The sequence below is a fragment of the Pelophylax lessonae genome, assembly GCF_965119305.1.
Source record: "Pelophylax lessonae genome assembly, chromosome: 1".
NCBI lineage: Eukaryota > Metazoa > Chordata > Amphibia > Anura > Ranidae > Pelophylax > Pelophylax lessonae.
The window spans coordinates 807,944,815-808,016,903 of NC_138768.1; the positions used below are offsets into that span (position 1 = coordinate 807,944,815).

At 44.7% G+C, this 72,089-nt stretch overlaps 1 protein-coding gene across 1 annotated transcript; it reads right to left on the bottom strand.

Moving 5' to 3' along the window:
- Positions 1 to 16,552: 16,552 nt before the first annotated feature.
- On the bottom strand, positions 16,553 to 59,188 carry RNF4 (ring finger protein 4). The gene is made up of 7 exons (XM_082243238.1): positions 59,131 to 59,188; positions 48,582 to 48,705; positions 45,520 to 45,605; positions 42,402 to 42,411; positions 32,648 to 32,801; positions 17,208 to 17,259; positions 16,553 to 16,894 (listed from the first exon to the last, which is right to left on the bottom strand). Exons 1-7 carry the CDS (start codon positions 59,137 to 59,139, stop codon positions 16,745 to 16,747), a joined length of 585 nt encoding a protein of 194 aa, XP_082099364.1. The 5' UTR covers positions 59,140 to 59,188; the 3' UTR covers positions 16,553 to 16,744.
- Between the last annotated feature and the right edge of the window lie 12,901 nt (positions 59,189 to 72,089).

Sequence of the window (72,089 nt, forward strand, 5' to 3'; positions counted from 1 at the left end):
AAAGGAGCCCCGACCAAGAATTGAGGGCATACTATACTGTACATGGACATACTTTTCCATAAGCCAACATTTCTGTATTAAAAATCTTTGTCTTTTTTGTCTTATGTAATATTCTAATTTTCTGAGATACTGAATTTTGGGTTTTCACTAGCTGTAAAGCCATAATCATCAAAAGTAAAAAAAAAAAAGAAAGAAATGCTTGAAATATAGATCACTGTAACGCGTGCATATAAAATATGAATTTCACTTTGTGAATTGAATTACTAAAATAAATCAACATTGATGATATTCTAATTTATTCCATTAGGACTCTTGTTGGTTTGGGGCATCTTTAGGAATTTTTAGTAGAGGATACCATGTTTGAATGTTTACATCATGTTTGTTGTTCAAAGAACCAGATAATTTGCATTTGTTTTAGCAAGCAATTTCATCTTGTGCCTTTATTTCAGAACTTTACTTTTAACTCCTTGGAGCTGGTGCCTACTGGCCCTTTAAGAGATTTAGGATGGCGGGAGGCAGGGTTTGTATATATATATATATATATATATATATATATATATATATATATATATATATATATATATATATATATATATATATATATATATATATATGTGTGTGTGTGACCACCGTGATTGGCTGTCACAACAGTCACATAAGGAACTTTCCGTTAGCTGCCAGTAACTGCCAGGAGCACGCTCTTGGCACAGCTGGTTTTTGCACTAATGCACACAAATATGTGGCTGCTTGGCACCAAGACCCATCAGACAAGAGGCCCCAGATTTGTGGGCGGCTGGCACCAAGAGGTTAGAAATATTCTTTAGTAACTTAAAGTAATTTAAAATGCTTACATTCTTTTTTAAAATAACAAACAGGTTTATACTTGCCTGCTCTGTGCAATGGAGCCTCTTGTTCCAGTCCCCAAGCAGCACCCCTGGCTCCGATGGATGCCTTGCATGGGCTCACTCCCGATCCTCCCTGTCTGTACACAGGACTAGATGTCTGCTAGTGTTTTTTGTTTCCTTATGGCGAGTCGGCAGGTGCTGGACAGTGGATGTACAACTACATACAGTTGTGTTCAGAATAATAGCAGTCCAACATCACTACCCAGATCAATCACTTTTTTTGGTATAAATTACATTTCTACATGGACAATAATTTAGAGTAACAGAAAAACCAACAGACCCAACAGTCATGATACGCATGCTGCTAATTCTGTGTAATTGAATCATTAATTGAAAGGAGCATGTTCAAAATAAAAGTGTGGAGTTGAATTAGTGAGGTAATTAAGTCTGTGAAAAAACAGGTGTCACAGGTGGCCCTTATTTAAGGACGAAGGCAGCAAATGTTGTACATGCTGGGTATTAGTGCATTTCTCGCTAAAAAAAATTAGTAAAATTAGTAGTTTCATACAATGTTAAGAGCAGCATACTTTAATTTAAAAAGTTGATTGCAGAGGGGAAAACAAAGAAGTTCAGAAAGTAATTGGCTGCTCAGCTAAAATGATCTCAAATGCTTTAAAATGGCAACCAAAACCAGAAAGACATGGAAAAAAAAACAGAAAACTACTGTTCAAAATGGTAATGATCAGCTCCAGGGTGATCAAAGAAGGTCTAATGTAACCTGTGAGTACTGTAACAATTAGAAATGATGCCTATGAGAAGCCAAGCTAATCAGCAAGAAACCCCCTCAAAGTCCTATTGTTGGAAAAAAAAGACTGTGCTGAGGAGGTTACAACTTGCCAAAGAACACATCGACTGGCCTAAATAGAAATGGCGAGACATATTGTGGACTGATGAATGCATGTTGTATGTTCCTTTTGTCAGATGACCCTCAAAACACTGAATTCAAGCCACAGACTACTGTGAAGACAGTGAAGCATGGTGGCGCAAGCATCATGATATGGGGATGTTTCTCATACTATGGTGCTGGGCCACTTTATCGCATACCAGGGATTATGGATCAGTTTGAACATATCAAAATACTTGAAGAGGTCATGTTGCCTAATGCCGAAGAGGAAATGCCCTTGAAATGGGTGTTTGAACAAGACAACGACCCCAAACAACAGTAAATAGCATCTTGGTTCCAGACCAGCAAAATTAACAATGAAGGAGAGGCCAGCCCAATCCCCGGACCTTAATCCAATTGAAAACTTGTGGGGTGAAACCAAAAATGCTGTTTGAGGCAAAACCAAGAATTGCAGAGGAATTATGGAATGTAGTGCAATCATCCTGGGCTGCAATACCTGTTCACAGATGCCAGAAGTTGGTCGACTCCATGCAACAAATGTGAAGCAGTTCTCAGAAACCATGGCTATACAACTAAATATTTATTCAGTGATTCACAAGAAAGCTAAATTTTCAAGCATTTTTCAGTTTATACAGTAAATGTTTGAGTTTGTAAAGAAAAATTGACATTTTTTTTTTTAAAACTCCTAATATTCCTTTTTCTTCTTTCTGTAAAGTAATATCAACATGTAATTTTTTTTCTTCATGTTTTGGGTTTCCAATGCATTTGTATGTACAGTATAAAAATAAAAGCCATTACAGTATAAGGGTTTTAAGCATTACTCTTTTTTTTTTTAAAAACACACTGCTATTAATTTGAACACAACTGTAGGATAGTTTTTTTTTTTATTAAAGTGAATAATCAAAGACTTTCTTTAAGTACCATTACTTATTCACATAGGCGTGGTGGTTTGTTGCATCTGGGGGGCCCCCTTGCTAACCACTTAAGGACCGGAAGGTTTTACCCCCTTAATGACCATGTTATTTTTTGCAATACGCCACTGTGCTACTTTAACAATTGCACGGTTGTGCGACGCTGTACCCAAATAAAATTGATGTCCTTGTTTTCCCCCACAAATAGAGCTTGCATTTGGTGGTATTTGGTCACCTCTGCGGTTATTTTTTGCGCTATAAACAAAAAAAATAAAAATTTTACTTTCTGCTATAAAACATATCCAATTAAAAAAAAATAAATATAAAAAATTAATCAATTTCATCAATTTAGGCCAGGCATGTCCAACCTGTGGCCCGAGGGCCGCATGCGGCCCGGAACTGCAGGCAATGCGGCCCACTGCCTCCCTGACAATTATTTTTTTGCTGGGGAAGAAGGAAGTCAAGTCGGGGGCAGGGCCAAAGCAGCTTCCAACTAACTGTAGGCAGAGGCTGCCTCGGAGGTTGGGGGGAGCGCTGCCAGATTACAAGCAGATCAGGGATCTGCTGCTTACCCAGCGGCCGCTGTCATACGTAGTCCCGCTTCCTGGACTGGCCCCTATGATAGACAGCACACTGGTGGCTACCATCATAGGAGTGGGTCCAGGAGGCAGGACTTCGTATAACAGCGGTCGCCAGGTAAGCGGGAGATGCCCGCTGTGTAATCCAGCGGCTCTCCGCTCTTCATTGCAGACTGCATTGGATGGGCACGCACTGGTGAGGCTGCATTGGATGGGCACTGATCAGGCTGCATTGGATGGGCATGCACTGATGAGGCTGCATTGGTTGGGCACTGATCAGGCTGCATTGGATGAGCACTGATCAGGCTGCATTGGATAGGCACTGATCAGGCTGCATTGGATAGGCATGCCCTGGTGAGGCTGCATTGGATGAGCACTGATCAGGCTGCATTGGATGGGCATGCACTGGTGAGGCTGAATTGATGGGCACAGATTAGGCTGCATTAGATGGGCATGCACTGGTGAGGCTGCACTGAATGGGCACTGATCAGGCTGCATTGGATGGGCATGCACTGGTGAAGCTGCATTATATGGCACTGTTTAGGCTGCATTGGATGGGCATGCACTAGGCTGCAAGTGCCGTGCGATCCCCCAGCTGCCGCGGGCAACTTAGGATGTCTGCAGTCAGTACAGAGAGCCACTGCTTCCTGTATAGTTCTGGCTCTGTCACAGGCGGAGTGATATGAAATGCACCCCTCCTCCGTCTGTTACAGGAAGCAGTGGCTCTGCTCCCTACTGCAGCCGCTGCTTCCTCCAGCAGTACCTGACGTCATGACAAGCAGTACCCGCATGACCAGCATTACCCGCCAGCAGTCTGCAAAATAAGTAGAAAAGGTATGTGCATTAATGCATGTAAATTGTTGCAATAGGTTTTTTAATAACTAGTTGTGTTTTGTCATAATAGGTCATGTCCTTATTCATACATGTATGAATAAGAACAGACATTTTCTGGCTGCCTTATTCATATGTGCTAGGGGTGCAACTATCCCCCAGCACATAACTGTAAATATCCCAGCATGTGCAGTGTTTCTGACTCCTACCACCATCACCACTTCATATCACTGAAGTGGTCATGGTGGTTAGAGTGTTCCTTTAATATCTCTCGGAAGAAGTAAACCTCTGTATACTGATTCCATTTCATTTGATCATCCTCTAGTTGTGTTAAATTAGTGCAAGAGGGGGGGGGGGGGCAGCATTTTATTACTTATAGACCTTAACTATAGGATATATTTTATATGCGGCCCAAGAAAATTTTTCTATACTCAATGTGGCCCAGAGAAGCCGAAAGGTTGGACACCCATGATTTAGGCCAATATGTATTCTGCCACATTTTTGGTAAAAAAAAATCCCAATAAGTGTATATTGATTGGTTTGCGCAAACGTTATCGCATCTACAAACTAGGGGATAGATTTAAGGCATTTTTTTTTATTGAATTTTTTATTTTACTAGTAATGGAGGCGATCAGAGGTTTTGTAGCGGGACTATGACATTGCGGTGGACAGATCTGACACTTTTGAGGGGTCAAGTGACATTACTACAGTAATCAGTGCTAAAAAATATGCAGTTACTGTACTAATGACACTTGCAGGGAGGGGGTTAACGCCAATCAAAGGGTTAAGTGTGCTCCTAGGGAGTGCTTTCTGTGTGGGGGAATGTACTCAATAGATGAACACAGAGACCTGTGTACCTAAATAGGAGGAACACAGGATCCCTGTGTTCATCTGTGACAGAACGGCGGTCTGCCTTGTTTACATAGGCAGACCGCCGTTCTGTCTCCAAGGGGAGCAATCGCGGGTGGCCGGCCGACATTGCATACGCAAGACCCGCCGATTGGCTCCCCCTCTGGCTAATCGGCGCATGCGCACCCCCACTGTCCGGGGTCTGGGAGGAGAGGAGGAAGGACTTTTGTCACTGGTCAAAATCTATGTCCTGCCACACGCTCGGAGCATGCATGTTCCTTTATCAGGCCTACTAGGTGGAAAAGGTGGGATTGGGGGGGGGGGGGGGGGAGAAGAGGAAAATGGGAGAGGAAGTGGTATATTATGTGCGTGGGGTTTTGGGGGCGGTTGGGCATGCGCAGGGACCCACACCATAATGAGGGTAAAATGATAGTCTGGACCTCTAGTTCTTCAATAAGGCCCCCAGGTGTCATACTATCAAGAATGTAGATCCAATAGGTTTCCCTTTCACAGAGGCGTTTAAAATGCTCTGCTCGGGGATGATTTGAGGTATGGACTGGATGACCCAAAACTTTGAATCCTATTGCTGATTGTTGGTGGAATTACCTAAAAATGTCTTGGTACTGCATAACGGTCCTTTCCTTCTTCCACTCCCAGTCTGTACTCTCCAAATCTATTCTGTAATGTCCTGATGGTGCGTCCTACATAGGAGACTGCATGGGCATGCGAGGCAGTATACCACAAATTCTGACGAACAGGTGTAGAAGTTGTCAATGTTATATGGCTTTCTTTTTGGGGTAAATTGTTTGAATCCATGTTGTACATGCTTGCAGGTCAGGCATCCTAATTTTCGGCATTGATACATGCCTTTCAAGTTGGAGAACGTTAGGTTCGGGCTATCCGTATTCTTAGTTGATTTGATTTTGCTTGGAGCTATCATGCTTTTAATGTTTTTGGCTTTTCTATATGTGATCATTGGGGCCTCCATAATGGATTTGTTGAGGTGGAGATCTTCACGGAGTATACCCCAATGTTTTCAGAAGATGCATTGCATATTTTTGTGTTGGTTGTGGAACTGAGTGATAAACCCGATTGGTTGAGGTTACGTTTTTCGGGTATTTTGCTTTTTATGGAGGCGCGCGTCAGGAAGGTGGAGAAGGCATTCTGAACTAGAGGTAATGTGTATCCTTTCTCATGAAATTTTTGCTGTATAAATTGCCCTTAGGATATGTAGTTATCACGTACCTGGAGGGGAGCCTGAACGGTGAGGAAGGCCTCTCTTACGCCTCTGACTCGGGACCCCAGACAGGAGGCGCCGAGTATACAGGAGGCGCCGAGTATAGAGTAGCACGAGTGCCTGATGTAGCTGGAAGCAGGCTGATGTCCACAGACAGGGATAGCCGGGTAGGTCCAGAGCAAGTATGCAGGCAACTAGTGCTGGTGGCAGGAGCGTAGTGAGACAAGCCAGGTCAGAAGCCAAATGGTCATACAGGAGCCAGAAGGAGCAGACTGGAGCGGAGGTCAAGGGAAAAGCCGAGGTCGGTGCAGGCGGAGAGCAGAGGATAGTCAGGACAAGCCGGGTCTGGTATTGGTAAGCAGGATACAGGTTAGCAGGTTCAGGTCAACAAGGCTGAAGACAAAGCAGAACTGGAGCTGAGCAAGGGCTGGGTTTAAATAGCCCATTTGGCGCCAGCATCTGTCACGTTGCGTGCTTGCGTTCGCGCATGCGCAGTCGCCAAGTCCCGGCGGGATTGAACAGAAACACAACTCTGAACAGCAAACCTCTTCTTACATTGCCCCCTCCCAATGGGCAGCCTCCGGATGCCCACACGGGCTAGTTTCTCAGGGCAATTACGTTTGAATGCTTGGATTAGGCCTTTTGCATGAATATTGGTTACTGGCTCCCAGGAATTATCTTCAGGTCCATAACCTTTCCATTTAATTCAGTATTGGATTAGGTTGCCTCTTTTCCTGCAATCAATAATGGATTCTACTTCGAATTCCTCTTCTCCATCGATTAGCACGGGTTCAGGAGGCCCATTGATCCGTCCAGGGAAAGGGTCTGGTAATGTAGATTTCAGCAATGATACGTGGAAGACAGGGTGGATTTTAAAAGACTCAGGTAAAAGTAATTCATAGGTCACATTATTAATTTTCCTTTTAACCGGAAAGGGGCCTATGTACTTGGGCCCAAGTTTTCTTGACGGGCAGGTTAGTTTTAGGTTGGTTGTGGCCAGCCATACCTTGTCACCAGGTTCCAAGATCAGTTCTCCTCTTCTTTTTCTGTCATAGAACCTTTTGTTACATTCTTGAGCTTTGGCCATAGTTTCCTGTAGTAAATCTGTTATTGGATGTAAAAAAAATTAACCGTGTCCTGGACAGCAGGAACAGGGCCTTCGGGAACTGTGGTGACCAGGAAGGAAGGGTGGTAGCCATAATTGTGAATACAGAAAAGGTGCGTGAACCAATAAATAAAGTGTAAAAGCAGCACTGAAAAATTAGAAATGCTTAAAAATGTACCATATAAAATCATACGTTACAAAAGTGCACTAATATAACCACGAGAACAAAAATGTCCATATGTGAAAACAATTGAAATCAACAACTGAATAAAAGTCTTTGCATCCAAAAAAAGAGTTCTCAAATCAAGGAAAACCAACTGATAAATAGTGAGTATTTAGGGAGTGATGAAAGGTGGGTGTAACCTCTTCCCAAACAGCAATCCAAAAAAGTGACTTTTTGAAAAAGCATATACTTTTGTGATGACACCCAGTGATAGGAGTGGACTCTTACCACATTCAAGAGAGATGGAAGCGTGTACTGTGATATCCAAGAGTCCAAATGGTCAGATAGATGGAATGGAATCCCAAATGGAATGGATCAATCGTCAGCTTCTCGGTTGGGGGGGGGATCTATAGGCTTCCAGGGGTAGGGATGCCACCAAGGAGATCATACCAAAGAGAAAAAGGGACTAATAGTGCATTACCTCCAAATTTATTGATAAAATGAAGTGGAATTACACACAAGATCCAAAACGATAAACCGCATACACTTAATGAAGTCACAGTCGCCTGCAGTGCGATCCGAGACATATAGCAGCACGGCTGGCTTCCCCCCCGACGCGTTTCCACTGATGAGTCGGCTTCTGGGACTGGAGCTGAAGCCGTGCTGCTGTCATCTCTCATAAATACATAAACGAATTGAGACTTCCGGAGCGGCCACGGCGGGGACCCGGAAGTGCTGTGACGCACTTCCGGTATCGTTACCAGCCTATCACAACGGTCACTAGCAGGAAGCACTTCTCATGACACCAGACCATGAAAAGAAATACTCTTCACGATCTTCCTGTGTCTAGATTGTCTCTCAGAGCTCAATCTCAGAAGTCCATCTCTATTTCAGCGTCCTAGGAGGCTCCTAGAAAGAAGCAAAAGACCATATAGACCTCCACTGTATTACGGACACTATATAGAGATAAAAAATTATTTAAAAATCAATTAAAAACCTTTAATATTTAAAAAGGGGATCATCATGGGATAAAAATCCTCAAAACTGATGAGTATTGTATAACATTTAAAAGAAATTGGCAAAGAACGGGGTCTGCTTAATAGCAGAATGTTCAGAATTATTGTAGGCAAACTCGGCCAGTGGTAACAGCGTTACCCAATCATCCTGTGAATAAGAGGAAAAACAGCGTAAATACTGCTCCAAGGTCTGATTAGTCCTTTCTGTCTGGCCATTGGTCTGTGGGTGGTAATCTGAAGAAAAGGATAGTTGAATTCTCAATTTTTCACAAAGGGATTTACAAAACTTGGGAGATAAATTGGACCCCACGGTCAGACACTATGTTGGTAGGAACTCCATGCAGTCTTACAATCTCCTTGATGAACATTTTGGCAGTATCTGCGGCTGATGGTGTACCCTTCATTGGCAAGAAATGTGCCATCTTGGATAGCCGATCCACGACTACAAAGATGGTGGTGTGACCCTCGGATGGGGGCAGTTCCACAATGAAGTCCATGGATATCATTTTCCAGGCCCTGTCTGGAATCGGCAAAGGTCTGAGAAGACCCCAAGGCTTAGTTCTGGTTGTCTTGTTCCGAATGCAGGTGACACAGGTCTCAACATATAAACCTTTCCGGGGTTGGTACCCGGGGTTCTGGTGGCAAAAACATTACAGCTGGTGAGGCAGAAGATCCTCCAGGAGCAGGAGATGACAAGGTTAATGACTGGACATGTTCCTCAAGACGGTTATAGCCCTCTTGTAGGTCCTTGACAGACTGTGTAAGTGCCGCCAGGTGATGGCATAATTGGTCCATTGGAGAGGTTCCTCGTTCAGGCTCCGACATCTGGCTGCTTTGCACTATCAGGTACCTGGAGGTGAGCCTGAACGGTGAGGAAGGCCTCTCTTACGCCTCTGACTCGGGACCCCTGATAGTGCAGACAGGAGGCGCCGAGTATAGAGTAGCACGAGTGCCTGATGTAGCTAGAAGCAGGCTGATGTCCACAGACAGGGATAGCCGGGTAGGTCCAGAGCAGGTATGCAGGCAACTAGTGCTGGTGACAGGAGCGTAGAGAGACAAGCAGGCGGAGAGCAGAGGATAGTCAGGACAAGCCGGGTCTGGTACTGGTAAGCAGGATACAGGTTAGCAGGTTCAGGTCAACAAGGCTGAAGACAAAGCAGCACTGGAGCTGAGCAAGGGCTAGGTTTAAATAGCCCATTTGGCGCCAGCATCTGTCACGTTGCGTGCGTTCGCGCATTCGCCAAGTCCCAGCGGGATTGAACAGAAACACAACTCTGAACAGCAAACCTCTTCTTACAGTAGTCCTCGTGACGTGTACAGTTGTGAGAGTCGGCAGAATGGACTTTTAGTAATGTGGGAGATCCAGCAAAGATGGCAGCTCTGGAAGTCAAGGAAAGAATTTCCAGCTGTCGGTTTGATGTAGTTCTTAACAAATATGGTGGAATCGGTATGGCATAGTTCCAGGTCAAGAAAAGGTGAGGCTGTTGGCATCAAAAACCGATGTAAATGACAAGCCAAGGTGGTTGGAATTGCAATGGGTGACCAATTCATCCATTAGTGTACGTGAAACGTCCCAAAATTACAATATCATCGCTGTACCAACCAAAAAATATAAGATTTCTGGAAAAGGGGTTGTAGTTCCTTGATGGACTAATCTTCCCATAATCCCATAGCCAGGTTTGCTTAGCTGGGGGCAAAATTGGCCCCCAAAGCAGTGCCCTGTTGTTGTAGGTAGTACTGGTTGTCAAATTAGAAATAATTGTGTGTCAGGCAAAATTGCGTAACATCTAGTACAAACTGTGCCTGTCTGAGATTGATCATGGGGTCCAGGGACAGGAAGCGTTGTACTGCTTGAAGGCCCACTTCATGTGGGATAAAGGTGTATAATGAATTTACGTCCACAGATATCCATACATATCTGGATACCCAGGTATAGTTCTTCAGGGTATCAAGGGGGGTATATTCCATTGCGTATATAGGCAGGCAGTTGTGCTAGGAACTGAAGGAAATTATCAATATATGGAGAAGTTGGTTATCCTGTCCATGCCTGCTATAATTGGACGTCCAGGCTCTTGTGGATTTTAGGCAAGTGGTAAAAGTAGGGGGTGCTGTAATATTCTTGGTAAAGAAATATGGCTTCTGATTTAGTGATAATACTGGCTGACAATGCACTGGAGACTAGTGCCTTGGCTTCCTCACTGAAATGAGGTAATGGGTCGCTATGTAAGAGAGTAGGGTGTTTGTATCTGATAGTCTATGAGTTTCCTTCAGGTATTGGTCTCTATCCTGTATTATGATCCCTTTGCCTTTGTCTGCTGGCTTAATGATGATGTTGGGGTTAATGGATAACGGTTTGAGGGCAATTTTTTCGCTGGGGTTCAGATTCGGGTTTATTGAGGGGTGATGTCCCTGGGACTTAATCATACACAAGATGTCCGAGTAGACCACTTGGTAAAAGCTTTGTATGCATGGTCCCTTCTGATGGGTAGGATAGAATGCTGTCTTAGGTTTGAATCATGTGTGTTGGACTGGCGGTGAGGTAGGTAGGTGTTGAGTGAGTAAGTGGACATATAATGTTCGTCATCAAGGTACAGGTCTTCCAGAAGGTCCATGGCTATGGAGTCTAAGGGGTCCTCCTGGATGGTGGGTTGTTCAGTACAGGAGGAGGTTGATATGTTGGGTATTTCTTTAGCCTCTTCGATGTTGAAGTGCCGTCTGACTGAGGTTTCTGACGAATCTGTTCAAAATCTTTAAAAAGAATCAACGGATTTGGGTGGGCTGAAGGGGCACAACTGAGGACTTTACTAAGGAAGAATCTTCGGCAGACAGTATATATGTAGACAAATTGAATATTTTCACGGTGTCTGAGGTTTGCTTCTTTTGCATTTTTTGGTCTGTGGCGCTCCCCTCTTTTACATCTTTTTGTAATTTTCTTTTTTTAGGAAGGTAGGGGGTAAATGCTAAAAAAAGGCAGATCAGCTGTGGTATTATTACTAAGCGTTTTGTTGATACGCTGTGATGTCGTATTAGCGGTGGAGGCATGGTCTTGGCCGGGATTGGTGGTGGTGGAAGCGGAAAGGGAGAGGTCAGACAATGGGGAGCAGATGGTAAGCGACAGTGGGCCATCCTTTGTTAAAATGTGATCATTGTTGTGGCTAGAAGGACCAGTGACCGTGGGATCCATTGGGCTTGACCAGCCGGTATTGGGTATTTGCTTACAGGGGGACTCGTTGGTTAATTGTGATATCTGGTGTCTGCTTGCGAGGGACTTCTAAATGAAGTGTAGTATGGCTGTTACTACCGTTGGGTTTATCCTTATGGTTGTGGGAGGTAGAAGGTAGATACAGGCTTTGTGGGGGGAGTCTTAGGCCTGGATGGAACGGTAGTAGGTTTCTTGAGTTTGTGCCATTTGCAGATGGCTGGTTTAGTGGATGTGGATGGATGGGTCATGAGGGGTGGAGGCATGTCCTGGATGGGCTGGGCCCTTGTCCAATCGAACACTCTATTGTGGTTGTAATCATCCAGCCCTTCCTCCTCTCCTCCCAGATCCTGGAGCCCCGGACTCCACCAGCGGTGTCAGAACGCGGGGAGACACAGGACCTCTGTTTGCCACCAAGACACTGCAACCACAGCGTGCCCCACATAATTCCATGCCTGTACCACACTTCTCTATGTGGGTGTTTAATCTCAAATTGCTTGTTATATACATACTGCACTTAGATCGGCGCCGCTCTCTCTCCCTGCCCTTGTCTACTTAACACAGAGCTACTTCATTCTCTGCCAGCTGGCTACAGACCTAAGTGCTTCCAGTGATTTGCATCAGCATTATGAACTCTGCTCTTGGAACTCTATTCTGAACTTTATTTTTAACTTTACACTGTCACTTGGTGACACTTGTCAATTGATATCACATTGCTCCCCTTTTGTTTCATTGGCTGTCTTATACCCTTAGCGATCATCCCCCCCCCCCCCCCCTTTCCTGTATACATTGCATAGATGCACTACTTCCCCAGAAGGGTTAGGGCATCCCCCAAGCATGTTAAAGGCATTTTGCATTTTTAATGTTTCATATTAGGCATTTCTAAAATTGCTGCTCCCCGCCAAACTGAGAATTGAAAAAATTATTTTTGATTTAGTTAGTACATGTCCCCTTCAATAGGCTTCAAATTGGGCACCCAAACTTTAGTAATGTTCACCGAACCAGCCCCAAACCAAAACCAGGCACTTTTGGGTCAATACTAGCGACTACTGCCAAGGCAATCGTCACATGGTCTCTTCTGAAGGGGTGAAAGTTTGGTCATATTTCTTAGTTGCCAGCCTTCACATGAACAAAAACAATGCCTCAGCCCCACCCTGGCCCCATTATTCATTACTGCCATAAACAAAGTAATTTTAATAAAGATATTTATTTTTTGTCATACAACTAATTGTCGCACGAACCTTTTGTACAAGTAACATACGCAGGCACACACACTTTCTTTTAGAAATTTAAAGTTACAATAAAAAGGGAGGTCACAGATAGGCAAAACTAAATCCATGAGGTAAGAAAATGGTGGATTTGTCCAAGAAATTATATCAAAAGAAAGCAAAGAAATCCTTCCAAAGAAAGAAACACATACAAATGGGATACACATACTGAGACATTAGGTGTTTAAAGTATAAATAGAGTTTAAATGCAAAAACCTTCTTTTGCTTCCTTTAACAAGGAGTCTCCCCCCCCCCCATCCCAAAGCTTCCTCATTAAACAGCAGCAGGAAGCTGACTCTTGCAGGTCTAACATCCATCTCTTTCTGAAATACAATCTTAAAAAATCTGAATTAAGTGATGCTATGAAAGTAAATTTGAATTACACTTTTCAATCCTAGTAAAACCCAGATGCCAAGTTCAAAATGTTGCACAGCGATCAAAAAGCAGATATCCCATGCCAAAAAGAAAAAAATTGGAACCTTTTTCAAAGTGTACCCTCTAATCTACACAGAATCAGATATTAAGCAAGCTGAATTGATACTCCTGAGCTCAGTAGGCCACTTGGTATGAGGGGTATCACAGGGTATTGTGTGCCTCAAAGCTGTATTATTTCTTGCCATTTCACAAAATGTAAAGGGTGATTACAAAGTACACAAATAGTCGTTTTTACTAAACATGACTTACATAGAGGCTCTAGACCAGAGTTTCTCAACTAGGGTTCCTCCAGATGTTGCTAGGGGTTCCTTGAGAAATTTCTGCCTCTCAGATAAGTTCCAAATGACAACCTTGATCTTTTTAGCTCTCTGTAAAGGAGCATTCCTCCCACTGACCATCACACTAATGCGTCCCACTAACAGGCCAGATTTTCAAGGTAACAAATACATCCCAGGTGATATCATTTGCTGCTCATTGATTGCAGTACTCTAGTCTGCATCTCCCCAAGGTAATACCTAAAATCTGGCCTGTTAGTGGGCCCTGTAGGCCAGGGTTGAGGACCACTGCTCTAGGTCACATGATACACTCCACAAACTACCCTCGGATTTAAATTGGTTTCTGTGCCATAAGGCTGGCTAGCATACAAGCAAAAACCAGGCAATTGTACAGGCATTACAAAAAAACAACAAGAGAAGGGCGCACCGACCTTGTGCATTACCACTTAAAAGTTTATTAAAATCAAAGAAGGGTGGCGTACAATATACTCACAAACGTAGCATATGAACAAGCATATAGGAAATGGGCACCGCTCGCTTCCAGGACACTTCTCTACTACTGGATAGCGTGATGGCGTCCTCAAAACCTGATGTGGCTTACGCGTTTCGAGGGAGGACCCTCTTCCTCAGAGCCAAAATCGCCACTTTGGCTCTGAGGCAGAGGGTCCTCCCTCGAAACACGTAAGCCACATCAGGTTTTGAGGACGCCATCACGCTATCCAGCAGTAGAGAAGTGTCCTTGAGTATATTGTACGCCACCCTTCTTTGATTTTAATAAACTTTTAAGTGGTAATGTACAAGGTCGGTGTGCCCTTCTCTTGTTGTTTTCTTGTAGTGCCTTTTGGATACCCTTGGTCCTGAGGGGGGCAGCAAGACCACTTCTTTTGTGTCATAAAACTGCCTAGAAGATTCACCTTCCCGCATACCACTTGAGCGCAGGAGAGATATTGTTGTTTTTTGGAAAATTGTACAGGCATGCCATGCTGAATTACAGACCTTTTTATGGCACATCATGGATTGGAGCACACCAAAGATCAATCCAAGAACAGTAACTCACCTTAGAAGCCTGTGTAATAAATCGACATTCTACAAAACCCTGAGCCACATATTGGAACCGGAGCAGTGAAGAAGCTTCTGCTTCTACATTAGCAAGTCACTTGCTGCAAAACCGCCAGATAGCTAGAGAACAGGGTTGCAATCCAAGACCACTCACATTAGCCTCCAAAAAATATTCCCTCCAAGATGGATTCAATTTACTTATTTAGTTTAAGCACTGCAAGCTCCACAAAGCTAGGTGCATTATGAATTTAAAAGTGTTACTTTTTGTGCAAAAACAGACGATAAGAAAAATGCAGATGGCCAATAAGAATTTTTGACCAAAAAGAAACTTACTGTAAAAAAAAACAAACATAAAAACAAAAAAACTGTTAAGTAGATTGCAAAACAGATCTCGGTGATAGTAAAACACTTAAAGGATCAAGTGCTGAAACCAAGTTACAAGAATTGTGCCAAATTTTATTTTTGCACAAAGTTTCTTTGCCAGTAAGATCATTTTGGAAACAACTCATGGGTATAAATATATATCCCCCACAGTTCTAGGGTGGGAAAAATAATCTGTCATATCACACTGCTGCCCTATGACATAGCTCAGCATAGTCAGACTTAAATGAACCTATATTTTATATTAAAAATAACTCCTACCTAAGAGCAGACTACATACTATACCGGTCACTAATGTAGGTAGCCTTTTCTATGTTCCTCCAATTTAGTTGCACCTTATCATAGAGATCCACCTTGACCCAATTTTACAGCCAAGCCCTGCAAACTGCCATTCCACACATAAGCAAGACAGAGGCTAATAAGAGCACTCATTTGATAATGAAATGGCAATTCATGGAGCTCAGTCAGGTCCCAGTAGCAAAGCGAAACCAAATCGGGAGGGGGGGGGGGCTGGGTCCGGGTGGTCACATGAGCACCTTTTCTGGCTAATAAAGGTTATACCAGGCATCCTGTGTTGGCTTTTAGGCAGTATGCTTACTTCTAAATGTTTTAAATGAAATTTAGGATCACTTAAAGAAAAGCAGTCATAATAAGGCTTTAGGAAGGATCTGAATATTCAGTTTAAATTGCTATAAATATGCAGGCACGATTTAGGTTTTTCCCCTTAAAGATTTTATTTTTTTTATACTAGAGGACACAAAGCCACGTGGTATTTTTAGTGCTGCACAACGGTCTTACAACCCTCTATGGCAGTGGTTCTCAACTCCTGTCCTCAGGAACCCACTAACAAGCCAGATTTTAAGTATTACCTTGGGGAAATGCAGACTAGAATACGGAATTATGGAGGAGAAAATGAGGATATCACCTGTGATGTATTTCAGTTATCTTGCAAACCTGGCCTGTTTGTGGGTTCTGAGGACAGGGTTAAGAACAACAGCTCCACAGTTAATACCTTACAGATATAATAACCACCTTAGGAGGGCTTTCTTAGCGCTAAAGTCATTCCTAGACAATGCAAAATAAGGGGAATATATACACATTTTAAACTTGCACAATTTAATTATGAATGTTCACACTCTTGCACAAGCCAAGTCATGACTGATCCCATTCTAAAGGGGCAATACGGGATTTAGTTCTTTGAATCCAAGGTAAATTATATTTTAAGGTAGTAATCTCATTGATCTGTCTCGCGTCACACATTTGTCACATTAGTGGACATACACTGCAAATCTCTAAAAGACAGTTCAAAGAGCAATTTGCAATCTGATTTTTTCAGGTCCTTTAGATATGAGCATAACCAAATACCAGCTGGCTGGGATCTGAAGTCAATGGACAACTTGCATTGAGGCAGCAAGACATTTCAGGACATGTATGGCAAAGGTAACCCAGATGAGCCACCTGAAAATGCTGTCAATGTCTAGTTGATATGAAAAAATAAGGGTACCTATAAACAACTGTTTTGTCACCGCCCACACAGAACTGGCATTGTGCAAAGCCTAACTAGGTGTAATTTTCTTCAACAGGTCCTTCCCAACACAATACACTCTCCATGTACACACCACCTAAAACACTATCGCAGAAAGTTCAGGAGTAGGTCGAGTCTGGGCACACAACACATTATTGATCCCTCATATGTAAATGGGGTGGTACTGTTTGTGTGTCAGTTTCTTTCGGCAAGTTGGACAAGAGGTGGCATTTTTAAGAGCATCACGAAGGCACTGGCTGCAGAAAATATGACCGCATTTGGTAGACACAATGAGACGTCCGTTTTGTACGATCTAGGAGAAAAATAAGCACAGCATGAACAAAACGTTCCTATGTGTCAGAAATCTAAAATAACATAAAACTGACAGAATACAGAGCTCATTACGGACTAGCTATGCAGCAAGAAAGATAGGAGGCCTTTCTCTTGGTCACACGACTACCACCATCGTACAAATTAATCAGGTCTGAAGACAAGTTATATATTGACAAGCAAACCCTTTATTAAACAGCACTAAAAACCAGGCACACTGCGGAACCCTTATTCAAGCAGTTAAAAAAATAAATAAAATGAAAAAAAAAAAAAAGATATGGACAAATAAAACTCACCTCTGAATACCCATCCATGCAAATAGGACAACTAACATTTGCTCCACTCGATCTGTAAAAAGACAAAGAAAAAGCCAGTGTTAGACCAACATTTGATGTAGTAAAGAAAAACAAAAAGAAGTAGTACTTCCATACAGAACTGTGCCCAAACAATGTTACAGAAAAATATATACATATATGTGCAATATGGTAAAAAAAAAAAATAGGAATTTTCACTTACCTGCAAATTGCTTATCGCGGAGTACAGTACAGGACATAGTGTCTGTATTCATAGATCATGCAGGCTACCTTCAAGGTGATTGGACACTGGTAAATACTTTGCTAGGGCATCCACTAATGCATACTCCTAACCCCACCCACTCCATGAGACTTCAGTTTTGATGCAAACAAAAAAGGATTGACCACAGAAGACAGAGGGGAGGGGGCCTGTGTCCTTTACTGTACTCCAAGGTAAGGAATTAACAGGTCATTTAAAGTTCCCTTTCTCAAATCGTACAGTAGGGGACACAGGGCTTGGAATAATAGACCATAGGAAGTCCCAAAGCAATAAACTGAGGGGAGGGCAACAACATAGCAAACAGACCCGCTAAAAACAGGCAGGAATTTCGCTTTAATCTCAAACTATTTCTAAAATTGTCCCCTCCCCCTCCTGCTCTACACCATGTAAAACACCATGTGGACTAATTTTTTCAGTCTGTGCTAGTCTGGTCATATGATCCTGCAGCTCCAACTAGACTAAGGAAAGGCCAAAATATGAAAGTATTTAAGTATTCCCTGGTACTCAACTGGCTGTCGTCGCAACAGGCAAAGTAACCCTTCCAGTGATGGTAGATATTGCGGAAGGTAGACATTCTTGATCTGAGTGGGGGATCACCAAGTAAGGGATAACCCTATCCTTCATGGATCTGGGTTTCAACAGCCATGCTGTTAAAGTTAGCGACTGCGACAGGTAGTAAGTCTGGTCTGTTTGGAAGAGGCCAAGGCTCATTCGTCAGGAGTCCAAGTACCACAACCTTCTGGGCCAATTCATGGTGATGAGGATCACCAGAAACCTTTGCACCTCCATCTTGTGCAACAGTCTAGGTAGACTCTTTATCGAGAGGTAAGGCATTTATATGCTTGAATGGTGTCCAGATAATCACCGGGGCATCCATTGCAAAGGTTAGAAGATCTCTGTTCCTGGCAACAAATGTGTTAAGTATGTTGCTGAACCTGGGAGGTTCACATCTAGTTTTCCATAACTAACAGATTCTGGAAGACCTTAGGTTGCACCCTGCTCCCCCAGGTCTTGACATTGGCATCTTGGAAAGTCTGCCTGCCAACTTTCTATGCCAGAGATGTAGATGGCAGGGACAGCTGGAATGTGAAATGCCACCCAGGAGAGGATTAGTTCTGTATCTTTTTCAGGCAGCTCTTCTTCTGGTACCCCCTGTTGGTTGATGAAGGCCACTGCAGTATGAATGACTGTACCCTTATTGGGTAACCTTGCAAGGAGAGTTGTGTTGTAGAGTTAATCTGATGGCTCAAATGGTTGATAATGATGATTAGGTCCCATGGATGGTTATAAAGTTGAAACCTTTAAGACTTGCACCTGTTGTCACATCCTTTCAGGGCATGTGAAAAAATGACTTGACTCCAGGGCAGAGTTGGAGATCCACAATGCCAGGGAGATTATGGTTTGGCTGGATAGACCCACAGGAAAATCCAGAGAGTGGATCTGTTTGTTCCACAACATGAAGATGTTAAGTTGAACTGATCTAGACAAACTGAGCAAAGGGAACTGCCTCGAAGGAAGCTACCACTAGCCCTGGAACCCCTTATGCAGAAGCAAGCTGAGGGGTGTCGTTCGCACCTGAGGGTCTGCATTTGGGACCTTAAAGAGGTAACCTTTTCTGGAGGAATGGAAATTCTGGCTTGGGCTGTGTCCAAGGTCAGACCTAGATATTCCAGTAGACTAGAGGGCAGACTTTGGAAAGGTAATTACCCAGCCAAAGGTTTGAACAAACCAAATCATCCGTTAGCTGTTTGCAGACAAAGTTAGGGTTGAGAAGTAGCACTTTTGTGAACATACAGAGGGGAAGCAAATGAAGAAATGGGACTTTGTGATACCCTCAAAGTATGAAAAACTAAACATTGCACAAAAGTTAAATATTTATTGAGAACCTCATTAAAAAATAACCCCATAAATCCATGGGGAATCTTAGGCTATATACACTCACAAGTTGAAGATAAAATGTGTTACATCATATAACATTTCATCACTGATGGAAGAATGACTTGAAAACACGATGATGTCCTTTACACATATCCAGAGCCCCGACGGGTTTCGACCAATTTGGTCTTCCTCAGGGGGATGGCAGTCTTACAGGATCACTGGGACATACATGACGGTCAGTATGGCAAACAGAAAATAACCAAAAGTATCATATTTAGAGTACAATCATGTATTGATAAGAAACTCATAATTTATACCACAACCAGAAAAATTGATTTTTGTCTTACCATAAAATCCTTTTCTCTGAGGTTCACTGATGGACACAGCCCAGGTCTTCTTAGACCCTTGGGCTTACGCTGCTCTCTCTTCAGGAGTAGGACTAGGCAGAAACCCTTTTGGCTACGCCCCTGAGGCAGTCCTATGGGGTATACCATCACTTCATACTATAGGACTTCAGTTTGTAACAAGCAGTGTTTGTAACAAGCGGTGTCAGAAAAATACAGAACTCAACCCAAAAGAGAGGCGGATGCTGGGTCCATCAGTGAACCTCAGAGAAAAGTATTTTACGGTAAGACAAAAATCCATTTCGCTCTTTCGTTCACTGACGAAAGAGCGTTCACTGACGGACACAGCTCCATGTTTTCTTAGACACTTGGGATGTCCAAAAGCAGTGTCAATATAAGGGGTGGGAAAAACAGCAATAAATATAATTCCCAACAAGGGCTAAACAGCCAACCAGGTAAATCAGGAATTCAAAACTTTGTGAATGTGTGTACAGAGGACCACGTAGCCGCCTTGCACACCTGAACCACTGACGCCTGATGACGGAAGGCCCAGGAGGTACTAAGTGCCCTCGTAGAATGCGCCTTGACAGGGAAAGGAGAAATCTGACCCTTAATGGAATAGGCCTGCACCACCATCTGGAAATGGATGCAGCCTGCCTCTTACGAGGTCCATACTTAAGAACAAAAAGAATCGGATGTCCGAATAGACTCAGTTCCCGCCAGGTACACCCTAATTGCCCGAACTACATCCAGTGAGTGTAGAGCAATTTTTTTAGGGTGTTTCAGCTTAGGACATATAGAGGGTAATGCAATATCTTCATTCAAATGAAACCCTGAGACTAACAGGGTCGTAACACCACTTTGTCCCTGTGAACCACCAAGTAAGGCAACCAACAGGACAATGCAGCCAACTCAGACAGCCTACGCGCAGAAGTAATAGCCACCAAAAAGGCCACCTTCTGTGACAGAGTGAGCAGAGGATGTTCACGAATATTTTCAAACGGATGCCTTCGATTTACTGACAATACCAAATTGAGATCCCACAGAAGTACCAGGGATGGCCCTGCAGGAGCCAGATGGCAAACCTCCTGCACAAAAGTGTGAACCAAGGACTTTTCCGTCAACGGCCTTTGGAAAAATATGGCCAAGGCGGAAATGTGGCCCTTTATGGTGCCCAGAGCCAAACGTTGATCTACACCTAGTTGTAGAAACTCCAACAGGCAAGACACAAAAAAGGAACGGGGAGAAACCGCCCAAAAGTCAGACAAAGTAATGTACGCTTTTCAAACTCGATGATAAGCCTTCCTAGAAGTAGATTTCCTAGCTTTCAACAGTGTAGGAATCACTGACTCCGACAGCCCCCTGTCCTTTAGCACTTGGCTTTCAATAGCCGGCCCATAAAGCCAGCGACTGTAAAGCAGGATGGAAGATTGGTCCCGAGACTTCCCAAGGAACGTCTCCTACCAGCCTTACCAGGCCTGCATACCAAGACCGGCGAGACCAGCCTAGTGCCACCAGAATGACTGGAATCCTTCCACCTCTATTTTGCATAGTAGTCTCGACAAAAGTTGTATTGGAGGAAAAGAGTAAAAGCAGACGATACTGACCCCAGGGGGCCACCAGGGTGCCTGCGCCATGGGCCAGAGGATACTGAGACCTTGACACGAACCTCTGCACCTTCCTGTTGAGACAGGAGGCCAACAGGTCCACATCGGGAGTCCCCCAATGGAGACACAGTTGATGAAACACCTCTGAATGGAGAGACCATTCTTCCTGATCCAACGTCTGCTGACTGAGATAGTCTTTGCAGAGGTCTGGTATGGAACTGAGCAAACGGAACCGCCTCAAAAGGTAGAGACCATCAGACCCAGTACTTGCATGCAAGTCCTAAGCGACGACTGACGGTTGAACAGGAGCCGAATGGCATCCTACAATTTCAGCAGTTTTGGCTGTGGAAGAAACACCTGGGCCGAGGGTCAGACCCAAAGTAGTCCAGCTTGGTGGATGGAGTCAGAGCCGATTTCTGAAAACTCAGTGTCCATCTGAACTCTTGTAGAGTTCGCACAGTAATGTCCAAATCGACTTCTTGAGCCGATGAAGACTCTACAAGCATTAGCAGATTGTCTAGATAGCCTAGTACCGTGATCCCCTTCTGTCGGAGCTAGACAAACACCAGGGCCAACACTTCTGTGAACATCCGAGGAGCTGAAGCGAGACCAAAGGGTAACGCCACAAATTGATAGTGCTCTTTGCCCACGACAAAGTGAAGAATACGCTGGTGCCCGACATATATTGGAATATGAAGGCAAGCGTCCTTGATGTCAATAGAGGCCAAAAGCTCTCCTTGATGAAGGAATGCCAATACCGTGTGAATGGACTACGAGATTTCTGAGCCCAAACAAAGTGGTTCAGAGCCTTGAGGTCTAAGATCGGGTGGTCTTGCCTTCCTTCCTGGGAATGGTAAACAGATTTGAATAAAAACCTTGAAAACGTTCCGACTCTGGAACATGCACAATGACTCCTTGTGCCAACAGGCCCTGCACTGCAGCTGATCCTGAGACAGGCGTAAGTTGGAAGGATAGAACCTTGCCGGAGGCAAGAACCAAGACTCAATCTTGTAACCAAAAATAATCAACTTGCGGACCCATTTGTCTTGAATGCGCAGGGTCCACTGGTCCGGAAAGAAACAAAGACGTTCCCTCACCCCAGACACGGAAGAGGGCACCCCGTCAGGCTGAGGAAGCCTTGTCTACGGAACCAATAGGGCCTGCTTTCGACGTACTATTCCAGGGTCTCTTGAAGCCACCTGCGAAAGTACTGATTGACCTTGAACCCCTTTTCCTGCTATCCAGTCAGACGAAATGGCCGCTTGTGAGCCGAGAAAAAAAGGACCAGGTCTACGACGAGGTTCCTTGCCCCTAGCAACCTGCAGAAGTAAAGTACGCTTACCTCCCGTAAGGCCCTTAATGATCTCCTCCATAGAGGCACTGAACAAACGGTCACCTACAAAAGGTAGATGAGTCAGCACCCTTTTAGAAGCCTGGTCAGACCAGTACTTCAAGCAAATCATGCAGTTAAGGATCCCCGCCATCACAGATACTCTGCCCGCCAAAGAGGCCGCATCCAAAGATGCATCACAAATGTACTGTAGCCCCTAAATCAATTGATCTGCCAGCTTAGGAGGATGTTGATCCCCTTCCAGATCCTGGCATAACATTTTTGCCCATTCCTTTAAGGTCTGGGATACCAAGGTGATAGCAAACACCGGCCTCAAAATTGAAGCCGCCATGGTGAAAAATATGTGATTTTATATTTTGTTTATTTTTTTCACACTGAAGGCATCACAAAGTCCCATTTCTCCCCCTTTTCCCCCTTTGTGGGTTCCAATGTTTATACCAGGGTCTGATGCCAAAATCATTTGGGATACAGGTACAGAACAGTTCTATCCACTTTTGTGAACAATCGAGGTGCACAGCAGGAGAGCACAAATGGTAGTGGTACAAAATGGAAATGTTAGAGCAAAAAGTGTTGATGTGAAAGAAAGGAGAGGTTATGTAGATAGGCATCTAGTATGTTTGATGCCAGAAATTCCCCTTGTCTAAAGAGAAGCAGTGACATTTTGCTGATTCCATACAGATTTTTGGTACACAAAGAAATCGGTTTAAAGATTTTAAATCCAATATGGAGCAGATGGCCAGGTTTGGTTTGAATAAAAATCTTGGAATCTTTCTGCTTAAGGAACTGGTACAACCACTCCCTGTGACTGAAGTTGGCGCAAGGTGGACAGTAAATCTGCTTGTTTTTGAATGGATATTGGCAGATTGGAGGGTAAGAAGAAGGGAGGGGGCAGAATTCAATTTTGTACACCTCTGAAATTACACACTGGAACCCCAAGGATGGAAGGTCTTGGATCCAGGCTAGCACAACAGCCAATATACATTCCCCTACTCAGAGGAGTGCTGGCACCCCCTTCATTGTAAGAAGGGCTTCTGGGCAGGCTTGGAGGACTTAGGGGTCTTGCAACAAAAGAAGTGCTAGCCATTGTTTTGAGGTGGACGTCTGAGAAGAACAAATACAGTAAAGTAAAGGGGACTTAGATTTATCTTGCAGGGTATAAGCACTATTAGCCCAGTGACCTCCTTGATGACTTTATCAAGGGATTCCCCGGATAGGCATTCACCCTCAAAGAAAAGAGTATAAGGCACCTCTCACAAGCAAGTTTCAAGTAGAAGTTAAGCCTAAAACTAAAATCTCTAAATCTACTTGCAGACACAATTTAAGACTAACCTATTTAGCAAAAATTATACATACCTTTTCTGAAGATGCTCCGGTCCCAAGCTGAGCTGTCAGCAGCCCCTTATCTGTGTAAGCGGGTGCAGAAGAGGCAGCCGACCGCAGGAGCCTCATAGTAACTCTACGGGTGAAGTCACATTCCAAGAATTTCAGTCGCTGTCGGCTGTCGCCTGCACAAAGCTTCTGCCACTGAGCGGCTTCAGAAAAGGTATATACAGTAAAACCTTGGATTGCGAGCATAATTCGTTCCGGAAACATGCTTGTAATCCAAAGCACTCTTATATCAAAGCGAATTTCCCCATAAGAAATAATGGAAACTCAGATGATTCGTTCCACAACCATTTATTCATAAGTCTTTCAGTTTATAGTCTATATACAAAGATTATTATATTAATGTGATAGGTTGTGTCATCATAAAATGTCCATCCACAAATGGCGCCTCCACAAGGGGATTAGAAGCAAAATCCAGCAGGAGCTACAGAGTATAAAAGAGAAGAGAGGCGCCTCTAAGTGTAGCAGTATGGGGACATTTAATGAAGGTACAACATTTAGCAACTCGCATGGTTTGATGATTAAAGAGGCACATCTAAGTATGCAGGTATCCGGGGTAAAGCTGTCCACATAGGCCATCTTCTGAACCACTGACTCTCACCGATGTCAGTCTGCAATCGTGATTGGGAAGACTACCCTGCAGTAGAGTGATCTGAAAGCGAGACTTTGAATCCCTCGTGGATCGCAGCGCTGAAGGGTGTGATGAAGATGGCAGTGGGGAGGATGGTCTATGTGGACAGCTTTACCCCTGATGCCTGCATACTTAGATGTGCCTGTTTTAATCACCAACCATGTGAGCTGCTAAATATTGAACCTTCATTAAATGTACCCATATTGCTACACTTAGAGGCGCCTCTCTTCTCTTTTATACCCAGTTGTGACATTACACTACTTGTATATCAAGACATCGATTGTATAGAAAGTCAAAATTTATTTTAAAAATTTGCTTGTCTTGCAAAGCGCTCTTAAACCAAGTTACTCTCAAACCAAGGTTTTACTGTATAGAGATTTCTGCATTACAAGGCTAGATAGGTTAGTCTTAAGATTGTGGCTGCAAGTAGATTTAGAGATTCTATTTTTTTTTTTTTTTTGTTTTGTTTCATAACCGTTTGAGGATGAGCAAAGTGAAAGAAGCAGAACGATGGGTTATAATGTGCAACACTTTAACAGTACATGGTTTGAATAGAGGGGATACAACAAAAGTAGAACATTATATAACATATTATAATAGGGTTAAAAAAATACTACGCATGTAGACAGGACCAGGGTTCGCTAGAACAAACATGTTCGAATAGGTTCATGAGAGAGAGTGAGAGGTGGTATTACTTGGGTTCCGGATAGGGAGTGAAGAATAGTGTGTGGAGTACACTATGGGATAAAGTGAAGAGCACATATAGGGAAATACAAAGATAAGAAAAATAGGATAAGAGAGGATAAAAGGGGTAAAGAGATTTTAGTTTTAGGCCTAATTTCCACTTCAAAACCACAAAATTAAAGATAGAGACATTCTAGAGATTTTGGTGAATTACATTCCATAGAGCGGCATTTTTAAACCAGGGTGCCTTGAAGTTTCTTCAATGATGCCTTGGCAAAATGCCTAAAACTTACCCAAAAATTGTATACAAACCAGTGTGTGGATGAAGTCTGCCTTTTATTTACACAAAGACGCAGGTTTGCACTGCATCAATTAGTGTCTCCACAGTAGATCACATTTGTCGAGAGGCCAGACCTTGTGGCTTCACAGAATGCATAGGTTGCAAAAACAAGGGGGAGAGAGAGGAAGCGGAGTGTTCTTGTCCACTAGAAATAAAGATTCTAGGAGCTCCAAAAATTTTAAGAAGAATTCCTAAAGAGTGGCAGAGAAGTCATCTTTTGTCAGATAGGCCACATGGTGTGGCACCTGAGAGGGAGACAGTCAGAAGGCAGCAGTGTCATAGAAAGAATTGCATTCGGACAAGGGAACAGCAATCACCCTGAGCAATGTTCTGAGTTTCCTGTATGCCTTTAGCAGAACGCGCGTTATCCAGTCCTTCTGTTCCAGCTCGCTTGCACCTGTGATCTGCCATTGCTAAATTGAGGGGATCCCCGTTGGGGTATTTATAGACTGAAATGGGGAAAGAATTGCGTTTTGCAGGTCTGTATGGTGGGAGCTGCGATAACTCAGGCACTAACAACTTTTTTGTTTACACTTCAACTGTCAGCAATGGTACAAGGCATTGAAAAGCTATTTTACAATCGAAAGAACTGGATTTTCGACTTACCATAAAATCCTTTTCTCTTAAGTTCATTGACTGACGCAGCTCTCTAATCCATATTAGTAGGGTTATACTGCCCCCTACAGGAGTAGGACACTAGGCAGAAAAAAAAGTTCTGGCTACGCCTATGGGCAGTCCCGGGGAGGTACACCCTCACTTCCCGCATAGGATGTCAGTTTTGTATCAAAGCAGTTTCGGAAAGCAACACCAACCCAACTCAATATAGAGGGGCGGGTACTGCATCCGTCAATGAACTTCATAGAAAAGGATTTTACGGCAAATCAAAAATCCAGTTTTCTATATCGTTCATTGACGGACGCAGTTCTCTCTGATTCATATCAGTAGGGACGTTCCAAAACAATGCCATAAAATGAGGGGTGGGAACAGCAGAAAAGAACAAGTCCCCAAGGCTAAATATAGCCAACCAGGCAACAGAAGACTCATCAGAACAAAAGAGGAGGCCCACCTGAAACAAACAGTAAGAACCCTCAAGGAAGGCCAAAAGCCCCCAAAGACAGCACCCAGCAAAACCTTTGCAGCCAAAAGATGAATCTTCAGATGCCAGCACATCCACCTTAAAAAATTTGGTAAAGGTGTGAACAGACTACCGGGTAGCCGTCTTGCAACCTGGAGCACAGATGCCTATATGGTGAAAAAGCCCAGGAAGCACTAAATGCCCGAGTAGAATGCGCCGAAACAGGGAAAGGTAGGACCTGACCCTTAATCGAATAAGCCTGCACCACTGGCTGTCTAAGTCATCTGGAAACAGTCGCAGCAGACACAGGCAGTCCTGTTCATGGGCCACCCGTAAGTACAGAGAATGAGCCTGACTTACGAAAAGACTCAGCAGTCGCCAAGTACACCTTAACCACTTTAGCCCCGGAAGGATTTGCCCCCTCAATGACCAGGCCCTATTTTGCGATTCGGCACTGCGTTACTTTAACCGCTTGCCGACCACTGCACGACTATTTACTGCGGCGGTCAGCCCCTCACAGGCAAAGCGGCGTAGGTCTACGTCGCTAGCCTGTGTGGCTCTAGGAAGCGAGCACGCGCCGCCGGAGGCTCGCTCACGGACCCCCCCCCCCACGCGTGTCCGCCGGGCACTCGTGATCATCCGTTACAGCGGGAGAAAGGCAGGCGGCTAATGTAAACAAAGCCGCCTGTCATTCTTTCCGGTGTAAGAATGGAGATCATACGGTTCTGCTATGTAGGACCGCTGATCTCTGTTCTTACACCTCAAGCCACATCCAATCACAGTTAGAAGCACGCCCCTAGGGACACACTTAACCCCTCCTTCTCAAATAAAGTTAACTCCTTCCCTGCCAGTGTAATTTTTACAGTAACAGTGCATATGTATAGCACTGATTACTGTAGTAATGTCACTGGTAACCCCAAAAGTATCAAAAATGTCAGTCAAGGGTCCGATCTGTCCGCCGCAGTCCCACAAAAAAAAAAAAAAAAATTTTTTTTACCAAACATAAGTAGCATAAAACAAATTGGCCTAAAATGTTAAAAAAATTTAGATTTTTACATTTTTTTTTTGGCAATTTCATATGAAAAAAATTTGAAAAATATTGTTATTTTTGCAAAATTGACATTCTTTTTGTTTATAGCGCATGATAAAAAAAAAAAAAAAAAAATCGCACAGGTGATCAAATACCACCAAAAGAAAGCTCTGTTTGTGGAAAAAGAAAAAGAAAAAAAAAAAAAAAAAAAAAAAAAAGGGACGTCAAATTCATTTAGGCATGACCGCGCAATTGTCCGTTAAAGTCCCGCAGTGCCGAATCGCAAAATAGGCCCTGGTCAGGAAGGGGGTAAAATCTTTCGGGGCTTAAGTGGTTAACGGACAATTGCGCAGTTGTGCGACACTATACCCAAACTAAATGTACGTCTTTTTTCCCACAAATAGAGCTTTTTATTGGTGGTATTTGATCACCTGTGCGCTTTTTAATTTTTTTGCGCTATAAACAAAAAAAGAGCGTAAATTTTGAATAATTTTTCACATGCTTTTATGTGACAGTCTCAAAAAAAAAAATAAAAAAAATGTAAAAATCAAAATTTAACATTTTAGGCCAATTTGTTTTCTGCTACATAATTTTGGTAAAAAAAAAAAAAACAGCTTTAAGCGCATTTTGGTTTGCGCAAAAGTTATTGCGTCTACTAACTACGGGAAAGATTTGTCATTTTTATTGTTTTTTTTTGTTTTTTGTTTAATGGCGGCGATTTGCGACTTTTTGCGGGACTGTGACATTGCTGCGGACAGATCGGACCCCTAACTGACATTTGTGACACCTTTTGGGGGTACCAGTGACATTACTACAGTAATCAGTGCTAAAAAATATGCAATGCTACTGTAATAATGCCATTGCCAGGGAAGGGGTTAAATGTAAGCCTAGGGGAATGATTCTAACTGTGGTGGGGGGGGGGGGGGGGGGTTGGGCTTGTAAGATGATCAAAGAGACATGCGATCCTATATAGCAGGATCACAGTCTCGGTGATCATTGGAGGGAGAAGGACGGACGGCTGTGTTTACATCAGCCGGCCGTCCTTCTCTGTCAGCAGGGAGAGATCGAGGGTGTCAGGTGGCAATCAAAGCGCAGGGGCGCCGCCGCCCCCCCCCATCCATGCGCCCGGCCCCTTTATCTACATGCAGGGCGACGGCCGCATAGATTCCAATAGGGGATTTTGAAGCACGCGATTAGAGTGAGAGGCTCTAATAGGCTTCAGAAGAGGGTGGGCTCGAGGCGCAGGGCACTGCGCCCCAAGCCCACCCAGTTGTGGGACAATAGCGATTGAATATTCGCTATTGCCACACTGACTCTCCCCCAGCCAATCGGGAAGAGGGTTGTGAGACCCCTTTCCTGATTGGCTGAAAAGAGAAGCGATCTTACTGGCCAGAAGAGGCAGAAGACACGGCGGCTGGAGGAGGACAGCGGCTCAGCCATCCAGCACTCCCCAGCTTCCGACAGGAAGGAGGTGGTGAAGAGGCAAGAAGGCAGAAGGGGGGGGGGGAGCTGGAGGAATGGGTCGCCTGACTGACCCGACTCTTCACAGTACTCAAGGCCAACTTGTGAGCAACTCCATGTTGAAGGAAGCCAAGATCCGGACTTCTGAGTAGGAGCGGGGGGGAACCCAAAGAGACCCACACCACGCAATACACAACTTTCTCGTATGAAGAAAAAAAATCATCGTAGAAGTCGTTTCCCACACTTTCAGCAGGGTGGGAATCGCCAAAGCAGACAATCCCCTGACCTTCAGCACACGGCTTTCAACAGCAATGCCAGCGACCGTAAAGCCAGATGGAAGATTGGCCTAGGAGACAATAAAACCTCCCTGAGAGGAAGCCTCCAAGAAGAGTCAGTGGCTAGTCTGACCAGGACTGCGTACCAGCTCAGCAAGGCCAGTCCGGAGCCACGAGAATGACCGGAATCCCTTCCGCCTCAATCCTGCAAATAATTCTTGGCAGCAATTGAGGAGGAAAGGCAGACATCAGCTGATACTGACCTTGGCCCATCCGTGAGCACTCTCACACGATCATGCCAGCGCCAGCCTTGCGCAGGCGACCATGCTAAACTTCTCAGCATCGTTATCGTTCATATTGAACTTAGCGAATGTTCTGCCTATGACAGAACCAATGGTGCCACCATTGCACCCACCAGAGGGTCCTGGGAGCGGGCCACAAACCTCTGCACTATCCAGTAGATGTGACGCCAACAGGTCCACGTCTGGAGTGCCCCAACGAAGGCACAACTACTGGAACACCTTCAGATGAAGGGACCATTCCCCTGCAGCCAAGGCCTGTCGACTGAGGCAATCCGTATGCCAATTCTTCCCACCTGGAAAGGGAACAGCGGAGAGAGCTGGAACAGGGCGCTTCGCCCAACGAAGAATGCCTGTCACTTGCAAGGACACCCCTGGTGCCCCCTTGGTGAATGACATAAGCCACGGTCATGGCGTAGTCGATTGATTGAGTGTGCACTGGACAGCTGTAGGTGCCCAAAGCAGTGAACTAGGCTAAGCTGGATCGCTCTCAGCTCCAGGACATTGATCGGTAACCTGGATCCTCCAGGGACCATACTGCCGAGAGCAGAGAACCTGCCGAGAACTCCTCCCCACCCGGACAGGCTTGTAACCGCAGTGACAAAACGTCCTATAAAAAGGGAGGAAGGATTCCAGATCAAGACTCCCTGGTCACCCGGTTCAGCTGGATCCGAAAGTCCACAGTTGGATTCTAGTCCCATTCGAGAAGGATTGCCTTCTAGGGGATCCAGGAGAGGGATTGAGCGAAAAGAACTGTCTGTCTCCAAAGACCATGCCCAGATCACTCTTAGAACTCGCATGCAGGTTCGAAGGGAAGACCATGTGCTGGATAGTAACAGTTGAACCGCAGTATGAAGTTCTAAGAGTTTTTTCCCCGGAGAGAGAAATCCCCTGACTAAGGACGAATCCAAAGTCAGGCCCAGATAGTCCAGTCTCATGGAAGGGACTAGAAATGACTTCTGAAGGTTCAGAACCCACCTGAACTCCTCCAGAGTTCTCATGGCGACTTCCAAATTCGTTTGTCAGCAATGTAGGGGACTCCACACGGAGAAGCAGGTTGGCCAGGAAACCTGGACCGATACGCCCCGCTGCTGCAACAGCGCCGGGACCGGAGCCAACACCTTTGTGAAGGCCCGAGGGGCAGAAGCGAGACCAAGCGGTAACACCACAAACCGATAGAGATCCTTCCCCACGGCAAAAAAAAGGAGAACCCGTTGGTGTCCTGAACACAACGGGATGTGAGGGTAGGCATCTTGATGTCTATGGAGGCCAGGGAATCCCCTGATGTAGGGAAGAACCATCGTGAAATCCAATATCGCCTTGAAGTTTTGATCTGCACGGAATTATCAAAGGGCAAGAAGGTCCAGCTTGTTGAACCAAAGCATGAACTGCCCCACAGAGCGATCCGGGGACAGCCGTACATTGGAAGAGAAAACCTCACCAGAAAAAAAACGGATCAATACTCGATCTTGCAACTGGACCGCATGACCTCCTGAACCCAGCTGCCTGGGATCCGGGCCAGCCGTAGGTCCGAGAACCAGCAAGGACGACCCCCACCCCATAGATGGGTGAGGAAGCACCTTCAGGCCGAGTAGGCCTTGTCCGCAGGTCTGGAAAAAAAAAGGATCTATGTTCGCCAGACTAGGGTCATTTGGAACCACCAGAGGAAGTCGTGAAGGAATTCGCCACATCGACTGTCCCCGTGGGACGAAGAAACTGTTGTGAACCGAAAAGGAAGAGACCCCGTCCCCGACAAAGGCCCTTACCCTTGTTAGCCTGTGGAAGAAAAGCACTCTTCCCCCCGTGAGACCCTTGTATAATGTCATCTAGGGCAGCACAGACCAACACTTCAGCCCAGTAGACACTGGATAACCATCACCGAAACCGACAGGTGACCCAATAAAAAAGGAGCAGTGTCCAGCGTGGCATCGCAAACAGATTGCAGCCCTTGCACCAGCTGGTCCAACAGTCACCCCAGGGCAGGAGGGACTTGCCCCTCACCAAGTCACAGTGTTAGGAACTCCGCCCATCAGGCAGAGTCTGCGTGGCAAGGGCAATCATAAACACTGTTCCCAAGTGGTTAACAGATTTGGGTAAAAAAAAAAGCATCATAGAGTCAGAGCATCAGATGGGCAGAGGTTCAATCTGTGAAGAGCTGCATCAAAAAATTGTCAATTTCAGAATAATGTTCAACATCAAATATTTTCTATTGTGAATATGGGTTTATGAGGTTTGCAAATCATTGCATTTTTATCTAGATTTTACACAGCATCCAAAAAAAAATTTATGCCCTGTGTCAGCCAGTAGCGGCTGCAGAGGAGAGAGCAAAAGTATTTACATCTTTCTTCCACAGCATAGGTGTAACGAGTGGACCTTTTTAAGGTTTGTTAAGGATTATTTGGAATTCTACTTTAATGGAGTTCCCTAAACTGTTTTTTTGGGACAGATATTAAATTAAGCTAGAAAGAGACACCTCATTTATCAGCATCTGAAGATTTTTATATTTTTAAATTCTTTTTGCTGCACTGAGAAAGGAAAAATGACTGGTTACTTTAGGAACTCCACACGGAGAAGCAGGTTGGCCAGGAAACCTGGACCGATACGCCCCGCTGCTGCAACAGCGCCGGGACCGGAGCCAACACCTTTGTGAAGGCCCGAGGAGCAGAAGCGAGACCAAGGGGTAACACCACAAACCGATAGAGATCCTTCCCCACGGCAAAAAAAAAAAATAACAGATTATTAACCTATTTCCCCCTTATAGAGCAGTAAAATTTGTCCTATGAACTGCTAAAGGTTCCCAACCTGGATCTGGTGTGGAATGAAGTAGGCAAGTCACTGGATCCACCACCACTGAGATAAACATCGTTATTTCTTGAATCTTCATCATCACTGCTTAATATACAGCTTGCCACATGTGAGGACCCCCGGGCTCCATTCCTTCTTTGGCCTTGGTGCTCTGCAAAAGTAGGCAAATTGCAGCATTATTGATCTGTTTATTTCCACAACTCTTCCATTACAGTCCTAGTTAAAATATGGCTTCTGTCACTAATTGGTGAAAAGAGCAGAGCCACACAGACAGGTTAAAAGTCCCATCCCCTCCCCAGATATTTATTCTAACAAACTCACAAATTATAACCTTACAAGGGCCACTATTGTTTTGTCTGTTTTTTTAGAATCCCATTCTTTGTTATGGAAGGATACCCTTCCAATATTTCCACTATGGCAGCCCTGAGATATACACTGACCAACCGTAACTTTATGAACACTCATCTAATATTAAGTAGGTCCTCCTTTTTCTGCAAAAACAGCCCTGACCCACTGAGGCATGGACACCACAGACCTCTGAAGATTTGCTGTGGTATTTGGCACCAGTCAGTAGAAGACCCCTACAACTTGCGATGAGGGCCTCCATGGACTGGAATTGTTCTTCCAACACATCCCACAGATACTTGAATGGACTCCTATCTAAATAATGTGGAGGCCAAGTCAAAACCTCAAACTCCTTCTGGTGGCTGCAGCCACCAAGATTGTGTGTAAAACGGACAGGCAGACTCCTGCCTGTCAGGTGGAAGCACTCGGGCAGCTGCTTTGCTTCTGGGACCGATTGCTTCCGCATACCCCCAGTAACGGTGTCCCCCATCCCCCCATCTGTTCCTGGCTCCGCATGCGCATCTGTGAGCTCAAGACAGACATGGCGGGTGGAGGAAGGAAGAGCAGACAGATGTCTGCTCACCTCCCCTTTTTTCTGTGACCTGGAAAGGGGTGTGTGTATGACAGTTTCCAGGTCACCCTGTCAGTTTCCCTGGCTGGCATAGCTGGGAAGGGATGTTATGAAAAGCGATCTGCATTGCAATATATTTAGTAGAGCCAAGAGGAGACACGCAGGGTCTTTTAGAAAAAGCACCAAAAAAAAAAAAAAAGTTACACCCAAACACATAAAAATGTTGAGGCCCCCCCATCCCAAAATGTAGACTTGTACAAACTTAAACGCACACATCGGGGGCACCTACGCATGAAAACGTTGATTGCGATACAAGTTACATATTGGCAAGTACGCCAGAGTGAGAGCAATAATTCTAGCAAAAGAGCTCCCCAGTAACACTAAAACTGATGCCCAATAGGGGCCTTTGAAGCGTCACCTATAGAAAATGTATGGTACTGAAGTTTGATGCCATTTTACAGGTGCACACATAATTAAGGTTTGACATGTTGGGCATCTAATTACTCTGCGTAACCTCGTCTTTCATATTTTACCAAAAAATAGAATTTTTGTAAGAACTTACCGTAAAATTATTTTCTCTGAGTCCTCTGACAGTCACCGCCCGATGGTATTAGCCTTTACCAATGGGTAATGGCGCACTCTGCAGGAGCAGGCTAGGCAGATAATTCATGATCAGGTTAATAAAAAAAAAAAATAAAAAAAAAAAAAACTTTTGTACCTCGGCACACCACTAGGGGGGCCATCCCTCAGCCATTACCAGAACCCAATCGGATATTACCTCAGTTTGTAGCAAGCAGTACCGGAAGGCAACAACCCCCAGATCCAAAAACCAGAGGGGTGGGGGCGACGACTCTGAGGACTCAGAAAATAATTTTACGGTAAGTTTACAAAAATTCAATTTTCTCTTACGTCCTCTGACAGTCGACGCCCGATGGTATTGGCCTTCACTAATGGGATGTCCCAAAGCAGTGCAGGTATGAGGGGTGGGAAAGCAACGCAACTAATTTAGAAGGTAACGCAAATAACCGGGCTAGTAACAACCTGAGCAACACAATAAAAAACTGGAACAAACACCCCATAAGGAGGGACAGAAAAATAATGTCCCCTTAAACAACTGCCGCACTCAAAACTTTGCGGCCAAAGGAAGCATCTGAAGATGCCAAAACGTCAAGTTTGTAAAACTTAGTGAACGTGTGCACGGACGACCAGGTCGCCGCCTTGCACACCTGAGCCACAGACGCCTGATGGCGAAAAGCCCAAGAGGCACTAACGGCTCGAGTAGAATGAGCCTTTACTGGGAAAGGAGGAACCTGACCCTTGATGGAATAGGCCTGAACAATCGTCTGCCTGATCCACTTCGAAATGGTTGGCGCGGAGGCAGCCAATTCCTTCCGAGGTCCCTCAGGAAAAACAAATAGAGAATCAGACTGCCGAAGCGACTCCGTGGTGGACAGGTAGACCTTGACCGCCCAGACCACATCCAGAGAATGCAAGGCAAACTCCTTGGGATGCTTGGGTCGTGCACACAGCGAAGGCAACACAATATCCTCATTGAGGTGGAATGAAGAAACCACCTTGGGAAGAAAAGATTGATTCCACCTTATCTCTATGAAGTACCAGATAAGCAGAACGGCAGGACAAGGCCGCCAATTCAGACACTCTGCGAGCTGACGTGATTGCCACCAGAAAAGCAACTTTCTGTGACAACACAGACAGAGGAATCTCTCTGATGTTCTCGAAAGGGAGGTTTTTGTAACCCTGACAAAACCAGATTCAGATCCCAGGGAGACAAAGGAGCCCTCTTCGGGGGAGCCAAATGCCGTACCCCTTGAATAAAAGGTGCGGACCAAAGAATTCAACGCCAATCGTCGCTGAAAAATGATGGCCAAGGCCGACAACTGACCCTTAACCGTAGTCAGCGCCAGACGCTGATCCATGCCCTTCTGCAGGAAGGCCAAGACCTTCGCCACTGAGAAAGAACGAGGATGAAGACCATTCGCTTCGCACCAAGCGATATACGCTTTCCAAGTGCGGTGACAGATCTTCCTTTAAGTGGCTTTGCGAGCCTTTAACAAGGTAGGGATGACTGCCTGTGGAAGGCCCCTATACCTCAGGACCTGGCTTTCAAAACAGCCATGCCGTTAAAGCCAGCGACTGTAAAGCAGGATGGAAGATCGGTCCCTGAGGCAGAAGATCGTCTCGCAGTGGAAGCCGCAAGGGAGGATCGACGACCATCTGAATGATGCACGCGTACCAGGACCGTCGAGGCCAGTCCGGGGCCACTAGAATTACTGACATTCGTTCCGACGGCACCCTGCGAAGGAACCTGGACAGCAGTTGAATCGGAGGAAAGGCATAGATCAGCCGGTAGCACCAAGGCACCACCAACGCGTCCACGGCGTCCGCCAGAGGATCGCGAGTTCTGGCCACAAACCTTTCCACCCTTTTGTTGAGGCGGGACACGAACAGATCTACGTCTGGGGTTCCCCAACGGGCGCACAGAAGGTGAAACACCTCCGGTCGCAGGGACCATTCCCCCTGGGCCAGGGTCTGGCGACTCCGATAGTCCGCCTGCCAGTTTTCCACACCCGGAATGTGACCAGCCGAGATTGCGGGTACATGCAATTTGGCCCAAGACAGGATCTGGGCCACTTCCATGGCCACCCGGGCACTCTTTGTGCCCCCTTGGGGATTCATGTACACCACGGCCGTGGAATTGTCCGTTTGTACCCGGACCGGACACCCCTGAAGCTGAGATGACCACCGGAATAGACAAACCTTTATCACCCGGAGCTCCAGGACATTGATTGGTAGCGAGGTCTCCCCCGCCGACCAGATCCCCTGGGCACAGAGCGTGCCCAGAACTCCTCCCCAGCCCGATAGGCTGGCATCCATGGTGAGAATCGTCCACAACAGAGGCCGGAAAGACTGAAAGACTGGAGCCACCACAAGAGATCCGACCTCTTCAGGCAACTCAAGGAAATTCTCCTTTCCAAGGACTGAGATGTCCTGTCCCACCTGTCCAGGATCTCCGCTTGCAGAGTCCTGGTATGAAATTGAGCAAATGGAACTGCTTCGAAGGCCGAGACCATCAAGCCCAGAACACGCATGCAGGTCCGCAAAGAGGAGAGATCGTTGAGCCTGGGGCCCTGATCTCTGCCCGTAAAGTCCTGAGTTTGTCCTCCGGAAGGAAGACCGGAGATTGAGCAGAATCCAGGACCATCCCCAGGTACTGAAGACGAGTTGAGGGAATCAGTGCAGACTTCTGAAAATTGATGGTCCACCCGAATTCCTGGAGTGTCTGAACCGTCACGGCCAGATCGCTCGTCAGGGTCACACATGAGTTCGACCTTAACAAGAGGTCGTCCAGGTAACGGAGAACCGCAATGCCCCGTAAAACGTAGTAAAGCTATAACCAGAGCCAACACCTTGGTGAAGACCCTGGGAGCCGAAGCTAAGCCGAAAGGCAATGCCACAAACTGGTAGTGCTCCCCAGCCACCGCGAAGCGGAGATATCTCTGATGAGCCTGGAAAATAGGGATGTGCAGATACGCATCCTTCAAGTCTATTGAAGCCAGGAAGTCCCCGGGTCTCAACGATGCTACCACTGACCGGATGGATTCCATCCTGAACTTCTGCAACCGCACACAGCGGTTTAGAGATTTCAAGTCCAGAATCGAACGCACCTTGCCCTCCTTCCTGGGCACTGTGAACAGGTTGGAGTAAAAACTGCTAAACCGTTCCCGTGACGGAATGGGTACAATGACTCCTTGGGTGAGCAGATTGTGCACTGCCCCCATGAGATCTCTTAGACGATCGGGGGGACAGCTGGAGATTGGATGGGAAGAACCTGTCTGCGGGGCGAGATCGAAACTCGATCTTGTACCCTGAACAAATCAGTTCGTGAACACACCTGTCCTGAATGCCGGACAACCAGGGTTCCTGAAAACAAAGTAGACGTCACCCCACCCCGACAACGGGTGAGGGCGTCCCTTCAGGAAGAGGTGGACTGGGCCGCCGAGCCAGACTGTCCGGCTTTTGGCTTACACGTCCACGGTTTCTTCTGGCCACCAGGAGGTCGGAAGGGTTTGCCCTTCTCCGGTGTTCCGAAAGGAAGTACGTTGAGTCTTGAAGGAGGGTCCCCTCCGCGCGTGGGGGGGGGGGGACTTCCCCTTAGTGACCTGTGCAACAGAGCACTCTTACCTCCCGTGAGCCCCTTAATTAACTCGTCCAGAGTTTCCCCAAAAAGACTACCTCCCGCATAGGGAATCTCAGACACCGTCTTCTTGGGACGCGTGGTCAGCCAACCAGCTCTTCAACCAGGTAATGCGGCCCGAAAACCGGGCGACCAAAGGAGCCTTGTCCAAGGCCGCGTTGCACAGATACATCCCAGTTTGGATGAGCTGATCAAGAGCGAGGTCGACTCTGCCACCAGGGTGCTACGAAGTCCCTCGCCCCATACCATGAGCGCCTGAGAGGCCATCACAGAGGCAAAAACAGGTTTCAATAGGGAACCTGACAAAATAGAAATGTGACGGGAGAGTGCCTCCACCCTCCTATCCGCCGGATCCCGGAAAACTGGGGAATCCTCTACTGGCATCAAGGTGGACTTATTCAGCCAAGACACAGTGTGATCCACTTTTGGGGACACCGTCCAATGTTTCTCTACTGCCTCCACGAAAGGAAAGCGGATGGAAAAATGCTTAGGCACCACAAACATGTGCTTAATGCACCACCAACATGTGCTTAATGCGCCGCCACTGGTCATTCACAATCTCGTGAAATTCCTCAGGGCAGGTATAAGCCTGACCAGACTTCTGGGGTAAGCAGACCGCTTACGTGACTGAGATGGCTCATCGTCAAGAAAAAGGGCTTCTTTAATGGCGCTACTGAGAGCATCCATTGTGGCGTGTTCCTCCTCCTCCTCATCATGCTCAGAAGCAGGGGACCGGTACCCCCCAGGGGGTCCATCGTCCGTGGCAACCAATTTTGGCTCAGAGTCAGAGGACTGGGAGGGCACAGGCTGTTTTTTGGAGGAGCGTTCTGACATCAGCAGATTCACCTGGGACGCCACAGTCGCAAGTGCAGCAGATATGGAGGAGGATTCAGGTGTACCCGAAGCCCCCACCAGGTCTGCGGGGAATTTGTTATCCTGGGAGTCCATTTTGCCTTAAAATTAAAAAAGGGACGTTGGCCCTTTAAATGGGTGGATCGTGGATCGTTGGCAGGCTGGGACTCCATAAGGATCTATGATACCCAGTCCGAGGCCCAGCTCTGCGGTCACTTGTAGTCCAGGAAAGGAATCCCTGACTAACTAGTGATGGTGAGAGAAAATAAAAATCTATTGTTTAAAGAAAAAAACAAAAATTCAGAAAAAAATATAAAGAAAACCGAGACTCTAGGTCTCAGCAGGGAAGACCTAGCTCTACTCCTGATGCTAGGCAGCTTCAAACTGAGGTAATATCAGATTGGGTTTTGGTAATGGCTGAGGGATGGCCCCCTAGTGGCGTGTCGAGGTACAAAAGTTTTTTTGTATCAACCTGATCATGAATTATCTGCCTAGCCTGCTCCTGCAGAGTGAGCAATTACCCATTAGTGAAGGCTAATACCATCGGGCGGCGACTGTCAGAGGATGTAAGAGAAATGTGGGTAATTTATTGCGTTTGTTTGCCCGAAAATTCACTTTAGGGTGTTTTTTTTACTGAAATTTTGCATTTCCTTGAACTTTGCAGTAATATCGAGTGACATAAAAAATCGGAACTACCATTATTTTACTGTAGGGTGTCTGTTTTCAAGAAATATATGTTTGGAGGTTTTATGTAATCTTCAGGCCTAAAATGATTTTGTAAACGTGTGGAAAAAAAAGCAAAAACTGCTCTGGCAGAGAAAGGGTTAAACTTTTCTTGAACCATTTTTTTGCAGTATGACAGGGAGCATTATCCTGCTAAAAGAGGCCACTGCCATCAGGGAATACCGTTTCCATGAAGGGGTGCACCAGCAGAACATTGTCCAAAGCATCACACTGCCTTCACCAACTTGCCTCCCTTAGTGCATCCTGGTGAAATTTCTTCCTCAAGTAACCAGCACACACATATCCAACCAACCACATGATGTAAAATTAAACATGATTCATCAGACCAGGCCACCTTCATCCATTGCTCAGTTCTGATTCTCATGTGCCCATTGTAGGTACTTTTGGCTGTGGACACCAGTCTGAATGTGCACAATGACTGGTCTAGGACTACATAGCCCCATACACAAAAAGCTGCCATGCCCATTTATTCTGCTTTCAACACAAACCTTAGGGACAACATGTTTACTCCCAATATACAGTACCTCACAAAATTGAATACACCCCTCACATTTTTGCTAATATTTTATTATATCTTTTCATGTGACAACACTAAAGAACTGACACGATGCTACAATGTAAAGTAGTGAGTGTACAGCTTGTAGAATGTAAGTTTGCTGTCCGCTCAAAATAACTTAACACACAGCTATTAATGTCTAAACCGCTGGCAACAAAAGTGAGTACACCCCTAAGTGGAAATGTCCAAATTAGGTCCAAAGTGTCAATATTTTGCGTGGCCACTATTTTTTTCCAGCACTGCCTTAACCTTCTTGGGCATGGAGTTCACCAGAGCTTCACAGGTTGCCACTGGAGTCCTCTTCAACTCCTCCATGATGACATCACAGAGCTGACGGATGTTAGAGACCTTGTGCTCCTCCACCTTCCGTTTGAGGATGCCCCACAGATGCTTAATAGGGTTTACGTCTGGAGACATGCTTGGCTAGTCCATGACCTTTACCCTCAACTTTTCTGGCAAGGCAGTGGTCGTCTTGGAGGTGTGTTTGGAGTCATCATGTTGGAATACTGCCCTGCAGCCCAGTCTCTGAAGGGAGGGGATCATGCTCTGCTTCAATATGTCACAGTACATGTTGGCATTCATGGTTCCCTCAATGAACTGTAGCACCCCAGTGCCGGCAAAACTCATGCAGCCCCAGGCCATGACACTCCCACCACCATGCTTGACTGTAGGCAAGACACACTTGTCTTTGTACTCCTCACCTGGTTGCAGCCACACACGCTTGACACTATCTGAACCAAATAAGTTCATCTTGGTCTCAGACCAAAGGACATGGTTCCGGTAATCCATGTCCTTCATCTAATTGTCTTCAGCAAACAGTTTGCGGGCTTTCTTGTGCATCATCTTTAGAAGAGGCTTCCTTCTGGGACAACAGCTATGCAAAGCAATTTGATGCAGTGTGCAGTGTATGGTCTGAGAACTGACAGGCTGGCCCCCCCCCAACCCCTTCAACTCATACGTCTATTTCCCAAAGACAAACTCTGGATACGACGCTGAGCATGTGCACGCAACTTCTTTTGGTCGACCATGGCGAGGCCTGTTCTGAGTGTCACCTGCCCTGTTAAACTGCTGTATGGTCTTGGCCACCGTGCTCCAGCTCAGTTTCAGGGTCTTGGCAATCATCTTATAGCCTAGGCCATCTATATGTAGAACAACAATTCTTTTATTTAGATCCTTAGAGAGTTCCTTGCCATGAGGTGCCATGTTGAACTTCCAGTGACCAGTATGACAGACACCCGTTCCCCATTCACACCTGAGACTTTGTAACACTAACGAGTCACATGACACCGGGAAGGGAAAATGGCTAATTGGGCCCCATTTGGACATTTTCACTTAGGGGTGTACTCACTTTTGTTGCCAGCGGTTTAGACATTAATGCCTGTGTGTTGAGTTATTTTGAGAGGACAGCAAATTTACACGGTTATACAAGCTGTACACTAACTACTTTATATTGTAGCAAAGTGTAATTTCTTTGGTGTTGTCACATGAAAAGAGATAATAAAATATTTACAAAAATGTGAGGGGTGTACTCTCTTTTGTGAGAGATACTGTATCCCACTGACTTTTAGATGGCATTGTACTGAGATAATAGAAGTTATTCACTTAATCTGTCAGTGGTCAAAGTTATGGCTGATCTGTGTACATTTTCCTTAGAAATGGCTCAACTAAAGAAAGCTCTCCCATTTATCACTACAGACAGAACTGTAGTTCCCTGGCAGTGAGGCATAAATACGTACTTCAACTGAGATCTATATATTGGCCAACTTGACAGGAGAGAGATTGGGGAACCCATACAGGTACTACTGAAAATTACATCTGAAGTGTGTGTGTGTGTGTAAAGTCAAAAAACTTTTCTTTTGATTTAAGAAAGAGTAGAGAATGGTTAACACACAAAAGCTTCAAGTACCTTTGTAAACTGCTTTAAGTGTAGATTTAAAGGACATTGAGGCACTTATATTAAAAAAAAAGAAAAAAAAAAAAAGAAGAAGAATATGGCCAGGTACAGCAACACATTTTCAAGTATATTAATAAAAGGTTGTCTGAAATCCAGCTAGGTCCTCAATGTTGTAATTACACCCAGTCTTGTTGGTGGACTAGGGTAGTCTGTAAATACAGTTCAACATCCCTGGATCTGTACATGTAGGACCATGTTGTTTTGGAGTACATTGACATTTTGCAATTCTAGGTCTACTGACCGTAAGAAAATTGTGACTTTCAGCCCCTCTGTCTATGTATGCCTCATGGTGTTATGAAATGGGATCTTAGGTTTAAAACTTGAATGGGATAGGAAGCAGCGCAAGACAGCTAACCTATGGGGGCAGGTATTAAGCCACTGTGCCTACAATTTTGCTTTAAGAATGAGGCAGGGGTACAGAAACAAAGCATGAAAGTAGGAGGGGAAACTTTAATGAGTGAGAAATCAAATCGTGATATGGTAGATAATACAAGAAAATCAAAATAAACTCACCTTCAACGATCTGGTAAAATTGAGAAAATAAGAGGGAAAAAAAAGAAATAGAAAAAATACTGTTAAAAGTTAAACAAAACAAACTATGGCAATAGTACTACCTTACAACAGATATCTGGACTAATGCCCCGTACACACGTGCAGATTATCTGAAGACTTTTGTCTTCAGATTTACCTTTTCTATGTAGTGCAAGGGCCTGCCGGATTGCATACAAATTGAAAGTGTTTAGGTCTGACCTCTTATTATATGGTTTTGGCAAGTCTGCAGACAAAAGTCTTCAGATAATCTGCACGTGTGTACGGGGCATAAGGCTGGCCATACACTATACAATTTTCTTATTCCATTTCCTTTAGATTTACCTTAAACTATGTAGTGCAAGGGCCTGCCTGACTGCATACAAATTGAAAGTGTTTAGGTTTGACCCTATATTACATGGTTTTGGTAAATCTAAAGGAAAGTTGAACAAGAAAATTGTATAGTGTATGGCCAGCCTAACAGAAGCAGGGCTTTGGCGGTGGCTACATTAGGTATTTTTTTTCCCCCTAGTGCGCCTGAGGACATCTTTCTGACGAAACATTGTTGAGCAGAGCAAAGGGAAAACTCTGGAGTGAGAATGAACTGTCCTGGGAGACAGTAGATTGGCTCTAAAGCCTGTATAGCACTGACAAAAGACACTGCCCAGCTCAACGTGCCGCTCTTTTTTACATTTTTTTTTAACATGCAAGTGCATTTTACACTGGTAAATAACAAAACAGCAGTTGTATGGTGAGCACTATGCCAGTTGTTAGATGTGGCAAATGGGTCCACAGACCTAAGTGGTCCTTTTCGGTTTTCCTGAAGTTTGCCTAAGTGGTTTTATTCTGGAAGCTTTGACATCTTATCAACCATTGGAGGTGTAATATCCTTTATCCTGGCTCTAAGAAGGGTATGCCTGAAAGACCTTGTTGCAGAAGGTAATTTTTTTGAGGTGAGCGTGAGCCTATCCGCATGATTGGTGGATGGGACTCACAAACAACAAGTTAGTTTCAGCACTTGATTTTTGATAAATATTTTTTGGAAACGACTGATGTTTTTTTTTTTCTTTAAGTCTTTCACAGATTTACGGATATGTTTGGACGCTCATTATTGCCATATTAGAGGATTGTTTATTAGGATTTTATACTATGCTTGTTTTATTTGGAACGCATTTCTTTCTTCGCAATGGTTAGTTGACAATTCTGATATATGAATGTTCACTTGTATGCTTGCGGCTTAATATTAGAGTGTGGGAATTTTTTTGTATAGTCTCAACCCTCCAACTGCCACTTTTGCTGGCTTGTCTGTTAAAGGAAATTGATATAGGTCAAAAACAGATTTGGTGGTAGGATCAACAGGTGGAAATAAAGGGGGGGGATACACTTTAGAAAGAAAACAAATGCATCTGCCACATCAAAGAATTAGTGGAGCAGCCACTTGTATAAAAAAATGAATATATTGAAAAAAGAAAGCCCCTAGCTGAAATAGAAAAATTGCTCTGGTCTATGAGGGGTATTTAGGTGCAAGGGTTGACACGATAACAAGCCATCTTTTACGGCATTAACAAATTCTGTATGTACATACATTAGCCTAAAAATTTTTTTTTTTTTACACCTTTAGGTTTTCCAGTTTTATGCACTCGCATAACAGGGTACCATTTTATTCTGTGGTGCACTTTCTTCTCCCAACTGGAATAAGAGTCCATATTGTCTAGTTTTACATTACATATAGCTAGTCTTTACCCCTTAAAAGTTATAGGACTTTTGTATTCTTGCCCATTACCTATTAAATTTCTAGATTCTAATTTTTTTTTAGAGTCCCACTGTTCCTAGACCATGAGCTTTAGCAATCCTCATACCACCTGTCTATGTATATATTTATGCTTACTTTCTGCATTCATGTGTGCTCCTCCCGTGCTGAGAACACTCTTGCAGCAGAGAATACATGTTAGCCAATGATCTGCTGTGCCCTGAATTAGGCAATATTTGAGCCAGCAGGAAGAGTCATGATACCTGATAAATAAGGAAAAACATGTGCCAAGTCGGTCAGGTCACAGTGCATTGCATAGCTAGCCATACACACATGATTTCGCCAACAACACTAAACTGTGTGGACTGAGGAATCACCTCTGTAATCAAATTGTATTCCCCTACGGCTGTCAGAAAATGCAAACACCGCATCTGATTGGATGCGGTTACTGTAAGGCTCACAATATTCTACCCAACTGCTTTGTCAAAAGTTGACTGAAAAAGCATCTTTGAATGAGCTGACTGGGTGGCCTAGCCACGCAGAGTTCAAATTTCAGCTGAAATTCTAGGAATGGTCCAACATTCAAGCCATGTATGGCAGGTTTAACCACTTCACTAGAGGGCACTTTTTCCCCCTTCCTGCCCAGGCCAATTATTAGCGCTGTCACACTTTGAATGGCAATTGCTTGGTTATGTAAACACTGTACACATATGACATTTTTATACATTTTTCACACAAATGGTAGTTTTCTTTTGGTGGTAGTTTTCTTTTGGTGGAATTTAAGCAACACTGGGTGTTTTATTTTTTACTAAATAAACTAAAAAAATACTGAAAACGTACGAGAAAAAAAAAAAAAAAAAAAAAACAGCCATGATTAAATAATCGCTGGAAAAAAAAAATAAATAAATAAAAAAGTTTGGGTACAGTGTTGCATGACTGTACAATTGTTATTCAAAGTGTGACAGCGCTGAAAGCTGAAGAGGGTAACAATGCCCTCCAGTGAAGTGGTGAATCATTGGGGAAATGTGTTGGGGGTGTGGCTTGGTCAGAGCCCAAGGCTGAGACGGTCACATAGTTCTCCATTAGTGGACGCAACAGTGATGTGTGGCTTAAGGGACCTTTCCTTCACTACATGCTTATGTTTGGAGCCGAGATAAGCTTCGTTCCCGGCCAGCATTCCTAGCAGATTGTGATTTTTTGGACCACCTAGGAACCAGAGGAGCACCCACATTAGTACGTAGGTCTACTTTATTAAAGCAGAGCTATATAAAAGAAAAAAAAAAAAAAAAAGTTATAAAATCAGCTGGGCTCCAATTCGGTTTGCTCCAGATTTATGAACTTATAGAAACTTACCACCACAGAGTCATTTGGGGTTAAATCTGTTAGGTCAACAACGGTTGGCTCATAGGATTCACAAGTCAAATCCACAACGTCTTCCACTGCACACATACAAAAATAATCTATTACTGTAGAAGGAACAATTTTCCTATTTGCTACTAAAACAGCAGGACAAAAACAGATTTTTGATTCAGAGAAAATATCTTTTCTAACCTACAGAAACCAAACCGCCTATTCTTTCATCAGTTCACAGAGCAGTCAGTCAGAATGGTTAAAGTGGTTCTAAAGTCAAAACGTTTTTTTATCTTAAGGCATTCCCTGCATGAAGGTAGAAAATGCCCCACTACCCGTTCAACTCATCCCCATCCCTAAACACTTACCTGGCTCCTGTCACCCCCTAAAATGACTGCAACACCACTGCTCTCTTCCTGCTCTCACAGGAGACACTGAGGGCAACGGAAACAATAGACTCCTGCTGCTGCCAATACAAACTTCTGTTAGGACTAACTATTTAACCACTTTAAGACTGGAAGATTTGACCCCCTTCCTGACCAGGCCCTATTTTGCAATTCGGCACTGCGTTACTTTAACCACTTGCCGACCGCTCACTGAACTGGTACTGCGGCAAAGTGGCTCGTTATCGTAGGTCTACGTCGCTGGATCACGCCCCCTCTCGGCGGCGCGTGCGGGAGTCGGGCCAGAGGAGGAGAGGCGGTGATAACCGACGCTCTTCCCCGATCATCAGGGATCGAGTGAGGAAATCCGCCCACTTGTGTAAACAAAGCGGGCGGATCTCCTAAGTGACAGATTACAGGATTCAGCATAGCTGAACCTGTGATCTGTGTCTGTGTCACACAATTCCCCCACACACGTCAGTAAGCATGAGGCATACATTTAACCCCTTGATGACCAATAAAGTTAACCCCTTCCCTGCCAGTGTCATTATTACAGTAACAGTTCATATTTATAGCACTGATTACTGTAGTAATGTCACTGGTACCCCCAAAAGTGTCAAAAATGTCAGTTAGGGGTCCAATCTGTCCGCCGCAATGTTACATAGTTACATAGTAGGTGAGGTTGAATAAAGACAATAGTCCATCCAGTTCAACCTGTGTAGGTGCGTGTGGCTGTAATCATACCCCTGAATGTTCTGATCCTTGAGATGTACATCTTAGAGTCTTTTGAAAGCCACCATACTTCCCGCAGAAACCACCTCTTGTGGTAGAGAATTCCACAATCTTGTAGCTCTAACGGTAAAGAACCCCCCCATGTTGCCCGAGGTTAAAACGCTTCTCCTCTAATTGCATTGTATGCCCTCGAGTCCTCATGCAATCCCTTCGACTGAATAGCTTCTTTTTCTGTTGCAGTACCGCAAAAAAAAAAAAAAAAAAAAAAAACGGCAGATCGCCGCCATTACTAGTAACAAAAAATAAACAATAAAAATGACAAATGTTTCCCGTAGTTAGTAAACGCGTTAACTTTTGCGCAAACCAATCAAAATACGCTTATTGTGATTTTTTTACCAAAAATATGTAGCAGAAAACAAATTGGCCTAAAATGTTAAAAAATTTTGATTTCTTTTTGGGGAATGTTATATATCAGAATGTAAAAAATATTGTTTTTTTTTTTTTAATTGTCGCTCTTTCAAAAATTAGAAAAATCGCACAGGTAATCAAATACCACCAAAAGAAAGCTCTATTTGTGGGGGAAAAAAAAGGACAAATTTAATTTGGGTACAGCGTCGCACAACCGCGCAATTGTCCGTTAAAGGAACGCAGCGCCGAATAGCAAAATATAGCCTGGTCAGGAATGGGGTAAAATCTTCCGGTCTTAAAGCGGTTAAAAATACGCTCATTGAGGATTTTTTTGTCAAAGACATGTAGCTGAATACATTTTGGCCTAAATATATGACAAAAATTTAATAAATTGGATATTTTTTAACTGCAAGTAGAAAATGTAAATTTTTTCGCAAAATTTTCGCACTCTTTATTAATACCGCAAAAAATGAAAGCGCAGAGGTGATCAAATACCACCAAAAGGAAGCTCTGTTTGTGGGAAAAAAAGGACATAAATTTTGTTTGGGTACGGCGTTGCATGACCACGCAATTGTCAGTTAAAGTCGCGCAGTACCAAGTTGCAAAAAGTGGCCTGGATGTAAAGCAGGAAAATCCTCCAGTGGTTAACGGACAATTGCGCGGTCGTGCGATGCTGTACCCAAATAAAATTGACGTCCTTTTTTCCCACAAATAGAGCTTTTTGGTGCCATTTCATCACCTCTGCGATTTTTAATTTTTGCGCTATAAACAAAAAAAAGAGCGACAATTTTGAAAAAACAAATGTTTTTCACATTCTGCTATACAACATTCCCAAAAAAAGAAAAAAAAAAAAAAAATTAAGAATCAAAATTTAACATTTTAAGCCAGTTTGTTTTCTGCTACATATTTTTGGTAAAAAAAAAAATAAAAAAGTTGCAATAAGCGTATTTTGATTGGTTTGCGCAAAAGTTATCGCGTTTACTAACTAGGGCAAAGATTTATGTCATTTTTATTGTTTTACTAGTAATGGCGGCGATCTGCTTTTTTTGCGGAACTGCGACATTGTGGCAGACAGATGGGACCCCTAACTGACATTTTTTACACTTTTGGGGGGACCAGTGACATTACTACAGTAATCAGTGCTAAAAATATGCACCGTTACTGTAATAATGACATTGGCAGGGAAGGGGTTAACCCTATGGGTGATCAAAGGGTTAAATGTATGCCTCATGCTTACTGACGTGTGTAGGGGAGGGGGTTCTGTGACACAGACCGAGATCGCAGGTTCAGCTATGCTGAATCCTGTGATCTCTCCCTGTCTGTCACTGAGAATATCTTCTCACACTTTCCGCGACGATCAGGGAAAAGCCTCCGGCCCGAGTCGGGGAGCGCGCCGCCGAAATCACTAGGAGTCCAGCAACGTAGGTCTACATCGTTGGACCCAGGGGAGCAGGATTACTGTCGGCAGTCGGCAGGTGGTTAAAGTGACAGGAAACCTGGAGATCAGCTTTAAAGACAGTTTTCTTGAATGAGCATACATACCGCTTTCTTCCAGCTCTATCAGCTCGGAAACTGCTGTCATCGCACTGGTTGAAGTGTGCCCTCTTCTTCTCTTGTGTGAAGATCTGGTTTTTGTTGATAGAGATCCTCTACGTTTTCTCTGGGTCTAGAACAGGAGGAAGAAATACATAAAGAGTAAACTGGAATGGTTTGTGGTCAGTTATAAAGTGAATGTATAGTCTTTCAAAAGATTTTATTTTTTTTTTTAAATGCAAGAAAAAAAAGTTTGTACACAGCTTCTAATAATAGAGCTCAGCCCAGTTTGCTAGACCAGGCGCTACTGGAAAAATGGGATCGACTTACCGTAAAATCCATTTCTTTGATGTTCATTGATGGACACCGCTCCTGATCTTCTTAACCATTGGGTTACACTGCCCCCTACAGGAGTAGGACACTAGACAGAAAAATAGTTTAGCTACGCCTATGGGTATACTCCCTCTCCCTGATATAGGTACTCGGTTTTGTTACAAGCAGTGTCACAAGAATTACAACTCCATAGGGGGGGGGGGGGGTGCTGTGTTTTTCAATGAACATCAGAGAAATGGATTTTATGGTAAGTAAAAAATCAAATTTTCTCTTTCGTTCATTGACGGACACAGCTCCAGATATTCTTAACCATTGGGACACAAAGCAGTGATAAACATGAAGGGTGGGAACAGTGAAAAACTTCCCAAGGCTAAAACTGTAACCAACCAGGCAACAGGAGCTCAAGCAAAACAACTTAGGCCCACCTCCACTTTATAAAACTGTGCACCGACGACCAGGTGGCCGCCTTGCAAACCTGCGTCACGGATGCCGGATGACGGAAGGTCCAGGGAGCACTAAGCGCTCCAGTAGAGTGGGCCTTAACAGGGAAAGGAGGAATTGGACCCTTGATGGCATAGGCCTAAACCACTGTCTGTCTGATCCATCTGGAAATGGTCGCAGAGGAAGCTGACAACCCTTTACAAGGCTCATCTGCAAGCACAAATCGTGAGTCTTACTTCCTGAAAGAATCCGTAGCTGCAAGTACAACCTAATTGCCCGGACCACATCCAAGGCAATTTCCTTCGGATGTTTAGGCCTGGGACACAGAGAAGGCAACACAATGTCTTCATTCAAATGAAAATCAGAGGCATCCTTTGGAAGGAAAGACAGACAGGGCCGAAGAACCACCTTATCTCTAAATAACCAGGTAAGGTGAACCACAGGATAATGCCGCCAGTTCAGACACCCTGCACGCAGAAAGGTCCGCACCAGGGAGGGTGTGGCCAAATGTCGTTGGAAGAAGACCGCCAAAAGCAGACACCTGGCCCTTGATAGTACTCAAGGGCTAGTTCTGTTCAAGCCCCCGTTGAAGGAAGGTCAAGATCCGAGCCACTGAGAAGGAGCGAGGATGAACCCCAAGAGATCCAAGCCACCCAATGTACGTCTTCCACGTACGATGGTAGATCTTCCTAGAAGTAAATTTCCTAGCTTTTTACCAGTGTAGGAATCACTAACTCAGATAAAGTTCTATCCTTCAGCACCTGGTGTTCAACAGCCAAGCCGTCAAAGCCAGCAACTGTAAAGCAGGATGGAAGATTGGTCTTTGGGACAGCAGAACCTCCCTGAAAAGGAAGCTTCCGAGGAACGTCACTGACCAGCCGCACCAGATCGACGAACCAAGCCCGGCGAGGCTAGTCCAGAGCCATTAAGATGACTGGAATCCCTTCTGCCTCGATCCTGCATAGAAGCCTTGGCAGAAGCTTGAGAGGAGGGAAGGCGTAAAGCAGACGATACTGACCCCAAGGGGCCACCAGCGCATCTGTGGCGTCGGCCAGAAGCTCCTGTGACTAAGCCACAATTCTCTGCACCTTTCTAGTTGAGCCGAGACGCCAACAGTTGCACCTCAGGGATGCCCCACTGGAGACACAACTGATGAAACGCCTTTCAGATGAAGGGACCACTCCCCTTCGTCCAATGCCTGCCGACTGAGGTAATCCGCCTGCCAGTTTTGTACCCTGGGAATGTGTACGGCGGAGAGGGCTGGAACGAACCATTCTGCCCACCTTAGAATGCCAGCTATTTCCAGAGCTGCCAGGACACTTTTCGTGCCCCTTTGGTGAGCGACATAAGCCACGGCCTTGGCCTTGTCCGATTGAATGCGCGCTGGACATCTCTGAAGATGATCCGTCTAATGGTCCAGGCACAGTCTGATCGCTCAGAATTCCAAGACATTGATTGGCAGTCTGGACTCTTCCAGTGTCCAGATCCTCCGAGCAGAATGCTTGTCAAGGACACCACCCCTGTCGGACAGGCTGGCATCTGCGGTGACCACTGTCCAATACAAGGGGAGGAAGGACTTGCCCAGCCGAAGCGACACAACAAAGCCACATCAGGGACTCCTTCGTTCCCCGACTCAGCCAGATCGGATTGTCCAGAGACTGCAGAGTCTAGTCCCATTTGGCCAGCATCTCCCTTTGCAGGGACCTCATATGGAACTGTGCAAACAGAACGGCCTCGAAGTTAGACACCATCAGGCCCAGCAACCGCATGCAAGTCCGGGGGGATGACCATCTGCTCGACAGCAGGAGACGAATTGCAGCCTAAAATTTCTGGAGTTTGTTCAGAGGAAGGAGCACTCTGGCTAGAGCCGAGTCCAAAGTCAGGCCCAGATAGTCTAGCTTTGTGGAAGGAACCAGCGCATACTTCTGAAAATTCAGAATCCAGCCGAACTCCGGCAGAGTCTGTATGGTGATCTCCAGGTTGTCCACCAGAGCAGAGGGAGATCGTCCAAGTAGCCCAGTACCACGATCCCCTTGTTGGCATAGCAAGGCTAGCACCGGGGTTAACACTTTTGTGAAGACCCGAGGAGCAGAGGCGAGACCAAAGGGTTACGCCACAAACTGATAATGTTCCTCTCCCACAGCAAAGCGTAGAAAATGCTGGTGACTGGCACATATTGGAATGTAATGTTAAGCATCCTTGATATCGATAGGAGGCAAGGAAATCCCTGAGGCAGGGATGCCACCACCATTCGAATGGACTCCATTCTAAACTTCTGTACCCGCACAAAGCAGTTTAGCACCTGGAGGTCCAGGATTGGACGCACTTTGCCTTCCTTCCTGGGGACTGTGAACAGGTTTGAGTAAAAACCCCTAAAAAACATTCCAAAGTCGAAACCGGGATAATCACCCCTTGAAGGAACAGGTCTTGTACCACCCCAAACAGGCCTTGTAAGCGGTCTGGGGACAGGCGCAAGTTGGAAGTAAAAAAACCATACCAGGGGAAAAGAGCGAAACTCGATCTTGTAGCCAGACCGAATGACTTTGTGGACCCAGTTGTCTTGCACTAAGGAAGTCCACGGGTTCAGAAACCAGCGAAGACGTCCCCCTAACCCCAAAACGGGGGGGGGGGGCAGGGGCACACTTAATGCTAAAGGAGCCTTGTCCACGGGCCTGGAGAAGCCTGATCTTGGCTTGCCAGACAAGGTTAGTTTGGATCCTCTTGATGAGGCCCTGAAAGGCTTCAAGCCCTTGGCGCCAGACTACATAAACATGGCCGCCGTGTATAGAACACACAGGCTACAACAAAATGACGGTACCACGAGGCATACAGGGACCCAGAATTGGGGGACCAGGCCTCAAGGACAGATCCAGGCAGAACGGGGGGCCCTGGCAGGATCCCCCACCAGGAACAACCCATCCGCACAGCCGATCGTAGGGTCGCCGGCGGCGCACTCTCTTTGGCCTCCTATTGCCAGTCAGTGCCCTGCCCCCACCCTAGGAGAGTGGCCAGACCAGCCAAACAGCCCCAGCATACGTGGGGGGCGGCAGGATGAGGGACTCGGCCAGGGAGGGGTGCCTGTGGGAAGGAGGGGAACCCGAGGGTGCCACGTCCACCCCAAAACCCTCCATGGGGGGGGGGCTACAGCTGCCCACCATACCAGGAACCAGGCGGGCACCGCTCGAGACAGAACCCCTCTCTTTTGAAAGGGGGGGGGGGGCTGTTGGCCAGGAGGAATGCTGCGACCTCGTGAGGTTTTTAAATCGCAGGCCAGCCCCCGTCCAGGCGTGACTGACCTAGCGCAGAGCTGAGGTCTGCGCGCGCTTGCTGGCGAGACTGGGGTGACCACTGGATCTAGATTATCCAGCCAGTCGCCCAGTTCGACAGTTGATTGTAGATTTCACAGGAAAAATCCAGGAGAAAAAAAAATTTCTATCTAAAAAGAAAAAGTTGCCAGGACCAAAGATCCCAGCAAGGAACTAGGTCCTTACTCCTGACTTGGCAGAAAAAAAAAAAAACTGAGTCGCTATAGCGAGAGAGAGGGAGTATACCCCTTGGGACTGCCCATGGTTGTAGCCAGAATTTTTTTTCTGCGTAGTGTCCTACTCCTGTATGTGGCAGTATAACCCAATGGTTATGAATACCAGGAACAGTGTCCGTCAATTAACAAAAGAGAAAAGTGAAGCGCTGTGAATAGTTTCCGTATGCACTGTACCACGTTATCAGAGATCAGCAGCCTTGATAAATGTGGTCAGTTTACAGAGGAGAAGACAGGAACAGGCAGGATCAGCCAGGTATTGTAAAACATAGAAAGGGCCAATTGACATGACAAAAGCAATGCGCGCTTAGGTTTAAGACTTAAAATTAAAATGGGTGGGCACTATAAAGTAGTGATCGACCGATAGATTTTTTTTTATTGCCGATACCGATATTTTGGTCATCAAAATATCGGTCGATATTGGCTGATATTTTCATACATTAAAAAAAAATTTTTTTTGACAGGTACTGTTGTGGAGGGATCTGGGGGTCTAAAAGAACCCAAACCCCTCCTCTGCAAGTTTGGCTGTTTTGAATGCTGTAGTTTTTTTGAATTTGGTGCCGAGTACCTGGAAGTCATGTCATGACATGACATTACTTCCGGGTTTTTACACGGAGACCCGATCAGAGCCAAATGCGGCTTTGATCAGGTCTTCTCTTTGGGGGCCGTGCAGGATGGTTGCCTGGGCCTCTCGGTGGGACAGGAGACCCGGGCGGGCCTCGGAAGGCGGGGGGGGCTGGTAACTCCTGCTTTTGTAATGACAGCCGAGCGGCTTCTCAGCCCCATCGGTTGTCATTACAAGACAGCCGACCGTCAGCTATGGACGCCAGTATCGGGGTGATGCCTCTAGCTGCAGGCATCACTCCGGTACAAGCATTTTCCCGAAATATCAGCAATATATCGGGGAAAGTGCATATCGGTCCCCGATATATCGGCTTTGCCGATAATTGGTCGGATCCCTACTACAGAGATACGCAAAAAACAAGCAGTGTCAGTATGCCCTCCTAACAAGCCCTTTGTACCCTCTTGCAGCGGTGGAGAAATGATCAGCAGCTGAAGAAGGGGAAGGTTCTCAAATGTAAAACACAGCTAGTGTTTACATATGTGATGGTTGTGATTGGCCATCACATCGATCACAAGGCACAGAATGATTTTCATTGCCACTGTGCTTTTTCCCTGAGATCTGAGCTGTATTGATAACAGCCTTCCAAAGGGCCCACTGAGAAACCATGTGTTTTCTGCAATGCCGTTTACGTCGTTTTTTTTTTTTTTTTTTAGCCTTTACAGCGTTTTTAAGGTGGTTAAAAGGAACATTGCTAAAAATTAGTGTTCAGAACTTTTACTGCTAAGAAAAAACTGTAAATCCATACCATTCCCTCTGCAATAATAGAGTTTTTGTAAGAACTTACCATAAAACTCTTTTCTCCGAGTCCTCCAACAGTCGCATCCCCTCATACAGCCTTCACGAGTGGGTAATGGCACCCTCTGCAGGAGCAAGCTCGGCAGTTTGAAATGTTAATTAAAAAAAAAAAAAAAACTTTCTACACTTAGGCACACCTCCAGGGGGCCATACCCAAGCCATTATCCTGAACCAGTTACCACTGTCCTTCAGTTTTGTAGCAAGCAGTACCGGAAGAAAACAACCCCTAGATCCAAAAACCATAGGGGCGGGGGCTGCAACTGTCGGAGGACTCAGAAAAAAGAGTTTTACGGTAAGTTCTTACAAAAACTCTATTTTCTCTTACATCTGCCGACAGTCGCAGCCCCTCATACAGCCTTCATGAGTGGGACGTCCCAAAGCCGTGCAGGTGTGAGGGGTGGGAAGACGCAACCTACCGAAAAGGCCACGTGTCAACCAGGTCAGAAAAAAACAACTGAGCCAACAGGGCAACAATAGCTCAAACAGGATAAGAAAAAAAAAAAAAAAACACCCCAGGAAGAGACAGGAAAAAACAAACACGTCTCTTCAAACAACTGCCACACTCAAAACCTTGCGGCCAAAGGAAGCATCTGAGGATGCCATCATATCAAGTTTGTAAAATCTTGTGAGAGTGTGCACAGACGACCAGGTCGCCGCTTTGCACACCTGAGCCACAGAAGCCTGATGGCGAAAGGCCCAAGAGGCACTGACAGCCCTAGTAGAATGAGCCCTAACAGGGAAAGGAGGAACCTGACCTTTGAATAGGCCTGTCTGATCCATTTAGAAAATGGTTGCCGCCGATGCGGCCAAACCCTTTCCGAGGTCCCTCAGGAAGGACAAAACGGAGTTAGACTTCCGAAAAGACTCCGTGGCGGACAGGTAAACCTTGACCGCCCAAACCACAGCCAAGGAATGCAAGGCAAATTCCTTAGGATGCTTGGGTTTTGCACAAAGCGAAGGAAAGACAACAACATCTTCGTTAAAGCGGAGTTCCACCCAAAAGTGGAACTTCCGCTTTAGGGAGTCCTGACCCCCCGACATGCCACATTTGGCATGTCATTTTTTGGGGGGGGGAGCGGGTACCTAGTTTTGACAGGTACCCGCTCCCACTTCCGCTCGGAGCGCCGCTGCGCCCTGAGCGGAAGTTCTCCTCTCCCCCTCCCTCCCTGCAATCTTCTGGGACACGTCAGAGGTCCCAGAAGATTGCCGGCCAATCACGGCGCGCAGCGCGACTCGCGCATGCGCAGTGGGTACCCGGCTGTGAAGCCACAAACTGTAACAGCCGGGTGCCCACAGCAGTGATGCCGGCGCCGAGGGAGAGGATCGAGGCTTCGGGCGGCCGCATCGCTGGACCGTTGGACAGGTGAGTAAATGGCTGGAACTCCGCTTTAAGTGGAAAGCAGATACCACCTTGGGAAGAAAGGAGGGATTGTCCCTATGAACAACAAGATAAGACGAGCAGCAAGACCGAGGCGACAGACACCAGAAAAGCAACTTCCTGGGACAACACAGGCAGAGGAATTTCTCCGATGTTCTCAAAGGAAGGCCGTTGCAAAAACGGACAAAAGCAAATTCAGGTCCCATGGAGGTAAAGGCGCTTTCCTCGGGGGGGCCAGATGTTGCACCCCCTGAATAAAGGTGAGAATCAAGGAATTAGTCGCCAAGGGACGCTGGAAAAGAATGGCCAAGGCCGACAACTGACCTGTAATCATGGCCAGTGTCAAACGCTGATCCACACCTTCCTGTAGGAAGGCCAAGACCCTTGCCACCGAAAAGGAGAGGGGAGAAAACCCCTGAGACTCGCACCAGGCAATATACGCCTTCCAGGTGCGATGTTAAATTTTTCTAGAGGTAGCTTTCCGGCCTTCATTAAAAAAAAAAGATAGGAATGACAGCACTCGAGAGTCCCTTGTCTCTCAGGACCTGGCTTTCAATAGCCAAGCCGTCAAAGCCAGAGACTAAAGCAGGATGGAAGATCGGACCTTGAGACAGTAGATCGTCTCTCAGCGGAAGCCGTCAGGGAGGCTCGACGGCCATCTGCACTATGACTGCGTACCAAGACAGACGCGGCCAGTCTGGGACCACCAGAATGACCTGCATCCATTTGACGCCAACCTGCGGAGGAACCTCGATAACAGTTGAATTTGAGGGAAGGCATAAAGCAGCCCATACCGGTGCCAGGGCGCCACCAACGCATCCGCCAGAGGATCGTGGGTTCTGGCCACAAACCTTCCCAACGTTTTGGGGAGACGGGACGCTAACAGATCCACGTCCGGAGATCCCCACCGGGCACACAGGAGGCAAAATACCTCCGGATGCAGGGACCATTCTCCCTGGTCCAGAGTCTGGCAACTCAGGTAGTCCGCCTGCCAGTTTTCCACACCCGGAATATGCACAGCCGAAATCGCCGGAACGTGCGCCTCGGCCCAAGACAGAATCTCGGCCACTTCTTTGGCCGCCCGGGCACTCTTGGTGCCCCCTTGCTGATTGATGTAAGCCATCGCCGTGGCGTTGTCAGTCTGTAACCGAACCGGGCAACCCTAAAGCCGAGTTTACCAACAGAACAGGCAGAGTTTGATTGCTCGGAGCTCCAAGACATTTATCGGTAAGGAGGCCTCCTCCGCCGACCACATCCCCTGGGCAAAAAGCATGCCAAGAACTCCACCTCAGCCAGACAGGCTGGCATCCGTGGTGAGCCCCGTCCCCAGCATAGGACTTGCCTTGTGTCAGAGTTGGTAAAAAGGAGCCACCACAAAAGATCTGATCTTGCGAGGTGGCTCAGAGAAATCCTCCTGTCCAACGTCTGAGGCGTTCTGTCCCACCTGGCAAGGATCTCTGCTTGAAGAGTCCTCGTGCGAAATTGAGAAAATGGGATGGCTTCGAAAGCCGAAACCATCAGACCCAGAGACCGCAAACAGGCCCATAGAGATTGTTGTCCCTGAGGGACCTGATCTCATCCCGCAGGGTTCCGGAGTTTGTCCTCTGAGAGAAAGACTGTTGCCTGAGGGGAGTCCAGGACCATCCCCAGGTACAGGAGGCGAACCGAAGGAGTCAGAGCTGACTTCTGAAAGTTGATGGTCCACCCGAACTCCTGGAGCGTCTGAACCGTGACCGACAGAGCGCTCGTCAAAGTTACACACAAGCTCAACCTTAACAGGAGGTCGTCCAGATAACCCCTTTAAAAACGCAGTAAAGCCAGCACTGGAGCCAAAACCTTGGCGAATACCTTAGGAGCTGAAGGGCAACGCCACGAACTGGCAATGCTCCTCTGCCACCGCGAAGCGGAGATACCTCTGATGACCCCCGTAGACAGGGATGTGCAGATACCCATCCTTCAAGTCGATGGAGGCCGGGAAGTCCACCACCGACCTGATGGATTCCATCCGGAACTTCTGTACCTTCACAAAGCGGTCCAGAGACTTTAGGTCCAGAATTGGACGCACTTTGCCCTCTTTCTGGGCACCGTGAACAGATTGGAATAAAAACCACAAATCCTGTCCCACGGTGGGACTGGCACAACAACTCTTTGGGCAAGATGATCTTGCACCGCCCCGTGAGATCTCTCAAACGATCGGGAGTCAGATGGAGATTTGATGGAAAGAACCTGTCTGCGGGGCGAGAGCGAAACGCGATATTGTACCCAGAACTAATCAGTTTGTGAACCCACCTGTCTTGAATTCGGGACAACCAGGGTTCCTGAAAGTAACGCAGACGTCCCCCCATCCTGGAAATGGTCCCTTCAGGAAGAGGTGGACTGGGCTGCCGAACCGGTCTGACTGGCCTTAGGCTTACTGGACCATGGTTTTTTTTGACTCCCTGAGGCCTTGAAAGATTTTCCTTTATCCTGTGCCCCGAAGGCACGAAAGGACCCACGATGAGCCTTAAAGGAAGGACTCCGCTTAGCGCAGGGTGCTTTTCCCTTAAAGGCATGGGGCAAAAGGTTACTCTTACCCCCTGTAAGCCCCTTGATCAACTCATCCAGAGAGTGTCCCCAAAAAGACGACTTCCCACAAAAGGGACATCAGATACAGTCTTTTTGGAAGCGTGGTCAGCGGACCAACTCTTCAGCCAAACAATGCGGTGGACCGCAACCCCAACCGCAGACAACCGTGCGACTAAAGGAGCCTCATCCAAGGCCGAGTCACACAGGCACATCACGGCCTGGGTCACTTGATCCACCATGTCAAGGGCAGTTGGAGAGGCCGATTGCGCCACCAGGGTGCACCGAAGCACCTTGGACCATGCCGTGACAGCCTGAGAGACCATCACTGAAGCAAACACAGGTTTGAGCAGGGAGCCCACCACCAAATACATGTGGTGGAAAAGCGTCTCCACACGCCTATCTGCCAGATCCTTGAACACCGGAGAGTCTTCCACCAGCATATGTTTGATGTTAGAAAGTTTTTTATTAACATTTCAAACTGCCTAGCTTGCTCCTGCAGAGGGCGCCATTACCCACTCGTGAAGGCTGTATGAGGGGCTTCGACTGTCGGAGGACATAAGAGAAATACGCTATGCAATGCACGCTCATTAGAAACAGACTCTTTCTGGAAATGCTTAGCCAATTTTGCATTGCAGCTTTCATAACTGCATCACATGCAGACACTTGCGGAATCGCAATAAATGCAATAAACCAAAAACGTACACTTATTCCAGCATTATAGATATCCACATTCCTGTTGTAGTGACTTTACCTGATATAGAATATAAAGTGCATACCATACACCCTAGGTCCATGTGTAAGTAACTATGGTGCATTAAGGAACTATGTTTCCATATCTCCATCTTATTCAGGAAAGTGATCAGACACACATTTTTATACTTACACTATTCATGCCCGGCGTTGAATAGGAATTTAGATAAAAAAAAGTGAAAAAAAAACACACCAGAGTGAAGAGTGAAGAGTGCAGAGTGAGAAGTCAGCTTCTTAGAGAGGGTGTGTTGGTGCCCAAAGCAAAAATGACAGTTAAGATTCCAGATTCTTACAAGCTTGCTCTTCAGAACCTACAAAGAAGCAAAACAAGAAGGGAGGAACGAAGATGTTAGCCAACTCACTCACATTTATGTGCTTTAAAATATTTAAAACCCCTCATAACAAAATAGCAATTGCTCTTGCTAACCCCACCCTAAAAATGCTATTTGCCTGGCTGCAATGCAAACTTTCGAATCAACACTCCAGTCACTGACTGGAACATGAATGCACATCTGGAATTTTGGTTTGACCTGCTGCATTCTTGTTTTGGGTCAGTGCCTCAGTAGAAATGCCAAACATGCATTTTCTGAAGTTTACTTTAAAGGTGATTTGCAAAAAACATTTAAAGTCCCTTCTTTGTTTAATGTGACTCTGTCCTTGGAATATTTTCTGAACAAAGAAGAAGTCTGTTTAACCATACCTTTCCAGCAGATACTGACTCACATCATCACTTTGCTTTGTATAGCAGGACAGGCAACCTTGACACTGCAGATATTTTATAACTACAAGTCCCATGAGGCATTGCAGGACTCTGAAAGCCACATGCATGACTCTCAGAGAAATGATGGGATGGGATTTGTACTTTCAATGCAGCTGGAGTGCCGTGGTTGTTCTCTTATCCTCTAAAAGAATCTTCACATTCAATACTTTTCGAAAATATCAGATACCAGCCTTCCTTGTCACATGCAGTGGTTCTTTAGACACACCGAGCAGGGCTCGAAGACTAGCCTGCACAAGTGCCTCCAAAGAAACTGGCAGGAGAACTGAGGAGGATCCTGGCTGTCCTGTGCAAAACCATTACACAGAGCAGGCATGTATAAAAGGTTTGTTGTTTCAATAAATGGCAAAGCTTTACAATCACTTTAATTTCCCAATAAGGGGTAACCATCACTGTAAACAAACATTCAGCAGCCTTTCAACAATTCTCAAGCAGTGCTGAAAGCCTGCAGCATACTCCTTCAATTATTAAACATCTCCCTTATTTCTATTATAGACTGGCTTAGTTGTAGATTAAAGCTGATCTCTGGCCAGACCAGGTGGAAAAATGTATTCCATCCCCAATTCTGCAGTGTCCCTGGCGCTCGGACATGCAAACATTTGCAAAACTCTCAGACAAAGCCGACACCGCCAATGGGTTAGACCTACCCACTAGCCACTAACAATGGTAGGAAAGAAAACAATTTCACAAGGACCCAAGTACAAAGCAGAACATCCAGTTTGGTCAAATCCAACAATGCATGTAATCAAAATGTACCAAAGAAATGGCTGCCAGCTTCAGCATCCAATTCATGTGTCAATCAGTGAGCAGATACACAGCTGCATTCTACACTCCTCTATGACCTTTTATGTAGTGTCTCATTTCTGGTAAACCTTAACCACAACTTACTTCCAGTTCTTCAGAGACATACTCCAAAAGCATAGAGATACTTTTAAATGACAAACTTAACTACTTAAGCAACTTCAGTATTTTTTGCTAGAAAATTACTTCGGGCCCCCAAAAACATTAATTTCTTTTTTTTAGAAGAGATCCTAGAGCACAGGTGTCAAACACAAGGCCCGCGGGCTGAATGCGGCCCCCCAGGCTATTTCATGTGGCCCTCGCACCTCTCCTGCAGCTGCGGCACCCCCCCTTGTCTCTGCCTCCACCTTGTCTCTGTAGTCGGCAGCAGAGAGGACAGAACTCCTTTGCTAGATCCTGCACCAACTCTTCTTAGCAATTCACAGCAGAGAGGAGGGCAGAACTCCTCCTACAGATTCTGCACCTCTCTGTGCAGCCACAACACCACCTCTCCCTCCCCTGGTCTCAGCATTCAGCAGACTCTGGAAGCTGACTCCAGCCTTCCTCTGGTTCTCCTCCAGACCCTTCACTTCTTTCCAGATCCACCTGCATTTTCTTCTTGGCAGCAGCACAAGGTAAGGGGGTGCATTGTGATGTAAGGAAGGGTGCAAAACTCATGACTTCTGATGGTAGGAGGGGGCTCTTGACATCTCGTGTAAGGGGGCGTGGGGTGCTCTGGACATCTAATCCTACAGATATAACCAGCCGCGGCAACCATAATGCTGATGCGGCCCGCAATGAAATGGAGTTTGACACCCCTGTCCTAGAGCATAAAAAAGGACAGTTGCTGCAAAATTTTATGTCAAACTGTATTTGCGCAGTGGTTTTTTAAAAATCAATTTCTTTTTAGAAAAAAAAAATACACCTAAGGAATAATATATATATTAAAAAAAAAAAACACAGTAAAGTTAGCCTAATTTCTTTGTAGAATATCAAAGATGATATTACACTGAGTAAATAGATACCAAACATGTCACGCTTTAAAATTGCGCACACACTCGTGGAATGGCGACAAATTACAGTACCTAAAAATCTCCATAGACGATGCTTTAATAAATGTTAATAGCCACCTGTTTAGAGTTACAGAGGGGTCTTGTACTAGAATTATTGCTCTAATGATCGTGGCAATACCTCACATGTGCTGTTTGAACACTGTTACAATTTACATTTGTGGGCGGACAGGGGATGTCCCCTCAGGGCCGGATTAACGTAGGGGCTATTGGAGCTGTAGCACCATAATATAGGCCCTGGCTGGCCAAATTCACTGTCACCGCTATTTTCTGTCACTTGTAAACACAGAAGCCTGGCTTCTGTGCTATATGTGACAGCATGTTGCTCCCTCAGAACCTCCCTGCACAGCACTCAGGGTGGACACGGAGAGACAGCTGCCGGGGCACAAATGTGTTATGGGCATCAGAGAGGGCTTTCTGGCCGAGAAACAGCCTGGTACTCAAATGCCGATGCCCCCTGCTGGATGATCTTAATGCCACTACCCAGTGTAGGAGAGGCAGAGCCACAAATGGACTGTGTGGGAGGCTTAGACTGGCTGCTTCCGAGGTAAGGTGAGGGGGGGGGGGGGTGTCTGTTTGTGCAAAGGTGAGGGCAGTGGGAAAGCAGGGCTCAAAGCTAAAGCAGCGGAGTGCAGAGCTTAGCTGTTTAGGGAGGGTTAGGAAGTGGCTGAAGACTTTAGAGATGTGTGAGAGAAGGGTGCAGAGTAAGCTTTGGATGTGGGGGCAGAAGTGCACTCTTTGCATAGCCCTCCTGTGTATTACGCTGTCCTGGACCCAGCACTGTGTATTACGCCGTCCTGGACCCAGCACTCTGTGTATTACGCCGTCCTGGACCCAGCACTTGTGTGTTATGCATTCCTGGTTTTTATTTAACAATGTTTCTTTAGGACCCTCCCGCTGTACAATTTAGCCACACCCACCCTATGATGTGGCCCTAGGCCCAGCCACCCAAAAAGAACAGGCCATGCATGGAAAGCAACGGGCTGACAGGAAGTGATCTCCCCTGGCATGACCAGTCCTGCATTCCAAATGCATCACCTGGGCAGGTAGTGGGACTAACAGGCACTGCGGGCCATCCTAAGGGAAGCCAGGTATTTAGCTTCTGTAATGTTGTGTTAGGTCTGCACAGCTGCGCCCTTCAACTCACGCCCATATAGGGCTCCTAGGGAAGCCTGGGACTTCCATAGCATTGGGCCTGTTCAGCTGCACCCTTTCATCTCAGAGCGCAGGCCGACGCACAGCCCTTAAAGCCCACCAAAATCCTCCGCACCAGGCCCATAATTCTCTTAATCCAGCCCTGCGTCCCCTCCCCCTGCTTGTATTAAACATGCTTAGCCGCATTGGTTGTTATTACTAGAAAGCTGACTGTCCGCTCTAAAAAAAAAAAAATTCTACCCCGATAATGCCTGCCGATGCAGGCATCACTCAGATACAACCACTTTAAGCCAAATGAAATACAGGTACAGGATTTGGCGGCAAGTGGTTAAGGGCTAGTCGACACGTGTTGATTATGAAGAATGAAGTTTTAACACGCCTATAGCATTTATGACGAGCTTTCGTTGGGTTTATGAAGTGTTGGAAAAGCTTTAAGAATGTTTGATACATGCCCATGAAAGTTTTGTTTTTCTAGTGGGAAGCGCTTCACCCTTTTACTGCCAGGTCTGTATGGCCCTACAGTACTGCTTGCAGCTGGCCAGGTTCGTAAGCCGTATGGACCTAATTTCTCCCCCTGCTATAAAGTTCATTGTCAATTCAATGACCACAAACTTAGAATTGTTCAGCAGTCTCTGCTTAGTAATTCTATAACTCTGATCAGTGGATTACTATCCGCTGATCAGTGTTATTAACCTAAAATGTGACCCCCCGCCCCCATGCCGCTGCTTCCCTGTCCCCAGCCTCTCCATTTCCTTTGGCTCCCTGTCACCTGAAACTACTCCCCCACCCTCCTCTCCCTATCCTCCTCCCCCCCCCCCAGCACCGATTCCCCTCCCCAATACCCGATCTGACCCCCCCCCCCGCAAACCCGATTCCCCGCAGCTACCTTTAGGAGCCAGCATCCCTCCTTTGCCGCTCCAGTCGGCTTTAGATGCTTGGTTGGGATGTAGCAACTGCACGAACAGAGCCATCGCTCCCAATTTAACATCCATGTAGGTCCGTGTGCATGTCCCTGAGCTCACATTGTCTGCATTCGGGGTTGTGCACCCACACAGATGTCAGATTGGAAACAGCAGCTACGCCTGTGAAACTGTTGCTTCCCAATTTACGTAAATGGGACTGCCTGTACAGGGATGCATTGAACACCTGTGCATCCCTGTGCAGATAAACATGGCCCTCCGTGGGCGTACACTTTAGTTTGCCACATGTGAACGATGCTTTAGTAGTAATTTAGCAGGAATTTTGCAAGCTATGTTGTATGTATGTGCACTATTATGGCTGAATTTGCATTGCATTCAGACCAAACTTGTGAAGGACCCTTTTTTTGTCTGCACCAGAATTGGATCGCACAGGTGTTCACAATTCGATAGCTGTCTGAAACACAGTTCGCACTGTGATCTGCAAACCGATCTGGGGGTGTCATTACCTTTGTACTGACACCCGCAGCAGTTCGCAATGACAGCGATTCAGGTGAGATGCGTGAACCTGCACTGGATTTGCAGGGTTTCTCGCATCGCACCAGTGTGAACAGTGCCTGAGGGGACTTTTCAAATTCTGAAAGCTGTAGGTAAAAAATGGTAACCTCTGAATTTTTAGAGTGAATTGTTTTTATTTACAGTTTTGCGTACAGTTTTCACCATTTCACAAAAAGGTACAATATAAAATGTACAAATATTTGTTAAAATATTTATTTATTAACCTAATACAGTTTTAACTTTTAGATTTAGTAGGAATTTTGTACATTTTGCCACGTATGAATCTCAACTAATGATTTTACTGTATTTTTAGCGAAAATATTGGTTTAACAAACATTTGTGCAAATATTGCAGTGCCTTAAAAATCAGTAGCAACTTATTTTTACTCTACTGGCCATGCGCTTTCAGAAAATATATGGTTTGGGGGGGGTCTTTTATAAACTCTGAAAGCTGTAAGTGAAAGGAAAACCTCCAGATTTTTAGAGAAACCGTTGCGTACGTCCGATTTTCACTATTTCTCCAAAAGGTGCAATTTAAAAAATGTACAAATATTTGTTATTAACTCAATACAGGTTTAGCTTTTATATTTAGAAATAACTTGGCAGGGATTTTGTAAAATTTGCTGTGTTTGCATTTGCTAATAATGATTTTAGTGCATTTTTAATATTGTTTTGGGAAACTTTTGCGCAAATATTGCGGGGCCTTAAAAATCAGAACACCTTCCATTTGTTCTACTGGCCCTTTGCTTTCAGAAAATTTATAGTTTGGGGGGGGGGGGGGTCTTTTAAAAACTCTATAAGCAAAAAATGAAAACCTCCAGATTTTCAGAGAGAAATTTGGTTATTTACAGTTGTGTACGTTCAGTTTTCACCATTTCGCAAAAAGGTTCAATTAAAAATTTACATATATTTGTTATTTATTAACTCAATACAGGTTAAGCTTATATATTTAGTAGACATTTTGTAAACTTTGCTGTGTTTGTATCTGCTATACATGATTTTAGTGCATTTTTAGCAAAAATATTGATTTGGTAAACATTTTAGGTTTAGCTTTTATATTTAGAAATAACTTGGCAGGGATTTTGTAAAATTTGCTGTGTTTGCATTTGCTAATAATGATTTTAGTGCATTTTTAATATTGTTTTGGGAAACTTTTGCGCAAATATTGTGGGGCCTTAAAAATCAGTAGCACAAATATCGTGGGACATTAAAAATCAGTAGCACCTTCCTTTTATTCTACTGGTCCTATGCTTTCTGAAAATATATGGTTTGGAGGGTCTTTAACTCTGAAAGCTGTAAGGGAACCATTAAAACCTTCAGATATAAAAAAAAAAAAAAAAAAATCTGGTCTTTACATTTTCGCGTACGTTAAATTTTCATCATTTTGTAAAAAAGCACAATTTAAAAATGACAAATATTTGTTTTTTTTATTAACTCAATACAGGTTAAGCTTTTATATTTATTAGGAATTTAGCAGGAATTTAGTGAAATTGTGTTTATATCTGATAAAAATTTAGAGAATTAGCGAATATATCGTTTAAACATTTGCGCATATACCACATGGCGTAAAAATCAGTAGCACCTTCTTATTCTACAGGTCATGTGCTTTCAGAAAATATATGGTTGGGGGATCTTAAACTCTAGATCACTTGAGAAATTCGGATATTTCCATTTTTGTGTAGATTTGATTTTCAACATTTTGCAAAAAAGCGCAATCTAAAATTTACAAATAGTGGCAATTTATTAACTATACAGGTTAACTTTTATATTTAGTAGGAATTTTGTTAAATGTGCTAGGTTTTTATCTGCTAATAATTTAGTGTATTTTTAGCAAAAATATTGGTTTTGATAAACATTTGCCCAAATATTGTGCCCTAAAAACCAGTAGCACCTTATTTGTATTCTACTGGTCATGCGCGTTCAGAAAACATATGGTTTGCGGGGTCTTTAACAAACTGAAAGCTGTAGGGGGGGGGGGGGGGGGGTAAGCAGAAGAAAAATTTCAAAAATGGCCTGGCCAGCTAAGTTTAAAAGCGGAGCACAGGGCCTGGCAGTGAAAGGGTTAAAGGGGAGATGATGTAGAGCAGGGGTCCCCAACCCCTGGGCCGTGGACCGCTCTGTATGCTGTTTGTAACCAGGCCTCAGGTGATAAGCAAAGCGGCTTGATGTTTATTTACAGCCGCTCACTAAAACACAGGAGGGCAGGTGTAGAGGGAAGTGTCTGTGTACAATACATAAATGAGCGCCCCACTTCCACGTGTACCAGCCGCCCTCAGTGCCTGCCATCAATCTCCACCCCCCACCCTGGTGTCCCCACCCAGCAGCAGTCTAAGATTAGAGTGGAATGAGGAATCTTGTGACCGTGTCTCAGCAAGAATGGGACACTGCCATGGCCCCCTACTCAGGTATTGTGTGTGCACATGTTGAAAGAAAGGGGTGCGCTGATTGAGTGAAAGGCTGCAACCAGATGATATATAGTGTAAATGTTAAAAAGTGATGGTGCGCTTTTCTAAATTGGTGAAAAAATCATATATTAAACAATATATAAAAAATATAAAGGATGAAAACCCAAATATCACAGTGTTGAGTGAATGAAGTGTTAAATCAATCAATGAAGTCTTAAAAAACTTTCAATGTGACTCCAACAAATAAACCACTAAAATGAAAGTCCATTAAATAATGTGGTCCAAAGTTGTGGGAATGGTGAAAGAGAATCCAAATATAAATCAAAGTGATGATAAGGTGTTCCCTCCACCTGGTGAAATGCCTCCTTACCCGGCGGAAAGAAGGTAAGTGCCTGATAATAATAATAATTCACATGTGGATAAAGCCAGTGTCCTAATTCCACCTGCACACGTGCACGGTCACCCGGGTGATAAGTATATACAAGCCTCTTACCAGATGTAAGAGACAATCAAGCCTCTAAATATCTTGGGCATGAGGATGCTTCCTTAACACAATGGATGGATAGGATCGTTCCCACTTTCTTCCCTCTGTACAAGCCACCGTATGTCTCCTATTCCTTAGGGTGAGTAGAGTATACCCCCCACGATGTTCCAATGCACATGAAAGAACAGATGGGACTAATAGTGCATTACCTTTGTAAACAATTTATTGTATATAGACTTGCACTTACAGTTTAGTAGAACGGTTACGGGCAGATTATCAAAAATTACAGGCTGAGGATCTCTGGGTACATCGGGTCCGGCTGCAGCACGGACCGCCGATGACGCAATGACGGCACGCCTCCCTCCTGACGCGTTTCCTCCAATAGAGCTTCGACTTGAGATGGGAGATAGGCGCGCGCCGTCATTTCCGCCAATTTATGCAGGTTAGTGTTATCTTCCTCTTCCGGTGTCCGCAGAGAAGGTCCCGAGCGACGGAAGTGTCTTTTTTCCACAGATAGTGTTTAAACTATAAAAGAGTCACTTATATTGTCACTTTTACAGTGTTCTTCAAGAGATGACTGTAATTTACGTGATATTTAGCGCTCGGACTTCTATTGTACTGCATCCATTAACTTCTTAAAGAGGAATTTGACACCGGAGAAGGATATTAACTACTTCCTGTTTACAAATCGTTTAAACCCTCTACATAACTTACAAATCAATGAGTTTATATAAGAATTTAACCTCCTAGTATACATAACTCAAACTGGTCACAAATATTCAGTGAATTATATTACAGTCCAAATACCAGTGTATTGGAATGGGAATAAATGTATAATACTGAATTGTGTGCCTAAAAGAATAAAACCTTTATTAAAATGTATGCTAAAAATTTAAAATATTAAAATTTAATAAAATTTCATTAAAATCATTTTATTTAATTAATTTCTTAAAATCATGTAATTTGATATTAATGTAGGGGTGGGTGTGAATATTTCAGGGCTTCGGGAAATTATTATTAGCTATTGTTGATGTGGGCATTAATATCCCATTCTATGTTATGTCCTCTGGGTTGTAAACATTTTAATTCAAAAATCCAAAAAGTTTCCCTTTTCGAAATCGTCCTTTTTAGATTACTCCCCCTCCAATGTGGGGTGTATTTTTCTATAACAGTGATTTTCATTTTTTTAGGATTTTTGCGGTGGCATTGGGCATAATGTTTTGACACACTATGTCCTGGAAAGGCTTTATAAATGTTGGTCAAATGTTCTCCTATCCTGATGCTGGCTGTACGAATGGTTCTTCCTACATACTGTTTGTTACACTCACACTGTAACAAATAGATGACTCCTTTAGTGTGACAAGATATAAAGTCTTTAATCGGATATTCTTTACCAGTCTCACAGGATGAAAATTTCTTTGTTCTGACCGTATTGGCTTCTTTGCATATCCTACATTTGCCACATGGGTAAAATCCATTCATGTCTGGAAAGATTTTTGTTATTATTGGTTTCTCCACAGGATTTTGGGCTACTAAGTTTTTAATGTTTGCCGCTTTTTTGAAGATGATTTTCGGTTTTTGGGGTATCACGGGTCCTAGGACCTTATCATTCTGTAGTACCCCCCAATATTTTCGAAAAACATGATTGAGCCATTTATAACCTGAAGAAAACTTCGTAACAAAAGCAAATTCATGGTGAAACCGAGTTTCTTCTGGTTTTATTTTCTTGACTGGTTCTGTCAATGCAGTTTGTTCAATGAGGCTCATTTTCTGAATTTCCTCATCCATCTCCTGTGGATTGTACCCTTTTTTCACGAATCTTTCTTTTAATATCAGTGCTTGTTCCTGAAAGTCTGATTTTTCTGTGCAATTCCTTCTTATTCTTCTGAATTGCCCTTTAGGGACTGCCTTGAGCCATGTAGGATGGTGGCAACTATCTAGGGCAATGAAGCCATTCTTGTCAGTCGGTTTGAAATAAGAACGGGTGGCAAACTTGTTACCTTTTCTAAAAATGGTCAGATCTAAAAAGTTGATGGAACTTTTACTATATTGATATGAGAATTGAATTCCCCAGCTGTTACAGTTGAGGTTCTTCATGAACTTTATGAGAGATTCTTCATCCCCCCGCCATACTAACAATGTGTCGTCGATATATCTTCTCCATATCACTAGTTCCTTCACTTTTTCTGAAAAAATATTGCGATCTTCCCATAAGGCCATAAACAAGTTGGCCAAGCTTGGAGCAAACTTGGCCCCCATTGCAACACCCGTTTTTTGTAGATAAAACTCATGATTATAGTAAAAATAGTGTTCCATCCCGAAGACAAGTAGGTCAAGAATAAAAATTTTTTGTTTAAAAGGAATTTCATGATTTGCATCTAAAAATGTCCTCACCGCTTCGTAACCTATTTCATGTGGAATCACAGTGTAAAGGGATGTTACATCTGCTGTAACTAGCAGTACATCTCCTGATATTTCTAATTCTGTGATTTCTTTGATACACTGAGATGTATCCTTCAGGTAAGCGGGAGTTTCTTGTACAAGTGGCTGAAGAAAAAAGTCCACATATTTGCCGATTCTTGAAGTTACTGAATCGATCCCACTTACTATAGGTCTCCCCGGGGGTTGGGTAAGGCTTTTATGAATTTTAGGGAGATAGTATATGGTGGGAATTCTTGGGCACAAAGGGACCAGGAATTCTTTCTCCTTTTTATTCAAGATGCCTTTATTATGACCTTCCTCAACAAGTTTTTCAAGTTTCTTCTTAAACTTAACGGTGGGATCTTTCTTCAGTACCTCATAAGTTTGTTTGTCAGATAAAAGGTTGTCCATTTCTCTTATATAATCTTTCTTGTGTAACAGGACAATACCTCCCCCCTTATCTGCAGGTCTTACTATCAGCTCTTTATTTTCACACAATTCTTTTACGCCTTTATTTAAATCATGTTGTGATTTCTTTTCCACTTCTTTTGCCTCTAATTCTTTAATCACCAGGTCCCGAAAAATAGTCACTTGTTGACTGTGTAAACCTGGAGGGTTGAATAGTGAAGCATTTCTTAATCCCGAAGGTATTGAAGAAGTTGGTTGGTATGAGACGTAATTTCTCTCCCCTGCTTTCGAGAGGAAATGTCTCTTGACATTTAATTTCCTCACGAATTTGTGGATGTCCACAAAAGTTTCAAACTTATTCATGGCTTGTTTTGGGGCATATTTGAGTCCTTTACTCAAAGTGTGTTCTTCGGACTTCGTTAATTTGATGCCACTCAAATTAAATATGCCCTGTGTGTTGATGGGACCTTTATTCTTTTTAGAGCCACCCCTATTTCCTCTTTTATTTATTTTCTTTTTTTGCCTTTCTTGTGGCCTTGTCCTAAAAAATTCTTCTTATTCTTAATGGGTTTTTCACTTCGTGGGGTATCAAAAATATCTTCTCTAGTTTCATACCTTTCATTCCTCAAAGGTTCAAACCTGTTTTGGGAATTTTGAGGGTAGAACCTGGGAGTATGTGGAGAATCAGAATAGTTGCCCATATAGTCCATCGGGACCCTTTTAGGAGATCTAGAGCGAGATCTTCTAGATTGTCTTTCTCTGGAATAATGTCCATGTTCTTGTTCTTTCCTATATGGTTCTGGAGCCCCCGAACGGGAGCTTTCCCTTTTCTTTTCTGCTTTCTTCTTCCCTTTATTGTTAGATGAATTCTCCTTTAAAGGTTTATGTTTTTGAGGATAATTCGAAGTCTTAACTTCCATGGTACTTTTGGAAGTAGAAGCTTCTTGATTATCCACTTTTTTGATTGTTGTTGTAGTTACCCCTTTAGTTTCTCTAAAACCCAAAGGAACATTGCTTATTTCCACCGTGTTATCATTTGTGGTACTTTCCATTTTTTCTGTTTCTTCTTCAATTTCCATATTAAATTGCCATTTGAAGACTCTACCCGCTTGGTAGTCTTCTAGGTCTCTGAAATATTTTTTCCTTTTCTTCTTCTTTTGTTCTTCTTCTTCAATTGCTAATATTTCCCGAAGTTCCTGATTATATATTTTGTATGCCTCTTCTTGTACAAAAGATGAGAGTTTCTCTTTGATTTCCAAGATTTCTTTATTTAATTTTAGAACTTTCTTCCTCCTTTTGTCTATGAGAAAGTTCAAGAGGCTCATACCGGCCCCATTAAAAAATTGAAACCATTCCATAACATCTGAGTCGCCCTGGTCAGGGGCGATGTTCCACCTCAGACTTCTGGGTACCAATTTATCTTGGACATACTTTTCTAAAAACACTATGTCCCAGGATGCATGTAGCTCCGCTACCATAATATTTTTGAGTCTCATAAATATGCCTCTTAGATCCGTGGGTTCAAAAAGTGTTTTTTCAAAGATGTCTTCTACTATGAGTTTACGAGTACTATGGTACTCAAAGACATCCATATTAATCTGCTGCTACCCTGGTATTGTTAATGTAAAATGTTGAAAGAAAGGGGTGCGCTGATTGAGTGAAAGGCTGCAACCAGATGATATATAGTGTAAATGTTAAAAAGTGATGGTGCGCTTTTCTAAATTGGTGAAAAAATCATATATTAAACAATATATAAAAAATATAAAGGATGAAAACCCAAATATCACAGTGTTGAGTGAATGAAGTGTTAAATCAATCAATGAAGTCTTAAAAAACTTTCAATGTGACTCCAACAAATAAACCACTAAAATGAAAGTCCATTAAATAATGTGGTCCAAAGTTGTGGGAATGGTGAAAGAGAATCCAAATATAAATCAAAGTGATGATAAGGTCTTCCCTCCACCTGGTGAAATGCCTCCTTACCCGGCGGAAAGAAGGTAAGTGCCTGATAATAATAATAATTCACATGTGGATAAAGCCAGTGTCCTAATTCCACCTGCACACGTGCACGGTCACCCGGGTGGTAAGTATATACAAGCCTCTTACCAGATGTAAGA

Excerpts from the sequence above, each read along its gene's own strand:
- RNF4 (XM_082243238.1), bottom strand. Across the intron at positions 17,260-32,647 it reads TCATTCCACACCAGATCCAG|ATCGAGTGGAGCAAATGTTA; the intron begins GTTGGGAACCTT and ends GTCTTTTTACAG. Across the intron at positions 16,895-17,207 it reads GCATGGATGGGTATTCAGAG|ATCGTACAAAACGGACGTCT; the intron begins GTGAGTTTTATT and ends TTTTTCTCCTAG.